The following is a 67,747-nucleotide window of genomic DNA, read 5'->3' as shown; positions in this document are numbered from 1 at the left end:
CGCTCGCCGATCGTTAAAGAGCTCATCCCCTAGTCGGAATCGCCGGACAAGAAGCACACGGAAACGTCATCAGATCGACCAAAAGGAAAAAAATAAAAAATCACGGTCCCCACTTATGGGCAATCCGGTGACTGCCAGTTCCACCACTGCTTCGCCTCCACCAGCACCCTCTTCCTGTGGGCCCTCTTCCTCGTCGCCCTCACCGCCTCGTACCTGAGCTTCCAGAGCTTCATCGACTCCGGCAACTGCTACTTCACCGCCTCGTGGGGCGGCATCCAGTGGGAGAAGCGCGTCCGCGACTCCGCCCAGGTGCACCGCCCCGACGGGCTCTACGTCCTCGTGACCGGCAACGCCGGATTCGTGGGCACCCACGTCTCCCTCGCCCTCAAGAAGCGCGGCGACGGCATCGTGGGGCTCGACAACTTCAACAGCTACTATGACCCGTCCTTGTTGACTTTTGAGATTTGATTGGTTTTTTAGAACGAGTGATTTGATACTTGCATAACCCCAAAAATGCTCTTTTTTTTTTTTTTTTGGTCATCACCAAAAATACTTAATATATTAGATATTTTCATGCAAAACCGTGGCCAATTGATTAGGGCGCGTTTGGTTGTGTTTACGTTTAAAAATTGTTGGGAAGCAGAAATAGAAAAAAATATTTGTTCTAACAATTTTCAACAAAAATACGCGTTTGGTAAACTTGTTAGGGGAATAAAAAATAAATAGAAACATGTTTGGTAAATTTGGATAATTTTTTTATTTCTTTTATTTTTTCTAATTTTTTTTTCTTATTTTTCCTTTTTTTCTTTTTTTCTTTTTCATTTTTTTCTTCTTTTGGCGACGGCCGGCGAGGGCCGAGCTCGCCTAGCGGCGGCGAGGCGCGGCCTCGCCGGCCACCGCGGCGAGGCCGAGGCTCGCCGCCGCCGGGCGAGCTCGGCCTCGCCGGCCGGGCGAGCTCGAGGCGGATCGGGCGAGATCGAGCTCGCCTGAGCCGGCGCGAGGTCGGCCTCGCCTTGATCCGGCGAGGCCGAGCTCGCCCGGCGGCGGCGCGGCGCGGCCTCGCGGCCACCGCGGGCGAGGTCGAGGCTCGCCGGCGGGCGAGCTCGGCCTCGCCGGATCGGGGCGAGATCGAGCTCGCCCGGGCCGGGCGCGAGGTCGGCCTCGCCATGGCCGGGCGAGCTCGAGCTCGCCAGATCCGGCGAGGCCGAGGCTCGCCGCCGCCGGGCGAGGTCGGCCTCGCGGATCCGGGCGAGCTCGAGCTCGCCCATGGCGAGGCCGACCCTCGCCCGGCTACGGCGAGCCTCGGCCTCGCTCGGGGACGCGAGCGTCGGCCTCGCTGGGGCGGCGAGCCTCGCCGTGGCTGGCGAGGCCGCCGCCCTCGTCGGCCGGTCGCCGGCCATGGCCGAGGCGGCGGACCGGCCAAAAGAAAGAAGAACAAAAAATAAGAAAAAAAGAAAAAAAAACAAAGTGTTTCGATTTGTGTTTGAAACAAGAAACAAGTTTTTGTGTTTTGTTTTGTTTTTCTTTTTTTGTTCTGAGGAACAAAAGAACAAAAAAGAACAGAAACGCACACAAACGCGTTTCTGTTCCTTTTGTTCAGGAACAAAAAACAGAAATTTCTGTTCCTGGGAACAGAAATAAGTGCCAACCATGCAGGCCCTTATAGTCCGAATCTCACCACCTTCCAGCGTTGTTTGACCTTCGTAGTAAAGCCGCCGAAAGTTATCAAACCATCCCCATTAAATTCGCCGGAGAAAACTAGAATATCCACCTCTTTCGACTTCTTTGCTGTCTAGTGGGTAGGTCATATAGAGCCATTTGTGTTTTGATGATCTTTTAACATATGCTCATATGGCCAATTTGAACGAGATCATTGGCTAAAAACTAATATATTTTAATCATCACAACAATCGATCCATGATAGTAAGACTGCGCATGACAACGCTTTTATTCCGGGGAAGAGTTTTTTTTTTTTTTCTTCTTTAGAAATAGTTCTTTTCTATTTTTGTTCAAGGGAACAATTTTTGAGTAAAAGAACCCGTTTGGTAACTACACAAGATTTCTACTCTTGGAATAAAAAAAAATAGAAATACGTTTGGTAACGCAACAATTTTTTTGTATTTATTCTTTTTTTATTCTTACTCATGAATCGTCGCCGCCACTACACGACCGCCGTGGCCACCGACCGTCACCGTTGACCACTTTGCCGCAAGCCCATCGGCCTCCGGTGGTCGTCGGCGCCGATGGACTTGCGGCGGTGGTTGGTGGTGACGGTCGGTGGTCGCCGATCATGTAGCGGTGGTGACGGGCGACGCCACCATACCGTCGGCGGCGGCGCGAGCGGCGAGCACCGCCGCCGGGCGGTGGCGGAAGCGGCGGCGACGGTGGCAGCAACCGGCAATGGCGGCGGCGGGCGACGGCAGCATTCGATGGTGGTGACGGCGTTTGGCGGCAATGGTGGTGGCCGGCGACAGTGGCAGCGGCGGCGGCGACGGCAAGTGGCGACCGGGCGGCTGGGGGACCAAGAATCGGTGGTGGTGGTGGCGACCTGGGCGGTGACGGCGATAGTGGCGGCGGTGACGGTGGCGGCGGCCGGCGGTGGCGGCAAAGAACGACGATGGTGGTCGGCGGACCGGCAACGGTGGCGGTAGTGGTGGCGGTGGGCGGTGGCTCAGGTGGTTGATGGTAGCCGCGGCAAGAAAGAAAAAAAAAAAGAAAATTAGCTTATTTTTAAAAATTATTCTCGAGAACAAGAAGTAACTTTTTTTTTTGCTTCTCGTTTTATTCCAAATCTATTAGGGCTAACTTTCTATTCCAGGAATAAAAAACAACTTGGCATTACCAAATAGCTTTATTTTTTTTTTTTGTTTTGGGGAACAAAAGAACAAAATATAATGAGAAACGAAACATTCTCATACTCTGCTACGTAAATGTAATTTCATTTCAAATTTTGCGACCGGGTATACTAGTATCAACATGATATGAGAATACAAGATGTCTAACAAGATGAGTAAATTTCCTTGACACATTCCGCACTTGTCGTTCATGGACTCGTGAATAAGAGAATTTTTAAATCTTGAGAGATTTAAAATGTAAATTGATTTGGTTTAAAATTAAAACACAATCACTTGAAATGTCAAAATTAGAACTTATTATCAGATATTTCTCCATCCAATACGGTAATTCTTTGACCGTGAGACGGTGAGACCGTCATGCTAGAATTACCCTTATTGGATAACATATCTGTCTTGGATTTCATTGCGGGGGGTAACATGGCACGATATCTTTTGCCAAGAGGGTTTGACTCCACGAAGGGCCAAAAGGGCAGGGAGAGAAACTTTCAAGGAGTCACAAGAGACCATTTAAATTACCGCTACTGCCCCTCCCCTCAACCCATTCGCCGAGTCCAGACAGATCAGCTGACGGATGCCATGACATAACCCGAGTCCTCTCGCACGTGTCGGCCTGATTGACCAGTCGACCGGTCGCTGTGTGGGGATCCCTCCTTCCCACGTGTCTGAATTTCTATATATAAAATTGGATCCCCGTCTTCTCGTGTCTCTCTAGAAAATATTGGGTGGGCCTCCAAGTCACCGTGTGCCCGCCCAATCAGGATTCGACACATGTCGACACGTGGAGCCGGGGCCTGCAACTCTGCACCATTCTCCCATTTGCACGCAAGCGTGCGTCCCTTCCCCTCCCATTCTCTTTCGAAATTTTTGTCTCTACATTTTTCTCCACAAAAGCTGCAACGCCATCTCTCTCGCCGGTGAGCTTCAAACTTGGCTGCCTCTCCCGTCGCCGTCAAGAGCCACTCGCTCCCAAGAACCCTGCCAATCGTGACTGGGTCCCGAACTCTGGCCATCTCCGTCTCGGCCTCTTCGGCGAGCGCGGACACCCAAAAGCCCACCGGTTGCCTCCGAACTCGGCCGCCTCGGCCATCGCCGCCAGGAGAAACTCACTCCGAAGAGCCTCGCCGGTCGTGGTTGGATCCCGAGCTCTGACCGTTTTCGCGGCCTCTTCGGCGATCGCATACACCAAAAGCCAACTAGTCACCTCCGAGCTCGGTCACCTTTGCCAGTCGCCTCCAAGCTTGGCTGCCTTTACCGTTGCCTTCGGGAGCCACTCGCTCCAAGAACCCTTCCGGTCATGGGTGGGTCCCGAACTCTAACCATCTTCGCCTCGGCCTCTTCGGTGAGCGCGAACACCCAAAAGCCCGCTGGTCGCCTCCGAGCTCGGCCGCCTCCGCCGTCGTCGCGAGGAGCCACTCGCTCCGAAGAGCCTCGCCGGTCGTGGTTGGGTCCCGAGCTTTGATCATTTCTGCCTCGGCCTCTTTGACGATCGCGTACGCTCAAAATCCAGCCGGTCCCCTTCGAGCTTGGCCACCTCTGCCGTTGCCGTCAAGAGCCACTCGCTCCCAAGAACCCCACCGGTGGTGGTTGGGTCCCGACCATCTCTGTAAGCAGGTTATCATAATTTAAATTTCCTTCTTATGGAAAGTTGATATCTTGACTCTTAATGTCATCGTGCAACAATTTGCATGGGAACAAACTGAATGGGACCATCCCCCTTCTTTGCAGAGGCTAGAGATATGGCAAAACTGTAAGTAACATTACTAGAACTCCTTTCGATCATGGTTTGTCACGTCACGGTGCTTCTTTCATTGCTAGAAGAGTCCATGGGGATTCTTTGGTGATGTAATCCTTTTCCGCCATTTTGATTGCTCCTGTGTAGGAATATTTCGTCAAACAATCTTAAGCTGTGAGTGTCGTAAACTAGAAAACAACGGTCACATGGAGATGGGAGGTATCATCTGATCTTGTGCTGACTTCAGTGTTTTCTCTTTGCAGGAATTTGAGCAGAAATCACTTGACAGGATTTATTCCTGCTGAGTTTGGCAATCTGAGAAGCATCATGGATATGTATAAAACCTATAATCTTAGTTGATATTGTAGCTCTGAGTGGTTCATGTCACCTTTTGTCGTGTTGTCATGTCGGTGTCGGCTGTGATTACTGATTATCACAATTGAGCTCCTCATACTTGGATGGCTTGTGATGTAACTTCTTGGTTAACTTTATTAGGTTTGGGTATTGTATTGTTTTCACACATGAAATGTGGATAATGTTATGCTTAACTTTACAGGAGGCTGGACCATAATAATTTATCTGGAGATGTGATTTCACTGATGAACTCCCCTAGTCTGACTATTCTGTAAGTTTGTTGTTGTCCCAATGTTGTCCCCAATGCTGCATAGATTATAATGGCACTATATTTTCTTTGATTTTGTAGAAATGTATCGTACAACAACTTGGTTGGGGAAATACCCATGAATGACAATTCCTCCCGCTTTTCACAAGACAGGCAAGCAAACTAGATATTAAGCTTCATGAATGAGTAATTCTGATCATATGCACTTGCGTGCCAGTTTTTTTTTTTTCAAATGTTCAATAATTGATGGTGCAGTTTTGTTGGGAATCCTAGACTCTGTGGCTATTGGCTAAATTCTCCTTGTGGCAATTCTCACTTGACTGAACGAGGTAAACATGAATCAAAGGCGTGTTTGTGGTAGCTGCTTTGCCAAATACGTGCCTTAACATAAAGAACAATATGTGCTTCAGATTTCAAGAAAAAGAGGAAATTTTGGTTTTTTACATCTTCTGTTCACCTAAATTTATTTTTCTGAGACCTTAAATATGAAGAATGACCAACCATCCCAGGTGGTGTTTTAGGGTTATAGGTTCATTTTAGCTTTCTGATGCATGTTTACATAATATCTGGTTGCATAGGTGATTTTGTGTATTTTTACTATTCATATTTGCAGTAACAATTTCTAAAGCTGCCATACTGGGAATTGCTCTTGGTGCACTTGTTATCCTTCTCATGATTCTGGTGGCAGCATGCCGACCTCAGAATTCTAACCCATTCGTTGATGGATCCTTTGGTAAACCAGGTACCATGCATCTCGAGCAACATACTTGCTTATTGTGTGAAAGAATGGGGATGTTTTCTTTAATGAACTTTAAAAGCTCATGCCTGTGAACTTTATCAGTTTTACTTTAGGGAATGTACTTCTACCATCAGCAGAATTACCTTGATATGTTTGCCTTGCCTCATGAATTGTGTCATTATTACGATAAACAAGCATGCATTATCACCAAAACGAGATTCTTGGTTGAGACAATGAGCTCTTTTTGAAAATCCTGTGCGATAGTTTTTGCCTGAAGTGAAATCATTGAGCCTGTAATCTTGCATTTAACTCCTATGTTGTTGCTTAATAGCTGTCTACTATTCACCACCAAAGCTGGTAATTCTACACATGAACATGGCCCGCCCTACATGTCTACGAGGATATCATGAGGATGACTGAGAATTTAAGTGAGAAGTATATAATTGGTTATGGGGCTTCAAGCACAGTATACAAATACGTTCTTAAAAATTGCAAGCCGGTCGCCATCAAGAGACTCTACTCTCAATATCCACAGTGCTTGGAGACAGTCTCAAGCTCTGTCTCAAACTCCTTCAAGGATACTCTCTGTCCCCTTCTGGCAACCTTCTTTTTAACGATTACATGGAAAATGGCAGCCTCTGGGATCTTCTCCATGGTGAGTGAAGTTTCTTTTAATGACTTGGATGTCCTGCTCAAGAGCCTCTTAGGTATCAGGTACAATGGATGCAGGCCTTCGCAGTCTATTAAAGCTCACCAAAAACGTGTCTTTGCAGCCGTCTGGCACCAATATCTTCCTCTTCTCATATCCATCTCTTCTGACTTGAATATTGGTATCCATAAGATCACCTCATGAGTTTGGAATGAAACAGCCGTCCATTCGTCATGCGGTCGTGAGGAATCTGGGTTCATGCTTGATGCATTACCTTGCCTCGTCATGTGACTGGTGAAATTTGAGTGACAGAAGGGGTATCCATTTAAATTTTGCAGTTCTTTGTAGCCTCTAAATGTTGTGGAAGTGTAATTGGGCAATAATCTCGTCAGTCATTCAATGAACATTGTCATGTAATCGTGGGGTTGGACCCTTCACACTTGATGAGGTGATTTTGGATGTAGATAAGATCATCACAAAAATTTGTTGCTAGAAAATAAGCATGAGTAACCGCTGACCTCTTTTGTGGGAAGCCTTAATTTTTTTCAATCCCCAGTCCTAAGTAGAACTTCCATTGGGAAAAAAAAAATACATCGAAAAGGCCATTAGATAACCCAAACATTATTTATATCCTAATCCGTGATAGCCCATAAAAAATTATAGCTGAACCTTGAATAACCCCCAATCTTACCCCAAGCTCTTAATAACTTCTTGACACCACATTATAAACTTTGCAATTATTGATTTGAAACCCTAACTTACAAACTCGAATTGCTTTGAAATCATCGATTTGAGCTAGTATAACAACGTTTCTTTTAAATTATAAAGTATGATTTGAAAGCCTAATTTACAAACTCAAAAAACTAAGATAACTTCGCGATTTGCTTGATTTCCTTAAATTCGCTCGAAATCCGTATTGAAACCCTAACCCTTGCCTTCCAATTTGCAGATACAATTTGGGGCTTAATTTTCTCTCTCATTATCCGAAAAGAATGAGCAAAAAACCCTATTATAATTAGTCGTTTGTTTGTTTCAACCAAAAACAAAAAAATGAGTCGTTTGTTTAGGGTCAATTCCTAGAAAACCTCAAACTTTAGGACAAAAACAAAATTTACGGCGGGATAAAAATTAGAGATGAGCATGGCTTCAGCTGGATCAAATTGGCCAAAGGTACTAGTCTAGTTCCAAGTTCCTGCAATTACCAATTCCAAAAAAATTGAAACTGGTATTGTGCATTTTGGTTGTTGGTTCCTATTTCCTAGGCAAGAACTGGGAATTCTATGAAAATATGAATCCACTAATATTATATAATTTTGCCAATCTTATCACTCGATCAACTTTTGCCTTTGGTTATACTTACAGTCGATTAAAAGATCTTACCTTCAAAAGAACCAACACGAGAATTTGCATTTTGTTATAAAGATGTTGCTAGATTTTGTAATTTCTTAACCCTTCTTAGTTGACCCGATAGTTGTGGCTAGTCATACATCTAGCCACTATACTCCAAACCCCCGAAATTTGACTGCAATATAGTCTCTAACAAGTCTAAATTCAAAAAGGATCTACTCAAAAATTGATTATGCTTGATAAATAGTTACCCAATATTACAATTATCACACAAGCTCCCTCGGAGTTTGATGAGAGAAGATATGGCATTAACTTTCATCATTCACTTCAAGTAGAAAGCTTCTTGTTGGATAAACTCCAATTCTTCGATCAACCGCAAACCGGTCCCTGGTCTATCTCATTAATCTTCCATTTGAAGAGTACCATTGATAAACGGATGATATTGGTCAAACATAAGTTCTTCTCCGGCTAACAAGATGCTCGTGCTATCCATGGCAGTCACTCCTGCTGCATCCTCACTGGAGAGATCAAGCTCCATTCCAACTCATTTATACATCTCTCTCGTCTCATCTTATCCTCTTTGCTCTCAACCATTCCTTCTACTCATAATACTTTCTTCTCTTATCCTCTTTGCTCTGAACCATTCTTTCTACTCATAATACTTTCTTCTTCTTATCCCAAGTATTCAACATTAAGGTTATCAAAATTGAGCCATTTGAATTGGCAATGTTGCAATCATGTTATGAAACTTGTGGTGAGGGAGTAATACTGATTTTATTTTATTTTTACCCGTAAGTTGCTTCAATAATCGTGGAAACTAGGTTTTGTAATGCTTTCATATTGAAATAATTGTAATACTCCTCTTTCACAACATTCACAGGAAGCCTATGAAATTCATCAGCTAGTTGATAAGTTGACTGCCTCTTATCATTTTAGTGGGCCATTATTTGATTGGATTCTTCTTTTACATTCATCTTTGGCACCAAATGACCAAAATAGAGCTTTTCCACGGCCTCCTGCAAATATATGGACTCCTGCAAATATACACAAGGCGTGCTTCTGTTATAATTTCCCCAGTTCCCAAGTTTAAACACTCTCCAGACCGGTGCACCTTGATTCGAGCAGAAAATCACTTTTCTTGTTTTTTGAATGGGCGATACACTTGATAATGGCTTGTGCAATAACATATATAAATGGCTTGATCAAGAAAATTTATTACGGACCATTATCCAATCAGCTTGGTAGTACAATAGGCCACACTGATCGTGAAATACCCTTCAAAAGCAACCTACTTACCGACTTAACCGGGAGGCAAATTATTGAGCTTTGCACTCGGTGCGCCAAGGCTGACCAAGGCTATGCTGCTCACCACCATGACCTCCAGCCACCTCGGGGCGATCCTTAATAAATGCAGCTCCTAGAAGCGGCACTAGGGACCCCATGGCAGAGGACAGCGCGGATGTCCCTACCACTTGCCATGGCCTTGGAAGGTTCTCTATTGCAGTCCTCTCCTTAGCTCGTGTGGCTCCCTTCTTGTCCTCCCTTTGGATTTTGGCCACCTTAGCATCGTATGGGGAGTAGACCGATATGAGCTTGGTGGTGGCCCTTGAGTAGGCCCCGGAGATTAGCCCCGCTGCCCCGATTATGATCATCGTCTCGCATCCCTTTTCAATGATGCTGATGCACACCAGGAAGGACATCATGGTCACTACACTCTCGATTGCAGTGAGTAGGGCAGCGCCAAGCCTCTGAGCTGGCTTTGATGGCTAGACAAGCTCAGTTTCGGGATCTGGTGGTTCAGTAGAGGGTGTCGCCATGCAAGTGGGGAGACGAGAGGCTATGCGTAGAGAGGAACATGAGAGGGTGTGTGCAGAGAGGACACGCTCCCTAAAAGATGTCATTAATAGAAAACGCCCATCTATTTCTCGTTGAACTGTCGTGTTCCGGTAACAAAAACTAGTTTGGAATAAAGCGTTCGGAACATCCACTAGCTATTTTTATTAAACAATGGAAGTTTGGAACACAACAGGAGGATAGAAACTATTGGAACAGAATAGCTCGATGAACACCCACTAACTATTTTTATTAAACAATGGGAGTTTGAAATAGAACAGCAGAACATAAACTAGTTTGGAAAAGAACTGTTCTGGAACATTACTGTTGGAGGGGCTGGTATCACTAGTTCAGGTATTGCCTTTGTTTTGTGGATCTGAAATGGAAGACTCCCATGGTATTTTCTGAAGATACTGATTACCGCAGTGCAATTTAACCTAACCTTTACTTTTCTAGCATTACTTGTTCTTCAATTCAAGTTAGAGCTGTCCATTTCTTGGCTGTGATGTGTATACTCTTATAGTTTGTAACTATACGAGCTCCTAGTTTCTTCAGATAATCAACTTAGTAATAGATACTTATGCACTTAATGCATTGTTTGCGCTTATTTGCAAAATGTATAGTGACACCGCACCTTCTAAAAAACGAGAAAGTTTGAACTGCTATTTCGGCCTTCCCATTTAGGTGTATCTTCCTTTCTGTTTAGACAGAGGAATTTATGCACATGACATGTCAGAGAAAATTGTTTGACGGTGACACTGGAAAGCAAACAAGGTGGATAGATGTTTAGCACTTTCTATAGTTTAACTTAGGCTCATTTCTATTTATGACACTGGAATCCCCAGCTTGCTTTCCTTAGCAAAAAGACGGTTGATTGAAATAAGGGATACAGCCACATTTGGACTGGAACCCCCAGATGGAGACATATTTTGGAAGTCCAAGCTTTTAAATATCTCAACCAAATAATCTATCTTTGACTCTGTTTTACTAACTGTTGTTTATGATGGAATCGGCTACATGCTTCCATTGCTAACTGAAAACAAGTGAATTTTCTGCAACTTGATTAAGACAATGCCTAGTTGCCATGCTTTGGGACCAATGGAAGGTTGTGAACAAGACCTTTAATGACCTTTTCGAGAAAACAAGACCTGTAATTACTTGAAGTATCAAAAAGCCTCTCAGAAATAGAAATGATCCTAAGTTAAACTATAGAAAGTGCGAAACGTCTATCCACCTTATTTGCTTTCTAGTGTCACCGTCAATTTTCTCTGACATGTCACGTGCATAAATTCCTCTGTCTAAACAGAAAGGAAGATACACCTAAATGGGAAGCCAAAATAGCAGTTCAAACTTTCTCGTTTTTTAGAAGGTGCGGTGTCACTGTACATTTTGCAAATAAGTGCAACCAATGCATTAAGTGCATAAGTATCTATTGCTAAGTTGATTGCCTGAAGAAACTAGGAGCTCGTACAGTTACAAACTACAAGAGTATACACATCACGGCCAAGAATTGGAGAGCTCTAACTTGAATTGAAGAACAAGTAATGCTAGAAAAGTAAAGGTTAGGTTAAAATACACTGACGGTAATCAGTAACTTTAGAAAATATCACGGGAGTCTTCCATTTTAGATCCACAAAACAAAGGCAATACATGAACCAGTGATACTAGCCCCTCCAGCAGTAATGTTCCAAAACAGTTCTTTTCCAAACTAGATTCTATTCTGCTGTTCTATTTCAAACTCCCATTGTTTAATAAAAATAGCTAGTGGATGTTCCGGAGTAGTTATGTTCCAATAGTTTCTGTCCTCTGTTGTGTTCCAAACTTCCATTAATTAATAAAAATAGCTAGTGGATGTTCAGAACAGTTTTATTCCAAACTAGTTTCGTTCGGGAACACAACAGTTCAACAGAAATAGATGGGCATTTTCTATTAATGACATCTCTTAGGGAGCGTGTCCTCTTTGCACACACCCTCATGTTCCTCTCTGCGCACAGCCTCTCGTCTCACCACTTCCATGGCGACACCCTCTACCGAACCACAAGATCTTGAAACCGAGCCTTGTCTAGCCATCAAAGCCAGCTCGGAGGCTTGGCGTTGCCCGCTCACCGCAATCGAGAGTGTAGTGGCCATGATGTCCTTCTTGGTGTGCATCGCATCATTGAAAAGGGAAGCGAGACGATGATCATAGTCGGGGCAACGGGGCTAATCTCCGGGGCCTACTCAAGGGCCACCGTCGAGCTCGTATCGGTCTACTCCCGATACGATGTTGAGGTGGCCAAAATCCAAAGGGAGGACAGGAAGGAGCCACACGAGCCGAGGAGAGGAGCGCAACAGTGAAGAGAACCTTGCAAGGCCATGGCGAGCGGCGGGACATTTGCGTTGTCTCTCGCCATGGGTCCCCAGTGCCGCTTCTAAGAGCTGCATTTATTAAGGATCGCCAGCCGAGGCGGCCGGAGGTCATGGTGGTGAGCAACATAGCCTTGGTCAGCCTTGGCGCACCGAGTGCAAAACTCAATAATTTGCCTCCGGTCAAGTCGTAAGTAGGGTGCAGCTCGGAGGGTATTTCGTGATCGGTGTGGCCTTCGGTGAAGTACGTAAGTAGGGTGTTGCTCGGAGGGTATTTTGCAATTGGTGTGGCCTATTGTAGTACCAAGCTGATTGGATAATGGTCCATAATAAATTTTCTTGAACAATCCATTTATATCTCGTTATTGCACAAGCCATCATTATCAAGTGTATCGCCCATTCAAAAAACAAGAAAAGTGATTTTCTACAGAATCAAGGTGCACCGGTCCGAAGAGTGTTTAAACTTGGGAACTGGGAAATTATAACGAAGCACGCCTTGTGTATATTTGCGGGAGGCCGTGGAAAAGCTTTCTTTTGGTCATTTGGTGCCAAAGATGAATGTAAAAGAAGAATTCAATCAGATTATGGCCCACTCAAATGATAAGAGGCAGTCAACTTATCAACGAGCCGATGAATTTCATAGGCTCGCTGTGAATGTTGTGAAAGAGGAGTATTACAATTATTTCAGTATGAAAGCGTCACAAAACCTAGTTTCCACAATTATTGAAGCTACGGGTAAAAATAAAATAAAATCAGTATTACTCCTCACCACAAGTTTCATAACATGATTGCAACACTCGCCAATTCAAAGGGCTCAATTTTGATAACCTTGATGTTGAATACTGGGATAAGAGGAAGGAAGTATTATGAGTAGAAGGAATGGTTCAGAGCAAAGAGGATAAGAGGAGACGAGAGAGTTGTGTAAATGAGTTGGAATGGAGCTTGATCTCTCCAGTGAGGATGCAACAGGAGTGACTGCCATGGATAGCACAAGCATCTTGTTAGCTGGAGATTGCCACAGAATACATCTACAGATGAAGTGAATCAGGCTTAAGCAATCAATGTCAGAACAGAGGTAAGGGGAGGATGACAATCAAAGTGGATATTTGTTAAACCAGCTAGCTCTTTGAAAAATCCTGATACCAACTATAAAATATAAGGTCTTCGTATCAGATTCTAAGATCATGCAAGATTAAAACGAAAGGATTAGTGCGCGCCCCAAAACTAAACGTAGATCTCACAAACGAAATTGACACTTCTCTATAAAGCTATTCAAGGTAGATGGCTTTACAGTTTCTCTAAGTAGAGAAATTCTCTCTGACTAAGCCTGACTAGCGCCGAATACAGCTCTGTTCCTTGTTATTGGTGCAAAAACCAATGGCATACCAGGAGGAGTGGAGACATATCAGGAGGGGATGGCATTCTTTTAGATGGTGGATCAAATCCCAAATTGGTGAATGGATGTGAAGTTCACTTCCTGCCCGATGTTTGCTGCACCATCTCTCCTCTTAGACCTAGGTTTCCTTCTCTCTTCTCCATCACTAATGATCAGAACATTGTGACGATTTCTGACATTTAGCATATCGATTCTGGATCTATCACTTGCTCTCGGCCTTTACAATATCAATATTCATAGTTCGAGATGAGACAGGCTTCTTCGGTGTCTTCTTCATAGCAAATACTTCTAGGTTAAAGCAGCACACCAACATTTTCATTGCTGAAGAAATAAACTCACAAGGGAGCAAACATATCTAGTTTTTTTGTTTCTTTGTTACAATGTTCATTTAGATTTGAGATACGGAAGGCAGAAGAAATGAACAAAAGCAAATCTAGCACCAAATCACTCAATGAAGCTTCAGGAGTGGTTCATACTACAGAAGGATTAAGGTGGTTTTCTTTCTTTGTTTTTGGGTTCCTTGAACTAGGCTGGCATTGGGAGGGAAGATCAAAATTGAACTCGAGATTCTCTGCAACTCGGCACAGGTGGAGCACTTGAGTTGAGTCCGGAATTGTTGTTCCATTGATTTGCTATTCACACACCCAAGGATCAGTCAAGCTACTTCATTTAGATAGAGCAAATTCATGAAAAGGCCAGAAGGAGAAAATTCATATAGTGAAACTCAAAGCGTCAACAATTATTCAATCTCAGGGCACTCAAACATCAGATCTGAATCTATCAAGAGTTTTGAGCAACCTTTTCAATTACATTCATGTTTACGCTGGGAATGATCTTCATCTCAGGACTGCAGGTTTGTCTGTTCCTATTGAGCTACATCATGAAACAATATACGCGATAGGTGAAATGCAAATTCATTTCACTCGATAAGGAATTTTGCAGCATTTACATGGCACCAAAAACAAACCACAATCCAGCATCACCTTTTCCCAGATACCCACCAAATTTTTTTCACTGCATAGTTCTCTGAATCTTTCTTTTCTTTTGTAGTCTCGAAACTTCGAAGTGACCAGTTCGTTCTCTGGCACATCATCTGAGAGTAGCCCTCCAAGCTCTAGACCAGCCGCCTATCTTTCTTTCCTGAGTCACACTCTTGTACAAGACGACGAGGCCCAGTCTTTTCCCAGGCCCGAGCCCTTTTCTTTTCCTAATCTTTTTCCTAGGAGTTTCAATGGAACTCTTTCAGATGGGCCCTTTCTAACAGAATCTCGGTTCCTCGAGGAAATCAAGATTCACAGATCGGAGGAAAGTAAAGAACTGGGAAAAACAGACATGCGTCTTGCTAAATGGAGCTGAACCTTGGGCTTGCGAGCTGGAAGAAGAACCCGGAACTTCGTCCAGGACCGCGGGCACTCAAACGCCATGCTGTCCCGTCCTGATATGTCTCTGAAACGGAGTTGAACCTTGGCCTTGCGAGCTGGAAGAAGGACCGGGAACTTCTGTTGGGAAAAATATGGTTTCAAATTGGGTAAAACAATGAAGTCGGATCAACTAATTAAGTCGGACTTTGAAGCGTGATATCACTTTCTTTAAGGATTTATTTGCCCCACAAAGTTGCTAATGGTCAACGGCAAATTTCCTTCAAGATACAACAAAGTCTCGAATGAGAATACTAGATAACAATTCTAGTATTTCTCCAGGGTTTCTCATGGGAAATAATTGGAAACAATGGCTATTGTTTCTTTCGAAAGAAAAACGAAAAAATGAAAGAAGATGTGTGTTTGATTTCAAAACAAACGTACTTATATATGTCTTTCGAATAGAGGTAACTCTTCAAAAAGTTGCAAAAAAGAATAAAGGCAACATTTCATGAAAGGTTGCAAAATGAACAGCAGTACGTCTCAAAGATTACGTTGAAAAGACAAAAAAAAAATTATCGTCGGTTAATACCAAATCTCGTCCATCTGCGCACTCACATCTTTTCGATGTGGGACAAGGTACCTCTTCATTTGTTTAATAAACAAATTACCAACAATCCCCACTTTTTTTATAAAACAAAAACAAGAAATAAAACGTTAGAAATATACAGCCAAAATTTTCTTGAGATTAATATACATACATAAAGGTCTCTTTCGAATTAAACATTTACTTAGTGCAAGCATCTCAAAGCTCTATCAAAGTAACAAGTAGCTCGGCTTTAAACTTGTACTTTTATATAATAGAACCGGACATACCACACATATATTAACCTCTTGTTTTAGTGAGAAGTTCTATATTACTCCACACTATTATGGCCTTGTGCTTGATTCTGTTTCATGAGCTCTCTAGAAAGCAATCCTAACTTTCGTAAGAAGCGGCACCACTTCTAAGCTCATATAGGTGAAGTATCTATTATGTGTTTCTGTTACTATCAACACATTATAAGTTTGTACCATACTTCATTAAGAATTCAATCCAACCTACAAAACGTAACAAATGATATCGATTTCTCATATCAGGGCTACGGTATCAAACAATTACATTCCGCAACTTGTTTTTACCCATTAAACCTTATAACTAGTGATATTTTAGAAAAAATGTCGGGTTACTATTACTGGTGATTTTAATTAAAGGGTTTCAACCCGGGTTACTAGATTATTACTTGACCTCATATAGATAATTATTATGGTACCATCTTTAATTAATTGTCTCACATATTCATATCTTAGACTAATATGTCTAAACTTATCATTATAGGTGCTACTATAGGCTCTTACAAAAGTAGCCTAACTATCACAGTTGATAGAAATAAGAAGTATATGAGTAGGCCATAATTTGATATCCAATAACAAATTCCTAATCTATCAACCTCTTTCCCACTTGCTATTAAGCAATGATTTTCTTTCCCTGGCCACCAGACAACCTGGCCCCGGTAGGGACAGACATGCATAGAACTGGAGGATATTTTTCACCTAACACGCCAGTTCAGGTCATGTTCTTTCATAATTGAGTGAATTATGCACATTTGTTTCTTGGATGAGCAAGAAACAACACTTTCACATAATGTGACAATTAATCCATTAGTGGATTATTTATCTCTCACACTTGTAATCCAACTAGCATCGGTATATCTTTCTAATATAGCCGGATTATTATAGAACAATAAGATAACCCTCCAATGTTCTATATTGGATTACTAGTATTTACTCAACTTACATATACAAAAAGTAATATCAGGTCTAGTATAACATATCGCATACATTAAAGACCCAAAGCACTCACAATAAAAACTCTCCACCAGGAATCAAATGGAGTACTTACATATTTGAAAACAAGATGTTTAAATTTATACAACATCTTATCCATGTAATCACTTTGGCTCAAAGAATAACCCCCACTATTTTTAATTTTAATACTTAAGATAGTATCTGTTTCATCCAAATTTTTCATTTTGAAATTGAAAGTCAGATACTTCCTAATCTCAATGATTCTAGTCATATTAGTTCCAAAGTCCCCTTCGGACATAACCCCACTTCAAGAATATTTCAAAAGAATATTTCAAAAGGTAATTAATCGAAATTATGCATCATCAAATTTTCATCCTCGATAAAATACATACATCAAACTAGTAAATCAATGCAATCCTATTCTCTTGGCTCATTTATGCTATTCCATATAATCAAATCTATGAGGGGCAAGGACAACAAATAAAACACATTAGAACCAACCAAGGGACACCTGAAAACCCATTCAATATCTCTATATCGCCTCCATAAATAGAGCACTACATATTAGCCCATGCATGTAATGACATTCTCTAACAATCCAATAAATGAGAGCAAATCGAGTATGGAGGTATCAAAAGCACATAAACTAGGATTGAAAGGGAAAAAACAATTCTTGGAACGGAATCAACAACATTGTATAAGCCGAAACCTTTCGAAATATACAATAAGATCCATACCTTGCGCTTGATCTTGTGGTTCGGAGTCTCAGCTTCCTCAACGTCGGGCACAAAGGTCGTGGACTGCTTGGGCAATATCAGGGCTATGCTACATAATGTTGACAAGAATCATGCACGCCAGCATCAAGACCGACGGCATCAGACATAAACTCAATAGACCTGGGTCCCTAACAGTGGTATACACAGCATAGCCCTTCTCAAGCAAAAGCTTGATCAGAAAAAAAGCCACGAAACCAGTCCCTCCAATAACACCCTTTTGTTCCCTCCAATCTCTTTTTTTTTTCATCTAACCTCGTTTTTTCATGATAAAAAATTTCTGAAAGCTCTTATGTCATCCTTCTCAGGACCCACTGTCAGTACGCTTTGGTCAAATGCAACTGGAGCGTCTCTTCGCAACAAAGAAGGCATCACAACATTTCAAGAAGTACATATAGCATAGTTTTCTTCTTCTGCACTCACAAATAAATTACTTAAAGCTGCCCAAAAGTTGGGCACTGACTAAGAATGAAAACGACCTATTAACCTTCACCATGTTACGAACAGAAGCATTAGCACAAAGGTGGGTTGCTGCTAAGCTTTCGGCAACCATAAGATATGTGATTGACGAGGGTAGTAGACACGATTACCATCGGCTAAGCTGGATCCATCCACTCATTGATTCTCATCATGGCTATTGAGACCCTCAAATTTTCGCTACCCATGGCAAGTGGACTTTTACGCTTCTCGAATTCCAATTTACGCTACCCTCAAAGAAGGACATTATCAATCATTAACTGAAATCCTCCATCCACTTATTGATAGATTGGCAACTGGATTGATGGCTAAAACTTCTGTTACCGTCGTCGTTCGCTTCAGGCTCTCGGCCATGAAGCAGAGCAGAACAGAGCACGTAGCCCGACGACTTGGGCCTCTGCAGGACGACACTCCTGTAGTTGCCCCCTTCAGCCCGAAAACCGAGGCAGAAACGGAAGCGTCGCCGACCGGAGTCGCCACCCTCTCTCTAAGTCTCAGTCGAAGTTTCAGCCTCTCTCTGTTTTCTACGTAAGAACAACCGGTCGCCATAGCTTCACGAAACGAACCGACGCCGCTTCCGCCACCCTGTGAAACCGACAAACCGCCACCCGAATCGGCACCCACGCCGGCCAAACCGTCGTCCGCAAAGTCCGCGTCCGCGTCCTTCCCCGCAACGACGCAAATGACCGAATCCGTGCAATCGCCTCTCGCCTCATCCCCCATGCCGCTACCGGGACCGCCCAGGTGTACCTCGCCTAGCGTCATACGCGGAGGCCTCGCCGCGTCACCGATACCGCACCGCCCCCGCCCCCGCGCCGCGCGGCCGGAGACCGGACGTTCCAGATCGCGGGTCGCCGGCGATCTGGAACGCGAGCTTAAGCGTCTCGACCGACCAGAGTAAACGGAGAGCCAAAGGGGGGAAAACTGGCGGTCAATAGCGGCACGGCTATGTTCCTCTCTAACTCCAAAATGCGCCCGGAATCTTCAATGGCCATCAAACGAGAGGGAGAAGTAAGTCGTGCGTGCGCGTCTGCAAACCCTAGACCGCGAGGGTAAATTTTTTTCGTCCTTGCTTCATCCTTGCTACCCTTTTTTTTTCCTCTCTTACTTTTGTTGACATCTGATGTTTACTCGATTAAAAAGAAGAAGAGAAAAACCCCTATTAATTTGCAATTAATCGTCGCCGTTCATCAATAATGCATCATGACCGTTGAAATAGGCATGTGCTCAATTAGGAGAACTCTTAAACTAGGAATATCAAATCCTAGCCCTTAGTTCAATTCAAGGGCTGAGATCTGATCTGACCTGAAAATATATAAAGAGAAAAAAAGAAAAGGGGGATTCGACTAATCCGTTTTCACTCTATGGACAACCTTTTCTCTCCCTCTCTCCCGCGCTCGCTCAAAAACACACACACTCACTCTCTCGGGCTCTCTCGGATTCTCTCTCGGATTCGCTCGATTGCGGGGACATCAGGAAAAATGGTGGCGGTTACAGCAAGGGCAACGACACTAACGTCTCTCTCTTCGCCGGATCGGAGGCGTTCTCTTGAAGATTTCTTGGATTTCCGACGGAAATGAGAGAACCGGTTTCTCCCTCTCGATCACTCTCTCGACGGGGTCTCGAATCTCTGACGAAAACCAGAGAACCGGTCTCTCCCTCTCAATCGCTCTCAATTCCAGTGTTTCTGAGAGTTTTTTGACGGATTTCTCTCTCGGTTTAAGAATGATTGGTGACATCGGCGACGACGCTTGCGCTTAACTGATCTTCTCTCTGGATCGGGCTCACTGGATCGGTGAAGGTTTTCCTCCATTGGCGAGCGATTGGAGATCAAGCGTCGGCGGTTGGAGATCGTGAGGATCTGATTCTTTCTCAGAGATTGGACTCTTGTTTACTCGATCGGTGGTTCTCTCTCTGGATTGGGCTCGCTGGATCAGGTTCTCTCTCTATTCCTCTCTCTTGTTTGCTTTGTCTCGAGCACGATCTATCACTCTCTCTCTTGGATTGCTCTCTGTGGCTCGATTGCTTTGTCTCGTGCACGATCCGTCGCGTTGTTTTTCTCTCGGCTCTGTTTTTGGTTCGATTAGGTAACATCTTTACTATTGGCCTATTCGTATAACCTATACCAACATTTAGAAGAATCATCAGAAACCAGTTGACGGAGCAGTTCTCTAGGCTGTCTTATATATATGCTCTCTTGAACTGTTTGCTTTGCACATGGTATAGCACGCTGCTAATATCGAGTAATAACATGATGGTGACGATGAACTCCACGGATGCATCTTTTTTCGGTTGGAATATATAGTTCTCTATGTGATATATGCAGATAAACAGAAAAGATGGAATTGCTCTGGGTTGTTCTTAGCATTTTTGTAATTGTAATAGTTACAAGCTTACTTGTATCAGATGCTGACCTGCGGAGGGACATTGTTGGGATTATAAGTATTATCTCCACCATATTTCTTTCAAATTTGATGATGCATTGAATCAAAATTTTGTTTTCTAGTTGTTACATTCGGCATGATTGGATATTAGAACTTAGATGGGCAGAGATATATCGTTAGCCACAGCAATAAAGAAATTTAAATGTCTTGAAACAGGAAGCATGTCATCTTGCTTGTTCACTTCATTCAATGGTCATTTTCAGGCTCCATAGGACTGATAGATGTATCCTTGAATTTGAGTGCAAACCATAGCATACATAAGGCTATCAATTACATTAGAGTATAGAACATATGACATATATTCTATTTCCTCATCTGTACGTGGACACAAACTAGTTGATAATCTAAAATAAGCAGTAAGAGGAGTACTTATTGGTTTGGTATCTTTCATACCAAAACGATCTAATACATTTTCAATGTAGCTATGTTAAGTTGTAAAACTACAACCATTAGGCGGCTCAATTTTATGATCCGATTTGAAAACTACAACAAAATTAAAATTGAGAAGAATAAAAGAATATGTAGATTTGTATGGAAAATCCTTACGAGAAAAACCATGGGGAGAAAAGAAGCAAAATTCATTATGAAAATTCAAGGATTACAAAAAGTGACTCAAGAAAACCTTCTGTCGTTCTACCCTTTTTTTATTCAATCTATTGATTTGAGAAAAACAATATTTATATTGTTCCATTATTGGGCTACAGACCCTTTGCCATCAATATTAAAACTCTATATTTTTCTCAAATTGAGTCGTCAAAAATTTCAAGCGTATGAGAACTCAATTCGGGTCAAATACCCGAAACAGAATTCAAGACAAATCAACGCACATGCAGCAGAAACATCTCATCTCGTGCTTTGCTTTTCTCAATTGAGTTGTGCAATTGCTACCTTCATTGCAAATTAATCCACAAAATCCCGATTTACCAAGCCACATGTCAAGCCGCAAGTGAGCGCTGTTTTACTATTAAAAGGCGATCCTACGCATGCTTCGCTTGACAAAACTAAATACACAAACTGGGTCTCAACAAGTCCCGCATTTCCCTTTCAAAGCGTCAAGCTAGAAGAAATCGTGTTACCTTGTGTCGCTGGAGCGCACGACCTTTTCCCGGTCGATGTGCGGTCAAACCTAATGGCCCGAACCGCTCGTTTCTAAAGCAACACCATTATAAGTAACCCCAAGAAATGGTCGTTCCATGTTTAGCTTTTGATATAACGCATCTAAATTGAATCTTACAGAAGATAAAAATCCCAAAATTGAGAAGAGGAAAATCAACCCAAGGACCGCGTGGCGATTGCAATAACAGCAAGGCTTGACGGTTTTTGCCTTTTGCCTTTTGCCTTTTGCCTTTTGTTGACTTTTGAGATTTGATTGGTTTTTTAGAACGAGTGATTTGATACTTGCATAACCCCAAAAATGCTCTGTTTTTTTTTTGGTCATCACCAAAAATCCTTAATATATTAGATATTTTCATGTGCAACCGTGGTCAATCATAGTCCGAGTCTCACCACCTTCCAGCGTCGTTTGACCTTCGTAGTAAAGCCGCCGAAAGTTATCAAACCATCCCCATTAAATTCGCCGGAGAAAACTAGAATATCCACCTCTTTCGACTTCTTTGCTGTCTAGTGGGTAGGTCATAGAGCCATTTGTGTTTTGATGATCTTTTAACCTATGCTCATATGGCCAATTTGAACGAGATCATTGGCTAAAAACTAATACATTTTAATCATCACAACAATCGATCCATGATAGTAAGGCTGTGCATGACAACGCTTTTGTTTCGGGGAAGAATTTTTTTTTTCTTCTTCAGAAATAGTTCTTTTCTATTTTTGTTCCGGGGAACAGTTTCTGAGTAAAAGAACCCGTTTGGTAATTACAAAAGATTTTTACTCTTGGAATAAAAAAAGAATAGAAATACGTTTGGTAACGCAACAATTTCTTTTTTGTATTTATTATTTTTTTTATTATTACTCATGAATCGTCGCTGCCGCTGCACGATCGCCGGCCGCTGATCGTCACCGCCGACCACCGCTGCAAGCCCATCGGCCTCCGGTGGTCGTCGGCGACGGGCGCGGCAGCATTCGGTGGTGGTGACGGTGTTTGGCGGCAATGGTGGCGGCCGGCGGCGGTGGCAGCGGCGGCCGGCGGCGGCGACCGGTAGCGGCTGGGACTAGCGGCCGGTGGCGTGGGCGCGATCGGCGGTGACGGCGACAAGTGCGGGCCGGCGGTGGCGGCCGACGGCGGTGGCGGCGGCCGGCAACGGTGGCGGTAGTGGCCGGCGGTGGGCGGTGGCTCTGGGTTGTTGATGGTAGCCGCGACAAGAAAGAAAAAAAGAAAAAAGAAAAAGAAAATTAGCTTATTTTTAAAAATTGTTCCCGAGAACAAGAAAGAACTTTTTTTTGCTTATCGTTTCTATTCCAAATCTATTCCCAGGCTAACTTTCTATTCCCGGGAATAAAAAACAACTTGGCATTACCAAATAGCTTTCTGTTTTTTTTTTGTTTCGGGGAACAAAATAACAAAAATAATGAGAAACATAAACATTCTCATACTCTGCTACCTAAATGTAATTTCATTTCAAATTTTGCGACCAAGTATACTAGTATCAACATGATATGAGCATACAAGATGTCTAACAAGATGAGTAAATTTCCTTGACACATTCCGCACTTGTCGTTCATGGACTCGTGAATAAGAGAATTTTTAAATCTTGAGAGATTTAAAATGTAAATTGATTTGGTTTATAAATTAAAACACAATAACTTGAAATGTCAAAATTAGAACTTATTATCAGATATTTCTCCATCCAATACGGTAATTCTTTGACCGTGAGACGGTGAGACCGTCATGCTAGAATTACCCTTATTGGATAACATATCTGTCTTGGATTTCATTGCGGGGGGTAACATGGCACGATATCTTTTGCCAAAAGGGTTTGACCCCACGAAGGGCCAAAAGGGCAGGGAGAGAAACTTTCAAGGAGTCACAAGAGACCATTTAAATTACCGCTACTGCCCCTCCCTCAACCCATTCGCCGAGTCCAGACAGATCAGCTGACGGATGCCATGACATAACCCGAGTCCTCTCGCACGTGTCGGCCTGATTGACCAGTCGACCGGTCGCTGTGTGGGGATCCCTCCTTCCCACGTGTCTGAATTTCTATATATAAAATTCCCCCGTCTTCTCGTGTCTCTCTAGAAAATATTGGGTGGGCCTCCGAGAAAATATTGGGTGGGTTTAACCCTCCACGTAGGCGGTGGGTTAAACCATTCAGCGATTGACGCGTGGCGCCACGTAGGCGAGGGCGCAGGCGTTCAAAATTCGCGCGGGCCGAGGGTGGGGCCCACCATTCTGACGCTCCCTGCTCTGCTCTCCTCTGTGCGACGCTGAGCCCCCTGTCGAATCGTCCTCTCTCTCCTCTCTCTCTCTCTCTCCCTACTCCGTTCCGTTCCGTTGCGGAGAACAAAAAGGTCGCATAGCTGCTTCTCTTCCCCCTCCTCTGCTCTCTCTCTCCATTCTCGCCGACGAGCTCTCTCTCTCCATTCTCGACTCCGACGCTCCTCAAGGCGGTTGCCTTGGACGCCGACGACGCCGCCTCCGCCGCTGCCTCCGCCCCCGCCCCCGACGCCCTCTCGCGACTCCGACGCGCCCGACTCCGACACTCCTCAAGGCGGTTGCCTCGGACGCCGACGACGCCGCCTTCACCTCCGCCTCCGCCTCCGCCCCTCCGCCCCCGACGCCCTCTCGCGTTGCCTCGACGCCTCGGACTCCGCCTCCGCGCCGACGACTCGCGACTCCGCCTCCGCCTCCGCCTCCGCCCCCGCCTTCGCCCCGACGCCGACGTCAACGCGACGCCCTCCGCTTCCGCTTCGGCGAGGGACATCGACGACCTGCCGAAGAACGCGGCCAACTATCCTGTCGGTCCTTTCGGCACGAAGGTTAGCCTCATAGAGTGGATTGCGAATCCAAGATCTGCATTTTATCTCTTCGACATGTATTGTTACCATGAGATGTGATAGTTTGTGTCTATAGACTGATCTGTTTACACTTGGAGTGCATTATTGGTCTCATGCTGCTTTTGATAGTTGTATTTTACTTATTATTTAATCATTGTTCGTTTGATGCGCTACAGTAACGTCTCGCGTTTTATTGTTTATATATGGATCTTCGCGCTGATGAGTTCCTTTCCATTTTGTGAAGACATTCAAGTCGAAGACTGCGGTTATAGGCACTTCTAAATATTTGAATGGGAGAGTTTTTTGGTTTTTCTGAGAATGTTAGATTAGTTAATCGCTATATGTTCAAATGGTGCGGATGTTTTGTCTTTTCTGTTTCTGAACGAGCGCTTGATGTGAACTCATGCTGTCACTTTGCATTCAATTTTGTCAATCCAGTGAAACAAAGTGATAAATACAATTGACTGTTGTTTTTCCCTATTTGGTAAGTGCTTATCACAAAATGAAATCATTGGCTCAACAGGACCAGTAAAGCTACATTGACCAATAATTTTGATAAGAACAGTATAGAATTTTTGGTCAATTATGCATTGTGAAAGTGCGATTTGGAGGCTTTACGTGCATTCTTATGATATTGGTCAGTAAACAGAAAATGCAACTCAGTGCTGGGAGTTTATAAAGTTGTAGAGGCATGTCGCTTGGTGGCTGATTGTTCATTTGCGAGTCCAAGTTTGACAACCAACGAAAGCTGTTTACCATTGATTATCGAGTTAAGGTAGGAGCCTGGATTTCCTGGAGAAAATGGTTCCTCAATTACTACAGACATCAGCATAAATCCTCGCTAATCATTTGCTCCATCATGCAAGAACGAGGACGAAGCAGCTGCAAAAGAAAAGGAGAGAGAATGCCACGATGAACACCGAGTAAAGTACTAACTTCTCAAGCAAAGAAAGAAGATGCTTCCTTTATGTTCTTCCCAAGGTTAGTCGTTCTTCACCCCACAAAAAGGAAAATTAAAGATTTAAATGCATGAAGTGTTTTATAAATATCAGCGGCTCTGTTTTTTAACTTCCCATCCCTTAGACCTAATAATAGAATGTTACATATTTTTTTCCGATTCGGGCGTCATCAGAATTTTCCTTGGGTCATTTCTGTATGTGGTAGAATATCGATTCTGTCTCGTGTACTTCTTTTCTTGCGGAGTTTCTGGTGTTTCATCCAAGGTTGGTTGGGTCTCCTAACTTCATCTGGATTCGTGCATGATATCGATCTCATTTAATATTTGCCTCGGAATCATGGGTTGACAATTTGACATGATGTTATCTTCTTCATTATGTTGTTGTTGTTGTTTTCTCCAATCCTGATAAATGATCTGGCATAGCTGTAGATGATTCTTGTTTTTAGTATGGTCAGTTCAATCTGGGCAGTGACTTTCTGTTGATTCAGTTGCTATGGAAACTGAATGAATGGATTGCCCAGTTCTTCTATCCTTTTTCCCCGAGTGTTCGTTTCAAAATGAGGTCCCAAGGTAATGGATAGATATATATATATATATATATATATATATGCATATCATTATATTTGTGTTGGCCTGTATTAGGACATGAACATCCACAGTTCTATACAGCAAGAGTTTGATTTCTGCCTTGATTTCCCTGTTTAATTCAAAAATTTCTTCTCTGCTTGGAAATTGCTGTGGCTCGAAGAATTGTCAGTAACAATCAACCTTTTGATCCCAAATCTCTCTTTACGCAGTTATGCATCATATCAAAGGCTGCAATATGCAATTGTATAATATCTGTCTCAAGTCATCTTTGTCCTTTCGATTCTAGCAAGTACTCTTTTTAAGTGCTGGATTTTAGGGGAGAGAAGAAAAATAACCGAATCATTGGCTAGAATGTGGTCATTTTGGCACATTGCAATATTTAAATTTGTTGTTGGGAAATGCATAATGTAATTGCAGAGCCAGATGTCCCTGCGTAGAAGGGTTGAGGATTCTATTATGCCAAGCCTGCTGTTGAGTGATTCGACCCATGCAAGCATAACTGCTAATGGTGACATGATATTGTCAATGTGTTCTGTGACATGTCATATCATATTCATATCCACTTTTTGATAGATTGTTGACAATGGTGATAGGCATGATACAGATTGGAGTTCAATCCTTGATGTGAATAATCCTCCAACATGATGTCTTATGTAAATCAATCCTGGCATTTTCATGGGTTCTTGTTTGGTTCCAGAAAAATTTTAGCAATAGTTTTGAGCAAAAGGAAACTGTGAGCTAGACGTTCTTTTGCCATGGTGCGAGAGTGGAATTGCATCTAACAATGATCATTGTCTTGATCCTTCCTAATCACAAGGGCACACCATATATCACAGCTTAACTGTTATCGCCCAACAGCTTGTATGCATTTCTAGGAATGGCTTTGTACATCATGAATCCATAAGCTTGATGGACTTCCGTTTTCTTGTTCTAGTTATGGGAACAACTTGCGTTTTGTGCCATAAAACTTCGACTCCCACTTTTTTTGCCACGAGCATCTGTTGTCTAGTTAAGGGTTAACACCCTGATGCCAATGTTATTAGAATCTCACTCTCTTATTTGACTTTCCATCGTGCTTGGAAAGTTTCAATGTATAGGTTAATCTAGCCAGTTTGTTGGGAGAAACATGACCACTGGACTGACTCGTAAAGTTCGGCTAGTCAAGTGTCCAAAATGTTGGCAGCTTCTTCCAGAGCCAGCGGATGTTTCTGTGTACCAATGTGGTGGATGCAGCGCTGTCCTTCGAGGAAAAAATGTCAACTTAGTGTATGAATTATTGGGTTTACAAATTGATGCGTGCCCTTGCTAATTTTATTATGTGGTCACTTATTTCAAACCTCATCTTCACCCTTTAATAATTAGGTATTCTGATTTGTATTCTTCATCGTGGATGCTTTTAGATGGTGTCTTTCTCAGCAATTGTAGAGCATCTCTTCCATCGGATTGATTCTTAAGCTGAAAGGATTTGAAATACATTAATTGCAAATCTCTGGATTCTGTTTCTGATGCCAGCTGTAACTTTGTAGGGAGCTCGCGCATGGATGCTTTTGGTGGAAAAGCTACTTCGTTTATCTAATCATTGTTCGTTGAGACTAATCTGCTTGAGCATAATTGCAAGGAATATTGGTACCTTCATCCTCTCTGAGTTTTGCTGCTTTTGTCTCAAGTTGTGGAATAAAAGGAAAATTAATTGCGATTGTACATTATCTGGTTGGAGTCTTTTCTTGCGGTCAGCATTTTGTCTTTCTGGACTTCCAAGGAAATAATATTAGGAAGACTTGGTTATCTTGTCTCTCCGCTAAGGTAACAATGGTATCTCATATTTGATTAGTTTTGTGTTGCTTAGTTAAGAAAGGTGAGAATAAATTCCCATCTCCAACAGCTCAGTTTCAGCGAGGCTTGTTTTCTTCCGTCAAGATAACTTGGTTTGACCAAGTTAGTCATACCAGGTCATGCTAGTTCCCATTTTATAGCTTGATGCTGATAAGTGATGGATATACTATTGAGGTAGATGTTAGTATATCAGCAAGCTAAAATGTTGCACTAATGAACACCCTTGGGATATTAGATTGATGTTTTAAGTATGGAGGTTTCTATGCTTTTCTTTTGGTACTTTTATTCTTCAATAATGAGATCATGCAATTTAAGCAAGTCCCATGCCAGGACTGGACTCTTATTTTTTTTTTAAAATAAATATGAGGGGGGCCTACTTTCATTTGCATCCGAGTCGGTTTTTTAACATGTAAGCATATTAGTTTGTCCTGTGAATGTATTGAATGGTGCTATCGATTTGCAGGTGGATGACAGCGACGCTAATTGACTTCTACATCAACACTGTTGCTCTTTTGGTTTGTTTTGTATTTTATAAGAAGGGAACTCTTGAAGATTTATTTCTATTTTGAAGACATCACCTCAATTAATTTGCACAATTTGCACATGTAAAGTTATCGAATGGCTGAATCAGAGGTAATTCTTTACTCATACAATGTGAAATATATTGTCATACAATGTGAAATATATTTTGTTTTATTTTGATGTTATTTTTTTATTGATTATTTATTGTTCATTTCGTTGTAGCATGAAACTTCCCATCTTGCACACGTAATACGTGATATGGAAAATGATTTTGAGTTTGCCATCGGGATGGTTTTTTCTAATGAAGATGAAGCATATTATAAGTATGTGGCTTATGCAATTGGAAAAGGATTTGGAGTGAGGAAGGGTCATACGGTTAAAAATAGGAAAGGAGAAATAACTCGACGAATATTTTTGTGCAATTGTGAGGGCCATTCTGTCACCTCATCTAATCAAGAAAAGAAATTTGAGAGGGCTGAAGTTAGATGTGGGTGTCCTGCTCATATCAAATTTAAGGTTGATAATGGTGTCTATGAGGTTATAGAGTATGTTTCTGAGCATAATCATGCATTTGTACCGGAAGATCAAAAGCATATGATTAGATGTGGAAGGATGATATCCGATACTTGCAAAGGTGTTTTAAGTGGCATGATGAAAGCAGGCATTGGTGGGACTATGGCATATAAGTTCTTAGCAAATGAAGCAGGTGGAAGTAAAAATTTGGGTTTCATTCTACGTGATTGTCAAAAATTTTACAGACAGAAAGCAATAAGATTATGGAAGGGGGAGATTGTCAACAACTTTTGAATCATTTCCATCGCATGCAAATGCAAAACCCAATGTTTTTCTACGCTGTACAAGTAGATCAACAAGGTAGATTGACAAATTTATTTTGGAGAGATAGTTTGTCCAAATTCGATTACGATTGTTTTGGTGATGTGCTAGTGTTTGATTCCACGTATCGAACTAATAGATATAGTTTGATTTGTGCACCTTTTGTTGGGGTTAATCACCATTGGAAAAATACTGTGTTTGGTTGTGCATTTTTGTTGGATGAGACGGCGGAATCATTCATTTGGTTATTTAATGTGTTTTTGGAGTCTATGGGAGATAAGGCTCCTAAAACCATATTCACCGATCAAGATCAAGCCATGGCAAAAGCCATTAGAGTGGTTTTTCGAATACACATCATCGTTTATGCACTTGGCACATCATACAAAATGCCATTAAAAACATTCCACAGCTTTACCATAAGCCGGATTTTAGAGATAAGTATTTTTTTAGGCTTATGTATAGATGTAAATCGGAAGACAAATTTGAATCTATTTGGATGGAAATGGAAGAGGAGTGGGATACTCAGAACAACAATTGGCTTCAGAGATTATACGGCCTTAGACATAAATGGAGTTCAGCTTTTGGTCGTGATATTTTTTCATGTGGTATAAGGTCAAGTCAAAGAAGTGAGAGCACTAACCATGTCTTCCAGCATTTTTCGAAGAAGACGTCATCCCTTATAAAATTTGTCTACTATTATGAAGAGCAACTGAAGCACATGAGAGAAATTGAAATTCAAGATGATTACAGGTCTCGTGGGAAGCTCAAATTGCAGGTTTCGTCTAATGAGCTCCTGGAACATGCTGCTGCAGTCTATACCCATACTATTTTTCAGAAGTTTTCTGAAGAATTAATGGAATGTCTCTCTGTAGATGTTTCAGGTACTACATTTGATGGATCGGTTTATTCATATATCATAAGGTGTCGACATGAATACCTTGTCAGATTTAATCCTGTGGAGTTATCAATTTCTTGTGAATGCAAATTATTTGAGTCAAAAGGGTGGTTGTGTCGCCATGCATTGTACGTGTTGAATCAGAATAAATCGATAGTTAAGAGCATTCCATCTCCCTATATTTTGAAAAGATGGACCAAGGGTGCCAAAGAAGGGATTGTGAATGATGAATCTTTGCCACCTAGTCCGTCTACATTTAATCGGTTTTGCACATTAATGCAAGAATCTTTTAAGCTGATGAGTTTGGGAGCCAAAGATGTAAACACTATGCAGATAGTGAGGGAGAATATGCAAATAGCGAATGCTCAAATTTCATCATACAATTCAAGTATGGCCGTGGCTGATGACGCTGGTGATGATGGTGATAATGAGGCTTCTTTGTGTGATATCTCGATATTAGACCCCCATCGAAGGAAAGGAAAGGGAATCAGTTATGGAAGACTAAAAAGTTCAACTGAGAAAAAGAAGAAAAAATCTATCAAAGGAATGCCCCCAATGCAAATAGACAATCGAGGTAACATATTATTTTGGTTAATATGATAAGTTAAATTTTTTGTTTATGTTGCATGATGCTAATTAACATTTTGTTGCTTTCTAATGTAGAGTTGGTTGTTCAAGCAACACGTAGTGAAACTCATTTTCCAAATTATTTGAGTCATCAAAATCAGTTTCAAAGTATCCTTTATCCCAGCAACATTGGTGGTCCTACCATGAATTTTCATAATCAGGTATGTTGCTCTTAGCTTTCCATTTTTATTTACAATTTACTAATTTGGTAAAAAAATTTGTATAGATGCAGCAACCACCATACATCATGCCATCGGGGATTATGAATGGATTTTGCCAATTTCCTAATCAGGTATTGAATAGCTATGTATAGAGTTTAATTGGTGATCAATCAATTTGTATATTTTTCAAGTTACTATGCCTCTTTATAATGGTAGAAAACACTTTCTCAAAAGTTACAATCATTATGATAATTTAATTGCATTATGGTAAAGGGGTCATTTTTTTTTTAATGTAGATGCAATCATCATATATCATGCCGTAAGCAATTTCAATGGATTTTCTCCATTCACTACTCATGTATTTATTATGAATCATTTTATTTGTTAGTATTATTTCAACTTTTTGTTACAATTGTAATATTTACTATTAGTAGCTTATTTTTGGATAGATGTTGGAGTACAATAATAGATCTCATGGAACAATTCTAAGTCAGGTACAATTTACTTTTCATTGATATGAGATTAATTAAGACATTTATCTAAGCATATTATTTAGATAAATATTAATATATTTGTCATTTTCTTGTATAGGGGTCATCAAACTCTTTTCAACATATTGGGATGAATGAATCCGGAGGCCCCTGTGAAAGCACGGATAATGCACGGTCGCAACATAAATAGCCTAGAGGAACCGTCATAAAATATAATGCTTGTGCTGTTTACAAGTTCAGCAAAAAGGCAGCTAATAGGTCTGAGCTGAAACTTCCATTGATACAGATAAAGGTAACCTCTTCCTTTTTTTAATCGGCACTACCTGTCCCTTCTCAACTTAGCTGTAAAATATGACTCATTTTCAACTATTTGTGCTGAAATCAAAATTCTTGCATCCATCTCACAATCATAATTCATGAGCTCTTTTAGCATCAAAAGGGCAGAATTGATTAGCTTTCTGAGCAAGTAAGGAAGTTTGTCCTTGCTGTAGAATTTCAACCTCACTTGTTTATGGGGTTGGGGTCTATTGCGACCTTATCTGCATGAACCCTCTTTCCTTTCAGTAACTTAAGTTTTTTGACATTGTAATTTCTAGCCTTTTTAAATGGGAATGACATAGGATTGAGAAATGAATTGAGTATTTTCATCGTCAGCATTAGTATTATGTGGTAGGTGGCATATCGTCTACAATCAGCCTTTTCAGTGCTTAAAATTGAAAGTCTTGAAATATTGCTACAAATATGGAGGTTAGTTACCAAGGTATTTGTACAGGAGAATAGTGCTTTGTTTTGAATATATATTTAAGATATCTAGATGGTTCAAAAGTTTGCTTGGCAACTTTTTTTGTACTGCTGTCTTGAGAATAGTTTGACTAGTCTGTTTTCAAGTTTTCCTGAATGCTGTTCTCTTCTATTGGCATCTGGCCGTTTCTCAAATTTTAACAAGAGTTATCCAAGATCTATACACTGCTTTGTAGTATTGTCTTATTAGACTGAAAGTTGAAAAATGGAAAAGCATGTAACTGTGTGAAAGCTAACTCGAAGTCACTGTCAAATGCATTTTTCTGTCAAGAACAGCCGAAATGTGACTTCATGTTTCTCATATTTCTCATCCATAATCAGAGGAGGTCACGAGATGCATCCTCTGGGACAGCTGATCAGGTGGAAAAGCATGATGAACAGAAATCTGAGGTCCCAGAGTTCTGCATTGATGCTGGTTCAGCTGGAAACATTGCCTGGTTTATCAATCATAGTTGCGAGCCCAATCTATTTGTCCAATGTGTATTAAGTTCCCACCAAGACATTAAGCTGGCTAGGGTGGTTCTATTTGCAGCTGATAACATACCACCATTGCAGGTAATTCATTTTTCTCTTGTGATGCACTCTTCGCTTGGTAGCTATAGACTTAATTAAATATATTCAGCAGCACTGTGTCAAGTCGTAGCTCTCTCTGTCTGTACTTATGTGTGCGCTTACGAGATATAGGTGCATGCACATAGCTGCTAGTCTGAAAGCCTTGCTTATTCATGAAACTGACTGCTTTTATTTTAGTAAACTTTTGCTGAAAGATTTGTTGAAAGTGTGGACCACTGGTTCTCGCTAATTTTGAGGAACTGACATCTTTTAAGCGGGTTTGTTCTGGTTCTTCTCAGCATGACTGACTCCCAGTTATTTCGTCTGTAGGAGCTTACGTATGACTATGGCTATGCGCTTGATAGTGTTTTTGGCCCTGATGGAAAGGTGAAAAGAATGCCATGCTACTGTGGTGCAGCTGATTGTACGAAGCGCTTGTTCTAAAACATTAAAACATTCCAAGTGCTTGTTCCACCTTCTGTGGTTCTTATGCTTTTCTTAACCAAGCAAATTTTGTGGTAATGTGCTATTGCGTAAGCTTGTCTGTTCCTGTAATCTTGTCTCTGCCGTGACAGGTTTGATACAGTAGGTTAGATTCTATAGCCAGAAACGGAGAGGGAAAGCAAATAGGTTCTGTTGTGAAAATCAAAGAAGTGCACGTCGTTTGTCGGCTAAGGAAGTTTTGTGTATTTAGGATCTGTCATTTTCCCGTGTTACGATACTTTGGGCTTTGATTGCCCACTATATCTGCAAATGAAAATTCAGGGGTGAGAGGGGAAGCAACAAAAAGTGCTTTTCCCTCACTAAAAAAGACTTGGTTTTGTAGAACCTGTGCGGTTGATTTCTTATATTGTGAGCCCTTTGGTTTCCTTTCAAGTCACTCACGCCATGCGGTCACTTCGGAGTGTCAAGTGCCTTGCTGCTTCCATCAAGTGGTCCTGGCTGAATTATCTTCCGGGGAAGACAACTAGGCTTGTGAAATCTCATGCCTGACAGCACAATTTTGCATGAAACTTCTGACCTGCATGTCAAGAGAAAACGCAAGGTAATTCTGATGCTTCTGAGAGCAGAGTATTGTCATCACTTTTTGATATAGATTTAGGGTGACCAAAAATGTCATTTTGTTGCAGATTGAAGAAGCCCATGGGTTAACAAGATTGATGAGCAGTGTCCACCATCCTTTCACTACATACCTCATAGCCTCGCTTTCTCTAGTGCTTCTATCAATTTCTCCCTTTCTGAGATCGGAAATGAGAATTGCTGTTCAAATTGTTATGGTGACTGCCTGCCTTGTCCAGTACCCTGTGCTTGTGCATGTGCAAATGGGGGTGAGTTTATATACACTGTGAAAGGTCTTGTAAAGGAAGCTTTTTTGTTGAAGTGTATTTCTGTCAATCGCGACCCTAAAAAGAGCCACCACTTATATTGTTGGGAATGCCCTCTAGAAAAGTCAAAAGATAACAACATTTTAGAACCGTATACAGGCCACCTGAAGAGAAAATTTATCAAATAGTGCTGGAGAAAGTGTGGTTGTGGTAAACATTGTGGCAATCAAGTGGTGCAGCGGGGCATAAGTTATAATATGCAGGTAAAGAATTGTTTTCTTGTTATTTTAAAGCTTTTGCCTGTTGTAGCTCTACTGTCATATTTGGACCTTGTGGTGGTTATCATTCTTAAAAGTGTTCCAGTTACTACTGCAGTGAGTGACTTTGTTTGAACCCTTAAGCTTAAGCCTGTACTCTTTTGTGACTGATTTTGTCCTTCAGGTGTTTATGACGCCTGAAGGAAAAGGGTGGGGTCTGCAAGCACTGGATGAACTGCCTAAAGGTGCATTTGTATGTGAGTACATAGGTGAAATATTAACCATCAAGGAAATGCATGAGCGAAATTTGAAGAAGGGTGACGCTGCGAAACGTACTTATCAGGTGCTCCTTGATTCTGATTGGAGCTCCATGTGTGTGAAGGATGATGAAGCTCTTTGTTTGGATTCAACGACCTTTGGAAACATTGCTAGGTTTATCAACCATAGGTATTTGTTTGTTTTGAGAAGTAGCATTCTTATGTTTATTTGGTTTTTGAGCTCTTAGATTGTTATTGCATCTGCCTTTAAGATGGAAATTCCTCAATATTGGATGGTTTAATTCGTAAACGAAGCTCCTGGCAGAAAGTTCACTTTTAAGCATAAGTCCTTTGGTCTAAAGCTTTGAGAATCCAACTTTCAGCTGCGCATTGCAAGCTTATCTCCTAAAACAGCATAAAAATTCAAGACACCTGGAAAGGATTTCCCCTATTCATTCATCGTAGAACTCGTGTATTAAACCTGGTGAAATTGAGTTATTTGCTTTGTCATCTGGTACTGCTATTGTTTCCTGAGGGACTGTAGAAAGCAGACCTTGACTCTTCTCTTTCAAACGACCATCCCTTGGTCAAGAGAATCAAGTTACCTCCTTTCTTCATCTAAAAGAAAACATTCAGATTTTTGGCCACTGTATGTGTTATTTCGAATTGCATGATCTCTGTGATTTAATTGTGTGAAGTACAATTTGAGATGGAAATTGCTATTAAAAGTTTTGAAATAGATGAGCGTTGACGTTGCAGAGATGAATTCTAAATGCCCCCAACTGCAATGCATGAGCTTAAAGCTTTGAGTCATAATAACTTCCCATTTTGTTATAGGTCAAAGTTCTCAACAAACTTGCTTCAACTCGAGCTTCAGGAGTAGGTACGGCAGCAGAGTCTTGACAGATTTGGTAGAGGGTCTAAAAGAAGCAGCCGTTGCTGTAGAATTGAGGTTGAAGATCAACCAGAGTCATCCGGACTTAAAGGGAGGGTACGTGGTTTCTTGGTTTCTAGCAATGTCGTTTTCTTTTTCCTTCTCTAAGATCCTGATAGTGTAGAGGTTACAGATCTTTCTGAGACTATGGAGAGGCAGTGTTGAAGCACTTGGAGAACTCTATTGATTTGGACCCAAAGCTTCAGAAAGCTCCAGTAAATTATAAAGGAGTAAGTTTTGAATCGATGAAGTTATTCTTAATAGATTGGACCTCATCATTTCAGCAGCTATTTATAGTGTATTATCGTGTTCATATGCTGAGGAGACAAGTTAATGCTCTAATTCTCAATTAAAGTACATACGTTTTGAATGCTCTTGGGGATGGGAGCAAGAAGGAGAGTTAAACGTCACAATGGAGTCCATGTTGGTTCTTGATTTGTATCTACAAGAGGAGTCAAAATTATAGTCCACAATGAGTTGAGCAAAATGCTGTGTGCTTACCAAAATAATATCTGAACTAGTGACCTCAGAGGAGTATTTTACTATAAAGTAAATGCAGGTCCATCATGCTATCTAGTTAATTCCTCCCTTCTTTTCTCCCTGAATAGCGCAAGACACTGGGTGAGCTTTGCATTTTGCATGTGATGCTGATCTCTAGTCTGATTGCTGCTTAAACAGGTCGGGTATCTGGGTTTGGAGGATGGTTCCTTCTGAGGCTCTCGCTTTATGATCCTGTTCTTCCTCTTAACATTGAGGTAGAGGAATCTCTTACACAAGCTACCATAAAAATGATTTTATTGGATTAAGAATTCAAATAAAAATTTATCTGCTGTAGGCACCAACTCACGATGACACTGTAAAACTTGGACTTGCTGTGCTTGGGGCTATTAAGGAGTTTGCAGCTTTGGATACATCCGCTTTAGACAAGTTTGTTCAAGTATCATGAGCCGATGATGCAGAGCGCTTTGGTACAAGTATCTTTCGGCACATTAGACTAGCAGTTAAAGTTGGCTTTGGCGTCTACCTCTGTACAGTACGTATAATCAGTGCGTCAATCTCTGATGCTGAGGAGGTTCATTTTCCAGATGGTTTTGGTCACAGGCACTCAAAATAGTACTTGATGGCTATGTTTACTTTAGTTTTTACTTATGTTCCATGTATGCAACAGGGATGTTCTGATAAATAAGAAACGTTCTTCGACTACAGAATTTGTCGGAGGGATGTTTGAAGTTGTGATGCAACTAGTTTTCTCGTTTTTATAATGTTCGATTAATTTTGATTGCGCGTATCTCCTGATCATTGTTCTTTACATGGAATGTACATTTTCTGTGCTTAAATGTTGTGATGTTTCCCAAAGACATCCCACGCATCTAATGTTTGTAATGATGAAGACTCATATTGGATGTCTTGATGAACTGACCTAAATCTCTTGCGTCCGACAACTCTGGCTCACGTCCCATTTCTTTCTGGTTCATGAAACTATTTTCTGAGCGTGAACTTAGTATTTGGGAGGTGGAACAGAGGCTGTCTCTTCCAAGATACTGATTACTTGCCCCGCTGTTGATCTAATATTGAGGTCAAGCGCCATGTACCGCGCCAAATGGGGATCACATCCTTTGGGATTGTAGGCTATGTCAGAAAGAGTCGAGAGTTTATTGCGGTTCACAGTGCAAAGGTTTTTTAGTTTCGTCTCTCTTTTACTTTGTAGTGATGGCTGATGATAGCAATGAGGTTCCGCATGATGAAAGCCACCGCATGAACAAGACTATTATTGTACTTCAGCAAAACATACCGAAGCAGAAATTCCAGGAGTTGTCATGTGTGGAATCTCTGCTACTACACATGACAGTCTTCCTACCCATTGTTTACTGTTCTTGACATTAGACAATGCCGCCTTATTGCATACTCCAGGGATTCTTTGGATGTTAATGTTCATTCAATGGATTGGGTCTATAAATGATTACCTTATTGTATTCTGAAAAATCAAAATGAGGAGAAACATGAAATTCATGAGAGCCACTATAAGGACTTAATGGGAAAAAATAACTATGGGGGGAGGGGGGATGGAGGAAACATGAATCCTAGATCGAGGCAAAGTATTCACCTTCTTAACTTGTATGAATTTATTGGAAAAGAGCATTTGATTCAGGCAAAAAGCAACATAATAAAGTACAGAACCTCCTCTCAGCACCACTGATTATTGTTCTGCTGTAGCTCAATACTACTACAAAACACGAACGTCACAGCCAAAATCGCAGAGCAAGACTTGCAAATCATGCTCAGCGGCTATGAATGATGAAAGACATACATATGTAGTACCATAACTCACACCCACATTACAACTTGAGGAAAACAAACTCCTCAATTGCAGAGATGTCCCCGATCCTCTTCAGAGTCTCTTTGCTGGGCTGGTCATCAACTCCAATTGCCATCACGACTTGCTTTCGCAGTGCAATCCTACCAACGCTCATGAAACTGACATTGACATTCTCTTCTCCCAAAATGGTTCCTACTGTGCCAATCATACCTGGCTGATCAACTTGCCTGCACAATATGATGCTTCCCTCCAAGCTCACATCCACTTCGAAAGATCCCACCTTTGTGAGATGTGGGATCCCATCCTTCACCCGCCCCTCAACCGTGATCTCCCCAGAATCTGAAATGGCGCTGGCAAATCTTGATTCCACATTTGCAATCTGAACCTGGACATACTCAAGAGGACTCTCTGGTGAACCATCTAAGATGACCCGCTCCTCTGTTATTCTTAGTCCTCTCTGCTAAGCAGTAAAATCTGCATTGACCAAGTTCACAAAGACATCGAATATGGGTTCAATTATACCCTTAGTAATCATAGCACGGAGTAGTCTAGTGTCGAGATCATCAGGTGCTCTTGCAGAAGCATATGTCACTTTTATGGTTTTACACCACTCCCACCCCCAACTAATTGAACGGCCAATCTCCCAAGCTTCTCAGCAAGTACAACAAATGGTTTCAGCTCTGTAAGAACCTGCAGCCAAAAAGGAAATGTATAAAGAACTCAACATTTATGTTACTCAAGCATATCTTGAGCCAAGTTCTGCCTTCTGGATCTTAAACAAAGCACCCTCAGCCATCAAAATCGTCATTACAGTCATCCAGAGTTACTTGTCTATCACACCACATTTTGACCCACTTCCTAAAGGAATCGACCAAGGGGAAGCATCTCTTACAGTCTTCAAAAGCTCACTTCCTCTGCTCATCTTGTACTGAGAGGAAGCTGGATTTGGGCCAAAGCCAAACATCAACGAAATTAAACAATTGTATACATATCGGATGATTCCAATCAACCACCTCAGTAAAAAATGTTTGCCAGAAAAGATCAAACTTCTACTGAGCACTGACAATCATTCTCCTCCACGGTACATATCAAACAATTGGGCCAGCATATTTTACGGTCCTCAAAATCTCACTTCCTCTATTCATCTCATACAAAGAGGAAGCTGGATTTGGGCCAAAGCCAAACATCAATGAAATTAAACAATTGTACACATATCAGAAAATTGCAATTGATCGCCTCAGAACAAATCTTTGCCAAAAAAGATCAAACTTCTAGAGAGCACCCATACTCATTCTCCTCCAAATCACACATCAAGCAAGTTCCATCACAACAATTATGCATCAGAGCCCAAGCCATGATGAGATATGTCAAATACTGAGAGCACATATATTGAAGATTGAGAGGAAACAGATTGGAGGATAAAAAGTTAGAAATAGACCAAGAGATGCCAAACAGCCAAGTTGTAGAAAAAGTTCTTGATACCTCAGCAGGAACCATCGGCGCATTGACAGCAGTAGCAGCCAACTCTCCTTTTAGAGCTCCAATGACAGCTTCAGCAATTTCAATAGCCACTCCTTCCTGGCATGTCAAGTGACCGTTTTATATGCTTTCTAATAATATAGAGAAAGTTAAAGTTGGGTAAACTGTAACTGTTCACAAACCTGAGCTTCTGTGGTACTGGCTCCAAGGTGTGGGGTCACCGTGACCCTCTCGTGTCGTACCAACTTGCTGTCCTTCGCTGGTGGCTCCTCTGTGAAGACATCAAGTGCCGTCTGCAACAAGGCTAGTATGTGCTTCACCTCCCAAGGCAACAAGAAGGAAACTCAACATTTCAGATATGAGATAGCAATACCTGAGCAACAGTTCCAGCATCCAATGCCCTCACAAGAGCTTCTTCATCAATCACTCCTCCACGAGCAACATTGACAATTCGAACTCCTTTCTTCATCTTTGCAAAAGTCTCATCATTGAGAACCTTTGATGTAGCAGGTGTCAGGGGCATGTGTAATGAAATGAAATCTGCAGTTGCTATGGCTTCATCAAAGCCCACAAGTTCCACCCCACCGCGCGTGCTCGATCTGCGGGGGCATAAGGGTCATGTGCAATCACATGCATACCAAGACCTTTGGCATGACGTGCGACTTCTGATCCAACCTTTCCAAAACCCATAATGGCAAGCATTTTCCCAACAAGGGACACACCCACATATTTGTTTCTTTGCCACTTTCCTGCATCAAGCAAAACAACCATATGTCAAAGACCAACATTGGTATAGCCTTAAGAAAATGTTGGCAGCTCACTTTGTCCCCTATAAAACTTAAGCATTGACATAACTAAGGAGGCAAAATCCAAAAAACCCGTGCATCTCCTACCAATAGTAGCATGACAAGCTGCTTTAGCTCTTGTTTACTGATTGCACAACTCAATTATTCTTCTAGTTTTACTTTATGGTATGATGTTGAGCAAACATGCATAGTGGTTGAAATTGCTATTCATATTGATCGTGCAGTGCCAAAGGTCAATTCCTTATCTCTAAAGACTTGAAGGCAACCCCTTGCTTGCAGCGGCCAATTCCATCAGCTCCAGCTGTTCATCCTCCATAAGCTCCATGGATTCCTCGGCAATTCTGCGAGCAGTGGCCTTCTCCACTACAGCTTTTCGTCTCTCTTCTTCTTTTTCTCGACGAAGCTCTTCTTTTTGTCTCTTTTTCTCCGCCTTCCAAACAAAAAAACCAGAGAAGTTGGTAAAGAAAAGAGAAAAGAAGAGATGCTACTTAACCAATCAAATAAAGCAAAAGAAACTAACTAGTGAAAATGCAATATCAAGCTCAAATACTTACCTTAGATTCTTTCTGCAAATACTACTCCTGTCGCTCTGATTCTCACCTTTGCTCACGTAGCAATCTCTCCTCTCTCTGCTGTTCACGCATCAACCTTTCTTCTTCCTTCCTTCTTTCATGATCAAATCTTTCCATCTCTTTCCTCATTCATTCCTCAGACTGCAATAGAAAAATACAGGATATCAGTACATGCCAAAGTTTTCTCCACAAAGCTCACATATCCTTAACACTCAGCACAACTCTTCAAAAAGGAAAAGGAGGAAAAGTGAGGGACAGGGAAAGAAAATCAGTCAATGTCCAAAGTTTTCTCTCGATCTTCTTCGCATTAACAGGTTTCAGTATCCTCTGTTTTCCGCACCCACTCTCATTCCATCCACTTTCCTTCATTTCGCAAACAAAGACTAAAGAGAGAATCGAGCCAAAAGGAAACTCCTTTTGTCCCTTGTCACACTTTCATTGAGAACTCATGACGATCGGTGACCCAATGTGAAGGAAGATGGAAAGTATGATGACGAAAACAATGCCGAATACCTCCAATAAAACTCCAACATTCATGCAGAGAATATCCACTTAGGTTTAGTGCGATGGTTAATCTTTCTTTGTTTAATATCAGTTCTAAATGTGACCTTGTAAGCAAAGAAGGTTGTTATCTTTAAACGAAATCAATGTCATGAGTTCCCACCCATTGTAAAACAAGGAAGTAGGTACATCGACTGAGCTCTAGTCAGTATGACAGTTGTCCTCCACGAATCAATCGAACAAGAATGCACACTAAACCACAGCGCCAATGAATCGCCAAGTCACACAGATTTGATAATGTAGGCTACCTTTCCTAATACATAACATGAGGAGGCAATTATATTGTTGATGCAGGGAATGACCTCTTAGTAAGACCAAGAAAAGGCTGCAGCGAATGAACGATAGAAAATGCTGGATCAGCGGAGATTGACTAATCAATGTGTGATATTCACTAATCGACCATATATAATAGAAAACTTCCCAGGGCAAAACTCTGTCAACATCCACGGCCATGTACTGTTCCAAGTGATTCACAAAACACACACCTCTCTCATTCTTCCTTCTTATAGCCAGCACGGAAGTAGACTCCATGCTATTTATTTGATACATGTACAAGCACGAACGTCAGCTAAAAGGTTACCTTTATACCCAGTAGTGCCATTAACTGAAAAATGAACTCTGGGTGACCAGGCCAAGCCGCTCCTGTGACCAAGTTTCCATCGGTGAAGCAGCGATCGATTGGATCAGGTTCTAACCATGTGGCGCCGGCTAGTACCACGTCGAGCTTCACAGCAGGATATGCTGTACATTTCTTCCCCTGCAACAATTCACGATGAATACACCGGTTATACCCTGATGATCTCAAGATACAATAACACAGAATGCCATTCAACTTCAGAAAATTTTCATGTCAAATACAGGAAGACAATACCTGTGTATCAGTGGATGCGTTATCTAGGAAGCAAATTTTCTCAAATTCAGACTTAACAAAACTAGGATGACCAAGAGAAGTGGCAAGCAGCACCCAGGCTTCCATAGCACTTTCTGCACTAGAGAAAAGAGTTTTCATCTCCTCCGACTTCTTTTCATCCAATGATGATACGTCTGATGAGACTGCAAGATTCTCACTCTTAGAATACACAGAATCATCACTTTTCATTTTATTATCATTCTTTTCCATAGAACGCGCTTCCTTATTTAGCCGAGAAACTGCCGCAGTCAAAACCATCAATGCCCCCAAAACAGAATCAGTTTGCTGCAACAAATCTTGTGTCACTTTTTTTATATCCGGAATTGAAGACTGAATTGCACTTCTTAGAAGTGGCCCGCTCTCTGCGGAATCATCAATATCTTGTCTACTCGGCGTTGCAAGCCCAGATTCAACGTAAGCTTTTTCTGCAACTTTCCGGGATTGTATGCCAATCTTATTTAGTACATCAAAACCATCCCATTTTACATTCTCAGGGACAGGAAGACCAAGTTTCTGTACAACCTTTTGATTGATAACATCTGCAAAGTTCTTCCAGAAATGTTTGTCAAACTGTATGGATTCACCAACTAGCATTTTTTCTCCATTAGCATTCTCAAATCCAGTTGAATCAGGGGAAGACTCAACAACAATGTTCTCTTCATTCAGTCTCTGGTCATTCAGCAATGGAACATCTACAGATGAAGACTTCTCAGGTGCAGCAGTGGCATTGACCGATTCCCCTTCTGCTACATATTTACCACTATTTAAAAGCTTATCCTTCCAAGGATATGTCTCATTAAAGGATTTCAACTGCCCAAAAGCATATTCAACAAACTGCCGAGCCAGCACACTATCAGACCCAACAATTGATTTCAAAGTAGACTCAAACCCATTTTGCCTGAGGAACTCTGAAACAAATGGGAGCTTCCACCACTTCTTTCCCTCATCAATTTCATCAAAACTTTTATATCTAACCTGAAACAGCATCACCAGTGAGCTTGCTCATTTTTCCGGCATAACACGCAGAAGGACGATAACTGGTATCTTAGTAAAGCATGGAAAGAAATCCACAATAACGAAACCAAGGTTAGAATTCTCATAAATGGAATTCAGATACTCATCACCAATTTTGCCTGGTTCAGATAGGATTCTCTAATATTCCTACCAAAGTCCAATAGTGGAAATATTTTTTCTCCTCCCAGCATTATTGTCTGATTTCTGAAAGATTGTTATTAAACTTGTTTATTAGTAGTTCTTATTCACACTTCATACATGTGAGACAATATACAAGCACTGCGTGTTTGTGTCATATGCATCTCAGTAGATACTCGATTTTGACATACAAGATCAAATGGACAAACAACCCCCATGATTGATTCAATGTCTTTGAAACAGATAAGAGGTTTACTTTGTATTTCAATGTCATCTTTTCCACCAATATAATAAAGCAAGTTTAGCCTATTGGAAAGGGCTGAGCTGGAGTGTGTGCAGACTTAGATGTCCAGGGTTCATAGCGTATTGGTGTAAACTGGTTCTTCAAGCATCTAAGATTTACCCAGCGACTGATTCATAATAACAAAAGAGAAACGATGTTACAACATCTTGGAGAAAGCTCTTATACAGTAATTGCCAGGTACTCAAATAAGCAAACGTTAATAAAAAGCTCTTGCTAATGCTCAATGATTCACCGATAGATGCTGGAAGCTATAGGCCTAAACGAAAACTCTACCTTCTAATTGGAACTTCTCTTGAACAATTACAAATCATATATAGATGTTTATTTCAAGAAGTCAAGAGTCTTCAAACAGAAATCCTAATCGTCCTTTTAAGAGAGCTTCCAACTATGTGATTGATATAAAAATGTTTCCACACTTACCTCTAACTGTATCTTCCCTCCACCACCCATTCCTTCTAATTCCACAACCATTTCATGTGAATCTCCTGAAACAGACATGCTCATCAAGAAAAAGTACAATTTCCATATGATAGTCATTTCATCCATTGCCAAGGTCATAGAGTATCAAATAATGTTTCACAGGAGAAAAACTGATCTGGTATATTGCTCATTTATTTGACTTCTGAACCACCAAACTAAACCACCAGCAGCATTGCACAATAAAGTTCAAAATACAAATCGACAACAAATTCAATGATTCTCACCATCACACAGAAGCTCCAAACAGATTCCTGCATTGCCCATTCGCTTGTGTGGAGTTACCAAGTTTGCATCCCAAGCTGCCACCTAGCATCCACACCACAGTGAACAACAAAAAGATCAACAATTATTCAGCTTCAGTTCATGCATTTAAGGATAGCTGTATCCATTTGCTGAGCGCCAAAATCAGCAAGGACTTGTACCCAAAAAAAACAAAATGGTGGAGTTGCTTGCTTCGTGTTATGTTAATGCAAGATATATGGCACAATCAACTTGGGATTGTATCAAATAAGGCAACAAATGAGCAAATCTCCTTAGCATGTAAAAGAGGAGTCCAAAAATTGATGCAGCAGTTGGCCACCTCAAAATGGCGTTCATTCATTTATTACAAAAGTAGCATCACATATTTTTAGGATAAGTCCTTCCTAAACATGCCAGCAATTCGGTCTCCAGTTAGTCCACAGATGCAAAGTGGAAAGGAAGTAATGGATACCACTCTGGTAGAGGCTTAACCTGGAGGTTTTTAGTCGAAGGGAGCTTAATGTTAAAAGTGAATTCCTCATTCCATGTTGGCTCTTTCTTCCTGTCAGCAAATTTGATTGACAAATAAAGTTGCAATAAGTCTGTAAATCCAGAGTAGACTTAATTTTTCCTCCATATGCATCATATGCTCTCATCTCCTGTATTCTGAATACAACAGATAAACTAAATTGCAATTAGCCAATGTAAAAAGAGCTAAAGATTATTGCTTCAGAAGCTTCAGCAAAATTGTTTTGCAGAAACTGATGGGGAATGCTAATAATATGTCTTATCATTTAGGTCATCATGCGAGAAGCACAAAAAATAATTAGTAGCTGATAAATATTGTATTTCTCATTTTAAAAAGTGAAAGCACCCTTTAACATTTTAAGGGAAGGAATTCCATAGCCTGCACCAACTTACTATAACCGCTCCTTGAGTACGGCTTTGTCAACTTGGGAAATTACATGGGCCGTGTGGGGTATTTTAGAGAGGAACTGCTAGCTACGTTTAGTAAAGAAGTGTGGAAATAAGTACTTGTGGTCTATGCGGCTGCTAGAACTGCATAAACTCCCGGAATTTCCGTGGCAATGAAAGTGCCGTTTACAAAATTTTTAGTTTTTCCCTTGCATACACAAGTTTCCATGTATGCCAAAATACTCTATAAGGTGGTAGGATAAAGTAAAGGAAGTACCTTGACAATAAGTAGACACCCCATTGGACCAGTTACAGCTCGGATGCCCTGAAATATATACAATAGAGCAAAATGAATCTCATAGACAAGGAGACAAAACATAAAGCAAGAGATCCATGACATTTTCCTTGTTTAGTCATATAATCATGAGAAAACATACAGCTAGAACAGCATCAACTGGTGGAGAAGCAAAAACATCACCACATATTGCAGCTGCTAGCATCCCTTCACCCACGAATCCAGAATGAGCTGGCTCATGGCCGCTACCGCCACCTGACAAAGAAATAGCATAGATCATTGAATTGGAGATTCTTATGCATAAATCATGGCCTGCTGTTGAAGTCCATCACTTTCCTTCTAAATGATTGAACTGTAAATGAATTAATTGGGTAGATGAAGTAGAAGCTGTGGGGAATGAGGAGTTGCGAACAGATCAACGGTTTCTAAATGAGAGGTAAAAAAAGTGTTTCTGAATATAGAAACATTGGCAGGAACTGAAAGATAACAACCATATCACGCTGATGCCATGGACATCACCGACAAAATAAGAATTCAAGAAATTCAATGCGCACAATTAGATTCTAAAACATTAACATAGAAATGCAGGAAGACAACATTAACCTGATATAACGACGACCTTGTCATATGTAGCAGGCGAAATATCAGCCCGCAACACGACCTTCACCTGCATTTCCACCAATAGGATTGGAATGGTCGTGTGAGTTACCGAATAAACTGTAAGACTAATGAAAGAAGCATAAAAAAAAAAAAATTTACGAAAGGGCGTCGGGGGCGGAGGCGGCGTCGTCGGCGTCGGAATCGGGGGCGACGGAGGCAACGGCTTGAGGGGCGTCGGAGTCGGGGACGACGGAGGCAACCGGCTTGAGGGGCGTCGGAGTCGGGGACGACGGAGGCAACCGGCGGACCCGCAACACGACCTTGAGGGGCGGAGGCGGAGGCGGCGTCGTCGGAGTCGCGAGAGGGCGTCGGGGGCGGAGGTGGAAGCGGAGGCGGCGTCGTCGGCGGGGCGTCGAAGTCGAGAATGGAGAGAGAGCTCGTCGGCGAGAATGGAGAGAGAGAGCAGAGGAGGGGGAAGAGAAGCAGCTGTGTGACCTTTTTGTTCTCCTCCGCAACGGAACGGAACGGAGAAGGGAGAGAGAGAGAGAGGAGAGAGAGGAAGATGCGACAGGGGGCTCAGCGTCGCACAGAGGAGAGCAGAGCAGGGAGCATCGAGTGGTGGGCCCCACCGCGGCCCGCGCGAATTTTGAACGCCTGACACCCTCGCCAACGTGGTGCCACGTGTCGACCGCTGAGTGGTTTAACCCACCGCCTACGTGTTGGGTTAAACCCACCCAATATTTTCTCGTGGGGCTCCAAGTCACCGTGTGCCCGCCCAATCAGGATTCGACACATGTCGACACGTGGAGCCGGGGCCTGCAACTCTGCACCATTCTCCCATTTGCACGCAAGCGTGCGTCCCTTCCCCTCCCATTCTCTTTCGAAATTTTTTGTCTCTACATTTTTCTCCACGAAAGATGCAACGCCATCTCTCTCGACCAAACGCTCGCCGGTGAGCTTCAAACTTGGCTGCCTCTCCCGTCGCCGTCAAGAGCCACTCGCTCCCAAGAACCCTGCCAATCGTGACTGGGTCCCGAACTCTGGCCATCTCCGCCTCGGCCTCTTCGGCGAGTGCGGACACCCAAAAGCCCACCGGTTGCCTCCGAACTCGGCCGCCTCCGCCATCGCCTCCAGGAGACACTCACTCCGAAGAGCCTCGCCGGTCGTGGTTGGATCCCGAGCTCTGACCGTTTTCGCGGCCTCTTCGGCGATCGCATACACCAAAAGCCAACTAGTCACCTCCGAGCTCGGTCACCTTTGCCAGTCGCCTCCAAGCTTGGCTGCCTTTACCGTTGCCTTCGGGAGCCACTCGCTCCAAGAACCCTTCCGGTCATGGGTGGGTCCCGAACTCTAACCATCTTCGCCTCGGCCTCTTCGGTGAGCGCGAACACCCAAAAGCCCGCTGGTCGCCTCCGAGCTCGGCCGCCTCCGCCGTCGTCGCGAGGAGCCACTCGCTCCGAAGAGCCTCGCCGGTCGTGGTTGGGTCCCGAGCTTTGATCATTTCTGCCTCGGCCTCTTTGACGATCGCGTACGCTCAAAATCCAGCCGGTCCCCTTCGAGCTTGGCCACCTCTGCCGTTGCCGTCAAGAGCCACTCGCTCCCAAGAACCCCACCGGTGGTGGTTGGGTCCCGACCATCTCTGTAAGCAGGTTATCATAATTTAAATTTCCTTCTTATGGAAAGTTGATATCTTGACTCTTAATGTCATCGTGCAACAATTTGCATGGGAACAAACTGAATGGGACCATCCCCCTTCTTTGCAGAGGCTAGAGATATGGCAAAACTGTAAGTAACATTACTAGAACTCCTTTCGATCATGGTTTGTCACGTCACGGTGCTTCTTTCATTGCTAGAAGAGTCCATGGGGATTCTTTGGTGATGTAATCCTTTTCCGCCATTTTGATTGCTCCTGTGTAGGAATATTTCGTCAAACAATCTTAAGCTGTGAGTGTCGTAAACTAGAAAACAACGGTCACATGGAGATGGGAGGTATCATCTGATCTTGTGCTGACTTCAGTGTTTTTCTCTTTGCAGGAATTTGAGCAGAAATCACTTGACAGGATTTATTCCTGCTGAGTTTGGCAATCTGAGAAGCATCATGGATATGTATAAAACCTATAATCTTAGTTGATATTGTAGCTCTGAGTGGTTCATGTCACCTTTTGTCGTGTTGTCATGTCGGTGTCGGCTGTGATTACTGATTATCACAATTGAGCTCCTCATACTTGGATGGCTTGTGATGTAACTTCTTGGTTAACTTTATTAGGTTTGGGTATTGTATTGTTTTCACACATGAAATGTGGATAATGTTATGCTTAACTTTACAGGAGGCTGGACCATAATAATTTATCTGGAGATGTGATTTCACTGATGAACTCCCCTAGTCTGACTATTCTGTAAGTTTGTTGTTGTCCCAATGTTGTCCCCAATGCTGCATAGATTATAATGGCACTATATTTTCTTTGATTTTGTAGAAATGTATCGTACAACAACTTGGTTGGGGAAATACCCATGAATGACAATTCCTCCGCTTTTCACAAGACAGGCAAGCAAACTAGATATTAAGCTTCATGAATGAGTAATTCTGATCATATGCACTTGCGTGCCAGTTTTTTTTTTTTTCAAATGTTCAATAATTGATGGTGCAGTTTTGTTGGGAATCCTAGACTCTGTGGCTATTGGCTAAATTCTCCTTGTGGCAATTCTCACTTGACTGAACGAGGTAAACATGAATCAAAGGCGTGTTTGTGGTAGCTGCTTTGCCAAATACGTGCCTTAACATAAAGAACAATATGTGCTTCAGATTTCAAGAAAAGAGGAAATTTTGGTTTTTTACATCTTCTGTTCACCTAAATTTATTTTTCTGAGACCTTAAATATGAAGAATGACCAACCATCCCAGGTGGTGTTTTAGGGTTATAGGTTCATTTTAGCTTTCTGATGCATGTTTACATAATATCTGGTTGCATAGGTGATTTTGTGTATTTTTACTATTCATATTTGCAGTAACAATTTCTAAAGCTGCCATACTGGGAATTGCTCTTGGTGCACTTGTTATCCTTCTCATGATTCTGGTGGCAGCATGCCGACCTCAGAATTCTAACCCATTCGTTGATGGATCCTTTGGTAAACCAGGTACCATGCATCTCGAGCAACATACTTGCTTATTGTGTGAAAGAATGGGGATGTTTTCTTTAATGAACTTTAAAAGCTCATGCCTGTGAACTTTATCAGTTTTACTTTAGGGAATGTACTTCTACCATCAGCAGAATTACCTTGATATGTTTGCCTTGCCTCATGAATTGTGTCATTATTACGATAAACAAGCATGCATTATCACCAAAACGAGATTCTTGGTTGAGACAATGAGCTCTTTTTGAAAATCCTGTGCGATAGTTTTTGCCTGAAGTGAAATCATTGAGCCTGTAATCTTGCATTTAACTCCTATGTTGTTGCTTAATAGCTGTCTACTATTCACCACCAAAGCTGGTAATTCTACACATGAACATGGCCCGCCCTACATGTCTACGAGGATATCATGAGGATGACTGAGAATTTAAGTGAGAAGTATATAATTGGTTATGGGGCTTCAAGCACAGTATACAAATACGTTCTTAAAAATTGCAAGCCGGTCGCCATCAAGAGACTCTACTCTCAATATCCACAGTGCTTGGAGACAGTCTCAAGCTCTGTCTCAAACTCCTTCAAGGATACTCTCTGTCCCCTTCTGGCAACCTTCTTTTTAACGATTACATGGAAAATGGCAGCCTCTGGGATCTTCTCCATGGTGAGTGAAGTTTCTTTTTAATGACTTGGATGTCCTGCTCAAGAGCCTCTTAGGTATCAGGTACAATGGATGCAGGCCTTCGCAGTCTATTAAAGCTCACCAAAAACGTGTCTTTGCAGCCGTCTGGCACCAATATCTTCCTCTTCTCATATCCATCTCTTCTGACTTGAATATTGGTATCCATAAGATCACCTCATGAGTTTGGAATGAAACAGCCGTCCATTCGTCATGCGGTCGTGAGGAATCTGGGTTCATGCTTGATGCATTACCTTGCCTCGTCATGTGACTGGTGAAATTTGAGTGACAGAAGGGGTATCCATTTAAATTTTGCAGTTCTTTGTAGCCTCTAAATGTTGTGGAAGTGTAATTGGGCAATAATCTCGTCAGTCATTCAATGAACATTGTCATGTAATCGTGGGGGTTGGACCCTTCACACTTGATGAGGTGATTTTGGATGTAGATAAGATCATCACAAAAATTTGTTGCTAGAAAATAAGCATGAGTAACCGCTGACCTCTTTTGTGGGAAGCCTTAATTTTTTTCAATCCCCAGTCCTAAGTAGAACTTCCATTGGGGAAAAAAAAAAAAACATCGAAAAGGCCATTAGATAACCCAAACATTATTTATATCCTAATCCGTGATAGCCCATAAAAAATTATAGCTGAACCTTGAATAACCCCCAATCTTACCCCAAGCTCTTAATAACTTCTTGACACCACATTATAAACTTTGCAATTATTGATTTGAAACCCTAACTTACAAACTCGAATTGCTTTGAAATCATCGATTTGAGCTAGTATAACAACGTTTCTTTTAAATTATAAAGTATGATTTGAAAGCCTAATTTACAAACTCAAAAAACTAAGATAACTTCGCGATTTGCTTGATTTCCTTAAATTCGCTCGAAATCCGTATTGAAACCCTAACCCTTGCCTTCCAATTTGCAGATACAATTTGGGGCTTAATTTTCTCTCTCATTATCCGAAAAGAATGAGCAAAAAACCCTATTATAATTAGTCGTTTGTTTGTTTCAACCAAAAACAAAAAAATGAGTCGTTTGTTTAGGGTCAATTCCTAGAAAACCTCAAACTTTAGGACAAAAACAAAATTTACGGCGGGATAAAAATTAGAGATGAGCATGGCTTCAGCTGGATCAAATTGGCCAAAGGTACTAGTCTAGTTCCAAGTTCCTGCAATTACCAATTCCAAAAAATTGAAACTGGTATTGTGCATTTTGGTTGTTGGTTCCTATTTCCTAGGCAAGAACTGGGAATTCTATGAAAATATGAATCCACTAATATTATATAATTTTGCCAATCTTATCACTCGATCAACTTTTGCCTTTGGTTATACTTACAGTCGATTAAAAGATCTTACCTTCAAAAGAACCAACACGAGAATTTGCATTTTGTTATAAAGATGTTGCTAGATTTTGTAATTTCTTAACCCTTCTTAGTTGACCCGATAGTTGTGGCTAGTCATACATCTAGCCACTATACTCCAAACCCCCGAAATTTGACTGCAATATAGTCTCTAACAAGTCTAAATTCAAAAAGGATCTACTCAAAAATTGATTATGCTTGATAAATAGTTACCCAATATTACAATTATCACACAAGCTCCCTCGGAGTTTGATGAGAGAAGATATGGCATTAACTTTCATCATTCACTTCAAGTAGAAAGCTTCTTGTTGGATAAACTCCAATTCTTCGATCAACCGCAAACCGGTCCCTGGTCTATCTCATTAATCTTCCATTTGAAGAGTACCATTGATAAACGGATGATATTGGTCAAACATAAGTTCTTCTCCGGCTAACAAGATGCTCGTGCTATCCATGGCAGTCACTCCTGCTGCATCCTCACTGGAGAGATCAAGCTCCATTCCAACTCATTTATACATCTCTCTCGTCTCATCTTATCCTCTTTGCTCTCAACCATTCCTTCTACTCATAATACTTTCTTCTCTTATCCTCTTTGCTCTGAACCATTCTTTCTACTCATAATACTTTCTTCTTCTTATCCCAGTATTCAACATTAAGGTTATCAAAATTGAGCCATTTGAATTGGCAATGTTGCAATCATGTTATGAAACTTGTGGTGAGGGAGTAATACTGATTTTATTTTATTTTTACCCGTAAGTTGCTTCAATAATCGTGGAAACTAGGTTTTGTAATGCTTTCATATTGAAATAATTGTAATACTCCTCTTTCACAACATTCACGGAAGCCTATGAAATTCATCAGCTAGTTGATAAGTTGACTGCCTCTTATCATTTTAGTGGGCCATTATTTGATTGGATTCTTCTTTTACATTCATCTTTGGCACCAAATGACCAAAATAGAGCTTTTCCACGGCCTCCGCAAATATATGGACTCCTGCAAATATACACAAGGCGTGCTTCTGTTATAATTTCCCCAGTTCCCAAGTTTAAACACTCTCCAGACTGGTGCACCTTGATTCTGAGCAGAAAATCACTTTTCTTGTTTTTTGAATGGGCGATACACTTGATAATGGCTTGTGCAATAACATATATAAATGGCTTGATCAAGAAAATTTATTACGGACCATTATCCAATCAGCTTGGTAGTACAATAGGCCACACTGATCGTGAAATACCCTTCAAGCAGCAACCTACTTACCGACTTAACCGGAGGCAAATTATTGAGCTTTGCACTCAGTGCGCCAAGGCTGACCAAGGCTATGCTGCTCACCACCATGACCTCCAGCCACCTCAGCTGGCGATCCTTAATAAATGCAGCTCCTAGAAGCGGCACTAGGGACCCCATGGCAGAGGACAGCACGAATGTCCCTGCCACCTGCCATGGTCTTGGAAGGTTCTCTATTACAGTCCTTTCCTTAGCTTGTGTGGCTCCCTTCCTGTCCTCCCTTTGGATTTTGGCCACCTCAGCATCGTATGTGGAGTAGACCGATATGAGCTCGATGGTGACCCTTGAGTAGGCCCCAGAGATTAGCCCCGCTGCCCCGACTATGATCATCGTCTCGCATCCCTTTTCAATGATGCTGATGCACACCAGGAAGGACATCATGGTCACTACACTCTCGATTGCAGTGAGTAGGGCAGCGCCAAGCCTCTGAGCTGGCTTTGATGGCTAGACAAGCTCGGTTTCGGGATCTGGTGGTTCAGAGGGTGTCGCCATGCAAGTGGGGAGACGAGAGGCTATGCGTAGAGAGGAACATGAGAGGGTGTGTGCAGAGAGGACACGCTCCCTAAAAGATGTCATTAATAGAAAAACGCCCATCTATTTCTGTTGAACTGTCGTGTTCCAGAACAAAAACTAGTTTGGAATAAAACTGTTCTGGAACATCCACTAGCTATTTTTATTAAACAATGGAAGTTTGGAACACAACAGGAGGATAGAAACTATTGGAACAGAATAGCTCCGATGAACACCCACTAACTATTTTTTATTAAACAATGGGAGTTTGAAATAGAACAGCAGAACATAAACTAGTTTGGAAAAGAACTGTTCTGGAACATTACTGTTGGAGGGGCTGGTATCACTAGTTCAGGTATTGCCTTTGTTTTGTGGATCTGAAATGGAAGACTCCCATGGTATTTTCTGAAGATACTGATTACCGCAGTGCAATTTAACCTAACCTTTACTTTTCTAGCATTACTTGTTCTTCAATTCAAGTTAGAGCTGTCCATTTCTTGGCTGTGATGTGTATACTCTTATAGTTTGTAACTATACGAGCTCCTAGTTTCTTCAGATAATCAACTTAGTAATAGATACTTATGCACTTAATGCATTGTTTGCGCTTATTTGCAAAATGTATAGTGACACCGCACCTTCTAAAAACGAGAAAGTTTGAACTGCTATTTCGGCCTTCCCATTTAGGTGTATCTTCCTTTCTGTTTAGACAGAGGAATTTATGCACATGACATGTCAGAGAAAATTGTTTGACGGTGACACTGGAAAGCAAACAAGGCGGATAGATGTTTAGCACTTTCTATAGTTTAACTTAGGCTCATTTCTATTTATGACACCTTTGGAATCCCCAGCTTGCTTTCCTTAGCAAAAAGACGGTTGATTGAAATAAGGGATACAGCCACATTTGGACTGGAACCCCCAGATGGAGACATATTTTGGAAGTCCAAGCTTTTAAATATCTCAACCAAATAATCTATCTTTGACTCTGTTTTACTAACTGTTGTTTATGATGGAATCGGCTACATGCTTCCATTGCTAACTGAAAACAAGTGAATTTTCTGCAACTTGATTAAGACAATGCCTAGTTGCCATGCTTTGGGACCAATGGAAGGTTGTGAACAAGACCTTTAATGACCTTTTCGAGAAAACAAGACCTGTAATTACTTGAAGTATCAAAAAAGCCTCTCAGAAATAGAAATGATCCTAAGTTAAACTATAGAAAGTGCGAAACGTCTATCCACCTTATTTGCTTTCTAGTGTCACCGTCAATTTTCTCTGACATGTCACGTGCATAAATTCCTCTGTCTAAACAGAAAGGAAGATACACCTAAATGGGAAGCCAAAATAGCAGTTCAAACTTTCTCGTTTTTTAGAAGGTGCGGTGTCACTTTGTACATTTTGCAAATAAGTGCAACCAATGCATTAAGTGCATAAGTATCTATTGCTAAGTTGATTGCCTGAAGAAACTAGGAGCTCGTACAGTTACAAACTACAAGAGTATACACATCACGGCCAAGAATTGGAGAGCTCTAACTTGAATTGAAGAACAAGTAATGCTAGAAAAGTAAAGGTTAGGTTAAAATACACTGACGGTAATCAGTAACTTTAGAAAATATCACGGGAGTCTTCCATTTTAGATCCACAAAACAAAGGCAATACATGAACCAGTGATACTAGCCCCTCCAGCAGTAATGTTCCAAAACAGTTCTTTTCCAAACTAGATTCTATTCTGCTGTTCTATTTCAAACTCCCATTGTTTAATAAAAATAGCTAGTGGATGTTCCGGAGTAGTTATGTTCCAATAGTTTCTGTCCTCCTGTTGTGTTCCAAACTTCCATTAATTAATAAAAATAGCTAGTGGATGTTCCAGAACAGTTTTATTCCAAACTAGTTTCTGTTCTGGAACACAACAGTTCAACAGAAATAGATGGGCATTTTTCTATTAATGACATCTCTTAGGGAGCGTGTCCTCTTTGCACACACCCTCATGTTCCTCTCTGCGCACAGCCTCTCGTCTCACCACTTCCATGGCGACACCCTCTACTGAACCACAAGATCTTGAAACTGAGCCTTGTCTAGCCATCAAAGCCAGCTCAGAGGCTTGGCGTTGCCCTGCTCACTGCAATCGAGAGTGTAGTGGCCATGATGTCCTTCTTGGTGTGCATCAGCATCATTGAAAAGGGAAGCGAGACGATGATCATAGTCGGGGCAACGGGGCTAATCTCCGGGGCCTACTCAAGGGCCACCGTCGAGCTCGTATCGGTCTACTCCCGATACGATGTTGAGGTGGCCAAAATCCAAAGGGAGGACAGGAAGGGAGCCACACGAGCTGAGGAGAGGACTGCAACAGAGAACCTTGCAAGGCCATGGCAGGCGGCAGGGACATTTGCGTTGTCCTCTGCCATGGGTCCCTGGTGCTGCTTCTAAGAGCTGCATTTATTAAGGATCGCCAGCTGAGGCGGCTAGAGGTCATGGTGGTGAGCAGCATAGCCTTGGTCAGCCTTGGCGCACTGAGTGCAAAACTCAATAATTTGCCTCCGGTCAAGTCTGTAAGTAGGGTGCAGCTCGGAGGGTATTTCGCGATCGGTGTGGCCTTCGGTGAAGTCTGTAAGTAGGGTGTTGCTCGGAGGGTATTTTGCAATTGGTGTGGCCTATTGTAGTACCAAGCTGATTGGATAATGGTCCATAATAAATTTTCTTGAACAATCCATTTATATCTGTTATTGCACAAGCCATCATTATCAAGTGTATCGCCCATTCAAAAAACAAGAAAAGTGATTTTCTACTCATAATCAAGGTGCACCAGTCTGAAGAGTGTTTAAACTTGGGAACTGGGGAAATTATAACAGAAGCACGCCTTGTGTATATTTGCAGGAGGCCGTGGAAAAGCTTTCTTTTGGTCATTTGGTGCCAAAGATGAATGTAAAAGAAGAATTCAATCAGATTATGGCCCACTGAAATGATAAGAGGCAGTCAACTTATCAACTAGCCGATGAATTTCATAGGCTCGCTGTGAATGTTGTGAAAGAGGAGTATTACAATTATTTCAGTATGAAAGCGTCACAAAACCTAGTTTCCACAATTATTGAAGCTACGGGTAAAAATAAAATAAAATCAGTATTACTCCTCACCACAAGTTTCATAACATGATTGCAACACTGCCAATTCAAAGGGCTCAATTTTGATAACCTTGATGTTGAATACTGGGATAAGAGGAAGGAAGTATTATGAGTAGAAGGAATGGTTCAGAGCAAAGAGGATAAGAGGAGACGAGAGAGTTGTGTAAATGAGTTGGAATGGAGCTTGATCTCTCCAGTGAGGATGCAACAAGAGTGACTGCCATGGATAGCACAAGCATCTTGTTAGCTGGAGATTGCCACAGAATACATTTGCAGATGAAGTGAATCAGGCTTAAGCAATCAATGTCAGAACAGAGGTAAGGGGAGGATGACAATCAAAGTGGATATTTGTTAAACCAGCTAGCTCTTTGAAAAATCCTGATACCAACTATAAAATATAAGGTCTTCGTATCAGATTCTAAGATCATGCAAGATTAAAACGAAAGGATTAGTGCGCGCCCCAAAACTAAACGTAGATCTCACAAACGAAATTGACACTTCTCTATAAAGCTATTCAAGGTAGATGGCTTTACAGTTTCTCTAAGTAGAGAAATTCTCTCTGACTAAGCCTGACTAGCGCCGAATACAGCTCTGTTCCTTGTTATTGGTGCAAAAACCAATGGCATACCAGGAGGAGTGGAGACATATCAGGAGGGGATGGCATTCTTTTAGATGGTGGATCAAATCCCAAATTTGAAATGGATGTGAAGTTCACTTCCTGCCCGATGTTTGCTGCACCATCTCTCCTCTTAGATCTAGGTTTCCTTCTCTCTTCTCCATCACTAATGATCAGAACATTGTGACGATTTCTGACATTTAGCATATCGATTCTGGATCTATCACTTGCTCTCGGCCTTTACAATATCAATATTCACAGTTCGAGATGAGACGGGCTTCTTCGGTGTCTTCTTCACAGCAAAGTCTTCTAGGTTAAAGCAGCACACCAACATTTTCATTGCTGAAGAAACAAACTCACAAGAGAGCAGACATATCTAGTTTTTTGTTTCTTTGTTACAATGTTCATTTAGATTTGAGATACGGAAGGTAGAAGGAATGAACAAAAGCAAATCTAGCACCAAATCACTCAATCAAGCTTCAGGAGTGGTTCATACTACATAAGGATTAAGGTGGTTTTCTTTCTTTGTTTTTGGTTCCTTGAACTAGGCTGGCATTGGGAGGGAAGATCAAAATTGAACTCGAGATTCTCTGCAACTCGGCACAGGTGGAGCACTTGAGTTGAGTCCGGAATTGTTGTTCCATTGATTTGCTATTCACACACCCAAGGATCAGTCAAGCTACTTCATTTAGATAGAGCAAATTCATGAAAAGGCCAGAAGGAGAAAATTCATATAGTGAAACTCAAAGCGTCAACAATTATTCAATCTCAGGGCACTCAAACATCAGATCTGAATCTATCAAGAGTTTTGAGCAACCTTTTGAATTACATTCATGTTTACGCTGGGAATGATCTTCATCTCAGGACTGCAGGTTTGTCTGTTCCTATTGAGCTACATCATGAAACAATATACGCGATAGGTGAAATGCAAATTCATTTCACTCGATAAGGAATTTTGCAGCATTTACATGGCACCAAAAACAAACCACAATCCAGCATCACCTTTTCCCAGATACCCACCAATTTTTTTTTCACTGCATAGTTCTCTGAATCTTTCTTTTCTTTTGTAGTCTCGAAACTTCGAAGTGACCAGTTCGTTCTCTAGTGCATCATCTGAGAGTAGCCCTCCAAGCTCTAGACCAGCCGCCTGTCTTTCTTTCCCGAGTCACACTCTTGTACAAGACGACGAGGCCCAGTCTTTTCCCAGGCCCGAGCCCTTTTATTTTCCTAATCTTTTTCCTAGGAGTTTCAATGGAACTCTTTCAGATGGGCCCTTTCTAACAGAATCTCGGTTCCTCGAGGAAATCAAGATTCACAGATCGGAGGAAAGTAAAGAACTGAGAAAAACAGACAGGCGTCTTGCTAAATGGAGCTGAACCTTGGGCTTGCGAGCTGGAAGAAGAACCCGGAACTTCGTCCAGGACCGCGGGCACTCAAACGCCATGCCATCCCGTCCTGATATGTCTCTGAAACGGAGTTGAACCTTGGCCTTGCGAGCTGGAAGAAGGACCGGGAACTTCTGTTGGGAAAAATATGGTTTCAAATTGGGTAAAACAATGAAGTCGGATCAACTAATTAAGTCGGACTTTGAAGCGTGATATCACTTTCTTTAAGGATTTATTTGCCCCACAAAGTTGCTAATGGTCACCGGCAAATTTCCTTTAAGATACAACAAAGTCTTGAATGAGAATACTAGATAACAATTTTAGTATTTCTCCAGGGTTTCTCATGGGAAATAATTGGAAACAATGGCTATTGTTTCTTTCGAAAGAAAACGAAAAAATGAAAGAAGATGTGTGTTTGATTTCAAAACAAACGTACTTATATATGTCTTTCGAATAGAGGTAACTCTTCAAAACGTTGCAAAAAAGAATAAAGGCAACATTTCATGAAAGGTTGCAAGATGAACAGGTACGTCTCAAAGATTACGTTGAAAAGACAAAAAAAAATTATCGTCGGTTAATGCCAAATCTCGTCCATGTGCGCACTCACATCTTTTCGATGTGGGACAAGGTACCTCTTCATTTGTTTAATAAACAAATTACCAACAATCCCCCACTTTTGTTTATAAAACAAAAACAAGAAATAAAACGTTAGAAATATACAGCCAAAATTTTCGTGAGATTAGTATACATACATAAAGGTCTCTTTCGAATTAAACCTTTACTTAGTGCAAGCATCTCAAAGCTCTATCAAAGTAACAAGTAGCTCGGCTTTAAACTTGTACTTTTATATAATAGAACCGGACATACCACACATATATTAACCTCTTGTTTTAGTGAGAAGTTCTATATTACTCCACACTATTATGACCTTGTGCTTGATCCTGTTTCATGAGCTCTCTAGAAAGCAATCATAACTTTCGTAAGAAGCGGCACCACTTCTAAGCTCATATAGGTGAAGTATCTATTATGTGTTTCTGTTACTATCAACACATTATAAGTTTGTACCATACTTCATTAAGAATTCAATCCAACCTACAAAACGTAACAAATGATATCGATTTCTCATATCAGGGTTACGTCAGTATCAAACAATTACATTCCGTAACTTGTTTTTACCCATTAAACCTTATAACTAGTGATATTTTAGAAAAAATGTCGGGTTACCATTACTGGTGATTTTAATTAAAGGGTTTCAGCCCGGTTTCTTATGAGGTCATTATTACCCTGTCTCTTGGTAAAGCCTTTGTCAAGGGATCGACTAGATTATTACTTGACCTCATGTAGACAATTATTATGGTACCATCTTTAATCAATTGTCTCACATATTCATATCTTAGACTAATATGTCTAAACTTATCATTATAGGTGCTACTATAGGCTCTTACAAAAGTAGCCTAACTATCACAGTGGATAGAAATAAGAAGTATATGAGTAGGCCATAATTTGATATCCAATAACAAATTCCTAATCTATCAACCTCTTTCCCACTTGCTACTAAGCAATGATTTTCTTTCCTTGGCCACCGGACAACCTAGCCCCGGTAGGGACAGACAGGCATAGAACTGGAGGATATTTTTCACCTAACACGCCAGTTCAGGTCATGTTCTTTCATAATTGAGTGAATTATGCACATTTGCTTCTTGGGCGAGCAAGAAACAACACTTTCACATAATGTGACAATTAATCCATTAGTGGATTATTTATCTCTCACACTTGTAATCCAACTAGCATCGGTATATCTTTCTAATATAGCCGGATTATTATAGAACAATAAGATAACCCTCCAATGTTCTATATTGGATTACTAGTATTTACTCAACTTACATATACAAAAAGTAATAGCAGGTCTAGTATAACATATCGCATACATTAAAGACCCAAAGCACTCACATTAAAAACTCTCCACCAGGAATCAAATGGAGTACTTACATATTTGAAAACAAGATGTTTAAATTTATACAACATCTTATCCATGTAATCACTTTGGCTCAAAGAATAACCCCCACTATTTTTAATTTTAATACTTAAGATAGTATCTGTTTCATCCAAATTTTTCATTTTGAAAATGAAAGTCAGATACTTCTTAATCTCAATGATTCTAGTCATATTAGTTCCAAAGTCCCCTTCGGACATAACCCCACTTCAAGAATATTTCAAAAGGTAATTAATCGAAATTATGCATCATCAAATTTTCATCCTCGATAAAATACATACGTCAAACTAGTAAATCAATGCAATTCTATTCTCTTGGCTCATTTATGCTATTCCATATAATCAAATCTATGAGGGGCAAGGACAACAAATAAAACACATTAGAACCAAACAAGGGACACCTGAAAACCCATTCAGTATCTCTATATCGCCTCCATAAATAGAGCACTACATATTAGCCCATGCATGTAATGACATTCTCTAACAATCCAATAAATGAGAGCAAATCGAGTATGGAGGTATCAAAAGCACATAAACTAGGATTGAAAGGGAAAAAACAATTCTTGGAACGGAATCAACAACATTGTATAAGCCGAAACCTTTCGAAATATACAATAAGATCCATACCTTGCGCTTGATCTTGTGGTTCGAGTCTCAGCTTCCTCAACGTCGGGCACAAAGGTCGTGGACTGCTTGGGCAATATCAGGGCTATGCTACATAATGTTGACAAGAATCATGCACGCCAGCATCAAGACCGACGGCATCAGACATAAACCCAATAGACCTGGGTCCCTAACAGTGGTATACACAGCATAGCCCTTCTCAAGCAAAAGCTTGATCAGAAAAAAAGCCACGAAACCAGTCCCTCCAATAACACCCTTTTGTTTCCTCCAATCTCTTTTTTTTTTTCATCTAACCTCGTTTTTTCATGATAAAAAATTTCTGAAAGCTCTTATGTCATCCTTCTCAGGACCCACTGTCAGTACGCTTTGGTCAAATGCAACTGGAGCGTCTCTTCGCAACAAAGAAGGCATCACAACATTTCAAGAAGTACATATAGCATAGTTTTCTTCTTCTGCACTCACAAATAAATTACTTAAAGCTGCCCAAAAGTTGGGCACTGACTAAGAATGAAAACGACCTATTAACCTTCACCATGTTACGAACAGAAGCATTAGCACAAAGGTGGGTTGCTGCTAAGCTTTCGGCAACCATAAGATATGTGATTGACGAGGGTAGTAGACACGATTACCATCGGCTAAGCTGGATCCATCCACTCATTGATTCTCATCATGGCTATTGAGACCCTCAAATTTTCGCTACCCATGGCAAGTGGACTTTTACGCTTCTCGAATTCCAATTTACGCTACCCTCAAAGAAGGACATTATCAATCATTAACTGAAATCCTCCATCCACTTATTGATAGATTGGCAACTGGATTGATGGCTAAAACTTCTGTTACCGTCGTCGTTCGCTTCAGGCTCTCGGCCATGAAGCAGAGCAGAACAGAGCACGTAGCCCGACGACTTGGGCCTCTGCAGGACGACACTCCTGTAGTTGCCCCCTTCAGCCCGAAAACCGAGGCAGAAACGGAAGCGTCGCCGACCGGAGTCGCCACCCTCTCTCTAAGTCTCAGTCGAAGTTTCAGCCTCTCTCTGTTTTCTACGTAAGAACAACCGGTCGCCATAGCTTCACGAAACGAACCGACGCCGCTTCCGCCACCCTGTGAAACCGACAAACCGCCACCCGAATCGGCACCCACGCCGGCCAAACCGTCGTCCGCAAAGTCCGCGTCCGCGTCCTTCCCCGCAACGACGCAAATGACCGAATCCGTGCAATCGCCTCTCGCCTCATCCCCCATGCCGCTACCGGGACCGCCCAGGTGTACCTCGCCTAGCGTCATACGCGGAGGCCTCGCCGTGTCACCGATACCGCACCGCCCCCCGCCCCCGCGCCGCGCGGCCGGAGACCGGACGTTCCAGATCGCGGGTCGCCGGCGATCTGGAACGCGAGCTTAAGCGTCTCGACCGACCAGAGTAAACGGAGAGCCAAAGGGGGAAAACTGGCGGTCAATAGCGGCACGGCTATGTTCCTCTCTAACTCCAAAATGCGCCCGGAATCTTCAATGGCCATCAAACGAGAGGGAGAAGTAAGTCGTGCGTGCGCGTCTGCAAACCCTAGACCGCGAGGGTAAATTTTTTTTTTTCGTCCTTGCTTCATCCTTGCTACCCTTTTTTTTTCCTCTCTTCCTTTTGTTGACATCTGATGTTTACTCGATTAAAAAAGAAGAAGAGAAAAAACCCCAATTAATTTGCAATTAATCGTCGCCGTTCATCAATAATGCATCATGACCGTTGAAATAGGCATGTGCTCAATTAGGAGAACTCTTAAACTAGGAATATCAAATCCTAGCCCTTAGTTCAATTCAAGGGCTGAGATCTGATCTGGCCTGAAAATATATAAAGAGAAAAAAAGAAAAGGGGGATTCGACTGATCCGTTTTCACTCTCTGGACAACCTTTTCTCTCCCTCTCTCCCGCGCTCGCTCAAAAACACACACACTCACTCTCTCGGGCTCTCTCGGATTCTCTCTCGGATTCTCTCTCGGATTCGCTCGATTGCGGGGACATCAGGAAAAATGGTGGCGGTTACTGGCAAGAAGGGCGACGACACGTCTCTCTCTTCGCCGGATCGGAGGCGTTCTCTTGAAGATTTCTTGGATTTTCGACGGAAACGAGAGAACCGGTTTCTCCCTCTCGATCACTCTCTCGACGGGGTCTCGAATCTTCGGCGGAAACCAGAGAACCGGTCTATCCCTCTCAATTGCTCTCGATTCCAGTGTTTCTGAGAGTTTTTTGACGGATTTCTCTCTCGGTTTAAGAATGATTGGTGACATCGGCGACGACGCTCGCGCTTAACCGATCTTCTCTCTGGATCGGGTTCACTGGATCGGTGAAGGTTTTCCTCCATTGGCGAGCGATTGGAGATCAAGCGTCGGCGGTTGGAGATCGTGAGGATCTGATTCTTTCTTAGAGATCGGACTCTTGTTTGCTCGATCGGTGGTTCTCTCTCTAGATCGGGCTCGCTGGATCAGGTTCTCTCTCTATTCCTCTCTCTTGTTTGCTTTGTCTCGAGCACGATCTATCACTCTCTCTCTTGGATTGCTCTCTGTGGCTCGATTGCTTTGTCTCGCGCACGATCTATCACTCTCTCTCTTGGATTGCTCTCTGTGGCTCGATTGCTTTGTCTCGCGCACGATCTGTCGCGTTGTTTTTCTCTCGGCTCTGTTTTTGGTTCGATTAGGTAACATCTTTACTATTGGCCTATTCGTATCACCTATACCAACATTTAGAAGAATCATCAGAAACCAGTTGACGGAGCAATTCTCTAGGCTGTCTTATATATATGCTCTCTTGAACTGTTTGCTTTGCACATGGTATAGCACGCTGCTAATATCGAGTAATAACATGATGGTCATGACGATGAACTCCATGGATGCATCTTTTTTTCGGTTGGAATATATAGTTCTCTATGTGATATATGCAGATAAACAGAAAAGATGATGATGTTGGAATTGCTCTTGGTTGTTCTTAGCATTTTTGTAATTGTAATAGTTACAAGCTTACTTGTATCAGATGCTGACCTGCGGAGGGACATTGTTGGGATTATAAGTATTATCTCCAGCATATTTCTTTCAAATTTGATGATGCATTGAATCAAAATTTTGTTTTCTAGTTGTTACATTCGGCATGATTGGATATTAGAACTTAGATGGGCAGAGATATATCGTTAGCCACAGCAATAAAGAAATTTAAATGTCTTGAAATAGGAAGCATGTCATCTTGCTTGTTCACTTCATTCAATGGTCATTTTCAGGCTCCATAGGACTGATAGATGTATCCCTGAATTTGATTTTCCTGTTTGGCCTTGTTCAGAAATGTAAGAAAGGTGGCTAGCTTAACTCCCACTTTTGTAGATATAAGAAAGGTAGATTGTTGTTTTTACCTCTTTTTATATGTTGATGCTGGTGCCATATTTTGAGGTTACCTAAGCTTTTAGCATCTTAGTCCAGAGAAGTCCTGAATTTTTCTCATTTATACAGACGCTCGCTTTAAATACATGAGGTTTATTTGATTGCTTTACTTCTCACCTTGATACGGGCTGGTTGCTGTGGTTTTCTGTGTTCGAAGTCTTCATGGAGGTTGAAGATGGTTCGATTATCTTTCCAATGAGCTATAGAATGCCCTAATTGGACTTCATTTAATATGGTTTTTGTCTGTCCAAAGTCTGGTCCGGAATCTGCCAAATATTTGTCTCTCTGTTTCGGATGACCTTCTGTGTAAATCACTTGATATGAACTGGTAGATGATGTTATTAGGACTTAATGTCTTCTAGATAATTGTAATAGGCATCTCAAGCTTTAAAATGACATATTGCATGCCTGAATCGACCATCATTTGCCATGTTTAACATTTTTTTTCTAATCCATTCTGAAATCTGGAATTTACCTTGGTCAGAAATGCATATTCTATTTTTGGGTGGGCCTGATTGTCTGCCACTTTCCTACGATCTTTTGAGCATAGATTTTGAGGTTGATGATACCAATAAAGTAAATCACGTGTGGGATGGTCTTGCTCTATTGTTCTCTTTTTTAGCAAAGTTATGTTGTTTGATAATTGATATTAGATATCCACCATCAAACCAATTTCCAACACTAATCACATTGCCCAGTAGCTTATTTGTGTTCTACCGATCCAAACTCTGTGTGTTTTTGTTTGTAAAGATGTCCAAAGTTATGTTGTTTTTTAGTATTGATATTTCTTTGCTTGCTGCTCATATGTTCTGGTGTGTGGAATTGTTTAGCTATGTCATTGATGTGCTATTTGCTGTTCATGTGTGCATTTGCTGTGTTAACTGATGTTGAAGATGTACATAATATTAGTTCTCTAAGCTGGTGGACGTGAGAAGTTCTGATATGAATGACCTGAAACTGATGTTATGTAGTTCTTGAGGTGCATAAATATGCATGGTGAGATGGGCATGTATGGATATGGATTGCTCATCACATTGTCATCGTTTCCAGCTTTGAATATAATAAGAATGTTTGCTGGCCATTTTGTTCTCATGGGGAATGGGAGGATTTTCAATGTCATTTTGGGAGTGTTCTAGTTGTGCGAATATATAGAGAGAATGCCGCATTGATGTTACATTTGTTTTCCATCAAATTGGGGCAATTCAAGTTTTGAAACATATAAGAAATGATAATATTCCATGTTGCCCTATTCTATGGTAGATTGACTAGTTCATATTCTGGTATTTTTTGGAAATTCATGTGTTGATATGATGATGGTGTCTCTATGAGATCTATTTGGGATATCACATAGAATTTGATCTAGAGACTTTGTGACTTTAGTCACTCTTGTTGAACATAAAAGATGTCTTGCTTTTGATTGTTTTGATACATGATGATTGTTTCTTTCATTTGTATGCATCTAGTCATCCAGATTTCTTAGATTAGGTTTAGAATAGGATCCTGAACATGAATAAAGCGTGAAGATGGTGGAGGTCGATGTCCATTCCGACCATTGTCATGTACTATTTGTTTTCCCGACATATGTCTCGCATTCCATGCATTGTATAAAATCCGACGAGTTGTGGGTTTTCTTTCTTTCCTAATTGATTTCTCTTTATAATTTTTTTTTTAAAGATTGCATGATTAGGTTAATTGCTTTTCTTGCTTGTTTACTTCATGTCTTGCAATTTCAATTTCATTGAATGTTTTCCTTTCATTTCTTAGGAATATAATAGAATGAAAGTAATCCACCACGCATGACCACTTAATATAAAATTGATGATCCCGAAAATGTAAAAAGAGACGCATGGACATGTTAAAAAAACACAACATACTATTTAGGTACCGAAAGGGCACTAATAGCTATATTAGCGTAATCCAAGTCCCCGAATCTAGATATATCGTTGCGTAGAAATCGAGGGAATTCTCTCGACCCTCAATTGGGTTTTCTAGCCGATCCCTAAAAAATAAGGTTAGTGGCGACTCCTGTATATTCTTAGGTTGTTAAATACCTAGATTATATAAATAAACCCGCTGTTGTGGGTACGAGCTTGGGAGAGCTCGCCATCTTGTGAGGGAACTCTCGTTATTAAAGTACCCCTAAACCCGACCTTTCTCACCTTGGGCATTTGAGGGCGGCGAGATCGGGTCGCGACAACTTTGTGTCAGACTCTCCTTCCAGCGAATTTTCTCTCTGTGCCCTTCTTCCACGCACAAACCCATAATCTCAGCCAACAAGACCAAGACAAGCTCGAAGTAAACCAAATTATCGTGCAGTGCTCACACCAGCAATAGATTGTCCACTAAGCATGCTCATGAGCGGCCGAGACACACAACCGGGCAACATACGCCAAGACCTTAAGCCTCACCAGCAACTTCTGCTTCTGACGATAAACTCTGATTCCATTGTTGCACGAATAAATCCTTAAAATTGTTGGGAAAAATATGATTTCAAATTGGGTAGAACAATGAAATCGGATCGAGTAATTAAATCGGACTTTGAGGCGCGATAATATTTTCTTTAAGGATTTATTTGCCCCACAACGTTGCTAATGGTCACCGGAAAATTTCCTTCAAGATACAACAAAGTCTCAAATGAGAATACTAGATAGCAATTCTAGTATTTCTCCAGGGTCTCTCATGGGAAATAATTGGAAACAATGGTTGTTGTTTCTTTTGAAAGAAATGAAAAAATGAAAGAAGATGTGTGTTTGATTTCAAAACAAATGTACTTATATATGTCTTTCGAATAAAGGTAACTCTTCAAAATGTTGCAAAAAAGAATAAAGGTAACATTTCATGAAAGGTTGCAAAATGAACAGGTACATCTCAAAGATTACGTTGAAAAGACATAAAAAATGATCGGTTAGTGCCAAATCTCGTCCATGTGCGCACTCACATCTTTTCGATGTGGGACAAGACACATCTTCATTTGTTTTATAAACAAATTACCAACAACTTCGTCCAGGACCGCAGGCACTCAAACGCAACCCCGTTCCGTCTCTCTAAAACGGAGCAGGTAAGTGAGCTCGGCTTCTGGGTTTCTGGAGCTTAGAGCTGAGCTGGTTGGAACTTGAAACGAAGAGGGAAAATCATTTGATTCATAGAAAGGAGCGGACCCCACCCACAATAATTCTTAGTTATTTTTTTTTTTCTTTTTTGGGTTTCATATAGCTCAAGAGCACAACACTAGCAGTAAGAAAAAGGCCCCGTTAAGCAAAGGCTGTCGATTTTTTATTTTTATTTTTTTAAAAAGCCACTCATATTAAGAAAAATTATGAAAAAAAAAACGAATTTGCTGGACATCAATAGCAATGCTTAAATGGTGTCGTACGACACACCCGACTCATAAAATGAGTGACGCCACACCTTTAGACAAGCCGCTCACGCCGTTAAGGGAACGAGCAAAAGTAAATGGATCCGATGGTTGTTAACCCTCAGGGGTCGTTTCTCAGTTATTTTGCCCCACGGAAACATAAACCCCTAGCCTACGACGAATACATGTCCAATGCACATCTTATTTTGCCATGAAGTACAATTATCTCCTCCTACTACATCATAATA

The 67,747-nt window shown here is 41.5% G+C and overlaps 11 protein-coding genes, 3 long non-coding RNA genes and 1 pseudogene across 20 annotated transcripts; 8 read left to right on the top strand and 7 right to left on the bottom strand.

Moving 5' to 3' along the window:
- Positions 1–3,768: 3,768 nt before the first annotated feature.
- LOC104452405 (LRR receptor-like serine/threonine-protein kinase ERECTA) lies at positions 3,769–7,146 on the top strand. Of its 3 annotated transcripts, none has more exons than XM_010066863.3 (7): positions 3,769–4,602; positions 4,851–4,922; positions 5,144–5,212; positions 5,291–5,362; positions 5,483–5,538; positions 5,823–5,951; positions 6,280–7,146. In XM_010066863.3, the coding sequence occupies exons 1-7, from the start codon at positions 4,556–4,558 to the stop codon at positions 6,366–6,368; spliced, it is 534 nt and encodes a 177-aa protein (XP_010065165.2). In that variant the 5' UTR covers positions 3,769–4,555; the 3' UTR covers positions 6,369–7,146. The 3 variants fall into 3 exon arrangements, 2 of the variants coding, with proteins under 2 accessions (XP_010065165.2, XP_010065164.2); XM_010066862.3 differs by having other exon boundaries at positions 5,465–5,538; XR_005553013.1 differs by having other exon boundaries at positions 3,769–4,761; positions 4,851–5,212; positions 5,291–5,538; positions 5,823–7,146.
- A 2,114-nt stretch (positions 7,147–9,260) lies between these two features.
- LOC120295642 (vacuolar iron transporter homolog 1-like) lies at positions 9,261–9,647 on the bottom strand. Its single transcript, XM_039316930.1, has one exon. It carries the CDS (start codon positions 9,645–9,647, stop codon positions 9,261–9,263), a length of 387 nt encoding a protein of 128 aa, XP_039172864.1.
- Positions 9,648–12,955: 3,308 nt separating this feature from the next.
- LOC120295696 lies at positions 12,956–19,027 on the bottom strand. 2 transcript variants are annotated; one of them, XM_039317051.1, is made up of 3 exons: positions 18,300–19,027; positions 17,463–18,202; positions 12,956–13,151 (listed from the first exon to the last, which is right to left on the bottom strand). In XM_039317051.1, the coding sequence occupies exons 1-2, from the start codon at positions 18,738–18,740 to the stop codon at positions 18,095–18,097; spliced, it is 549 nt and encodes a 182-aa protein (XP_039172985.1). In that variant the 5' UTR covers positions 18,741–19,027; the 3' UTR covers positions 12,956–13,151; positions 17,463–18,094. The 2 variants fall into 2 exon arrangements, with proteins under 2 accessions (XP_039172985.1, XP_039172986.1); XM_039317052.1 differs by lacking the exon at positions 12,956–13,151 and adding an exon at positions 14,088–14,996.
- Positions 19,028–24,220: 5,193 nt separating this feature from the next.
- Positions 24,221–28,346, top strand: LOC108954453. Of its 3 annotated transcripts, XR_005553015.1 has the most exons (5): positions 24,221–24,355; positions 25,016–25,148; positions 25,240–25,354; positions 27,446–27,545; positions 28,216–28,346. It is a non-coding gene; the product is annotated as an uncharacterized LOC108954453 (long non-coding RNA). The 3 variants fall into 3 exon arrangements; XR_005553014.1 differs by lacking the exon at positions 28,216–28,346 and having other exon boundaries at positions 27,446–27,625; XR_005553016.1 differs by lacking the exon at positions 28,216–28,346 and having other exon boundaries at positions 24,251–24,355; positions 25,023–25,148; positions 27,446–27,625.
- LOC120295694 (protein FAR1-RELATED SEQUENCE 5-like) lies at positions 28,347–29,447 on the top strand. The gene is made up of 2 exons (XM_039317049.1): positions 28,347–28,385; positions 28,497–29,447. Exons 1-2 carry the CDS (start codon positions 28,371–28,373, stop codon positions 29,079–29,081), a joined length of 600 nt encoding a protein of 199 aa, XP_039172983.1. The 5' UTR covers positions 28,347–28,370; the 3' UTR covers positions 29,082–29,447.
- Positions 29,448–29,458: 11 nt separating this feature from the next.
- On the top strand, positions 29,459–31,145 carry LOC120286399 (protein FAR-RED IMPAIRED RESPONSE 1-like). Of its 2 annotated transcripts, XM_039317048.1 has the most exons (5): positions 29,459–29,989; positions 30,464–30,577; positions 30,667–30,791; positions 30,857–30,922; positions 31,088–31,145. In XM_039317048.1, the coding sequence occupies exons 1-5, from the start codon at positions 29,563–29,565 to the stop codon at positions 31,112–31,114; spliced, it is 759 nt and encodes a 252-aa protein (XP_039172982.1). In that variant the 5' UTR covers positions 29,459–29,562; the 3' UTR covers positions 31,115–31,145. The 2 variants fall into 2 exon arrangements, with proteins under 2 accessions (XP_039172982.1, XP_039172981.1); XM_039317047.1 differs by having other exon boundaries at positions 29,459–30,577.
- Positions 31,146–31,231: 86 nt separating this feature from the next.
- On the top strand, positions 31,232–35,357 carry LOC120295695 (histone-lysine N-methyltransferase SUVR4-like). The gene is made up of 7 exons (XM_039317050.1): positions 31,232–31,285; positions 31,383–31,574; positions 32,405–32,638; positions 32,966–33,680; positions 33,766–33,963; positions 34,402–34,664; positions 35,312–35,357. The coding sequence occupies exons 4-7, from the start codon at positions 33,621–33,623 to the stop codon at positions 35,355–35,357; spliced, it is 567 nt and encodes a 188-aa protein (XP_039172984.1). The 5' UTR covers positions 31,232–31,285; positions 31,383–31,574; positions 32,405–32,638; positions 32,966–33,620.
- LOC120295641 (histone-lysine N-methyltransferase, H3 lysine-9 specific SUVH4-like) lies at positions 32,024–33,224 on the top strand. Its single transcript, XM_039316929.1, has 4 exons — positions 32,024–32,029; positions 32,405–32,638; positions 32,966–33,059; positions 33,211–33,224. The coding sequence occupies exons 1-4, from the start codon at positions 32,024–32,026 to the stop codon at positions 33,222–33,224; spliced, it is 348 nt and encodes a 115-aa protein (XP_039172863.1).
- Positions 35,358–36,087: 730 nt separating the features above from the next.
- Positions 36,088–36,637, top strand: LOC120295698. The gene is made up of 2 exons (XR_005553018.1): positions 36,088–36,163; positions 36,301–36,637. It is a non-coding gene; the product is annotated as an uncharacterized LOC120295698 (long non-coding RNA).
- Positions 36,638–37,617: 980 nt separating this feature from the next.
- LOC120295640 lies at positions 37,618–40,335 on the bottom strand (annotated as a pseudogene).
- Positions 40,336–41,642: 1,307 nt separating this feature from the next.
- LOC104452411 lies at positions 41,643–44,802 on the bottom strand (the record flags this gene model as incomplete). The annotated part of the gene is made up of 5 exons (XM_039316928.1): positions 41,643–41,900; positions 42,015–43,028; positions 43,930–43,994; positions 44,214–44,295; positions 44,722–44,802. Coding segments are annotated over 5 exons (1,431 nt in total), but the record flags the coding sequence as incomplete, so codon positions are not given.
- A 48-nt stretch (positions 44,803–44,850) lies between these two features.
- On the bottom strand, positions 44,851–46,188 carry LOC108954813 (putative 3,4-dihydroxy-2-butanone kinase). Its single transcript, XM_039317053.1, has 4 exons — positions 46,043–46,188; positions 45,582–45,694; positions 45,422–45,469; positions 44,851–44,895 (listed from the first exon to the last, which is right to left on the bottom strand). Exons 1-4 carry the CDS (start codon positions 46,110–46,112, stop codon positions 44,872–44,874), a joined length of 255 nt encoding a protein of 84 aa, XP_039172987.1. The 5' UTR covers positions 46,113–46,188; the 3' UTR covers positions 44,851–44,871.
- A 2,396-nt stretch (positions 46,189–48,584) lies between these two features.
- Positions 48,585–50,353, top strand: LOC120295697. Its single transcript, XR_005553017.1, has 2 exons — positions 48,585–48,761; positions 49,045–50,353. It is a non-coding gene; the product is annotated as an uncharacterized LOC120295697 (long non-coding RNA).
- A 2,039-nt stretch (positions 50,354–52,392) lies between these two features.
- LOC104454720 (vacuolar iron transporter homolog 1-like) lies at positions 52,393–52,872 on the bottom strand. The gene has a single exon (XM_010069631.2). It carries the CDS (start codon positions 52,870–52,872, stop codon positions 52,393–52,395), a length of 480 nt encoding a protein of 159 aa, XP_010067933.2.
- Positions 52,873–61,041: 8,169 nt separating this feature from the next.
- LOC120295286 lies at positions 61,042–62,017 on the bottom strand. Its single transcript, XM_039316292.1, has 2 exons — positions 61,575–62,017; positions 61,042–61,477 (listed from the first exon to the last, which is right to left on the bottom strand). Exons 1-2 carry the CDS (start codon positions 62,013–62,015, stop codon positions 61,370–61,372), a joined length of 549 nt encoding a protein of 182 aa, XP_039172226.1. The 5' UTR covers positions 62,016–62,017; the 3' UTR covers positions 61,042–61,369.
- Positions 62,018–67,747: the final 5,730 nt, after the last annotated feature.

Source organism: Eucalyptus grandis, chromosome 7 (genome assembly GCF_016545825.1).
Source record: "Eucalyptus grandis isolate ANBG69807.140 chromosome 7, ASM1654582v1, whole genome shotgun sequence".
Classification (NCBI taxonomy): domain Eukaryota; kingdom Viridiplantae; phylum Streptophyta; class Magnoliopsida; order Myrtales; family Myrtaceae; genus Eucalyptus; species Eucalyptus grandis.
Note: the sequence above shows the minus strand (reverse complement) of the source record. Positions and strands in the feature narration are given on the sequence as shown.

Bases quoted from the DNA above. Each gene is read 5' to 3' on its own strand.
- LOC120295696 (XM_039317051.1), bottom strand. From the start codon at position 18,740: ATGACGCTAGGCGAGGTACACCTGGGCGGTCCCGGTAGCGGCATGGGG. The intron at 18,203-18,299 runs GTAACAGAAGTT...CTTTGAGGGTAG, and splicing joins GCCTGAAGCGAACGACGACG to CGTAAATTGGAATTCGAGAA.
- LOC108954813 (XM_039317053.1), bottom strand. From the start codon at position 46,112: ATGCAGGTGAAGGTCGTGTTGCGGGCTGATATTTCGCCTGCTACATAT. The intron at 45,470-45,581 runs GTATGTTTTCTC...TATATATTTCAG, and splicing joins CAGTTGATGCTGTTCTAGCT to GGCATCCGAGCTGTAACTGG. The intron at 44,896-45,421 runs GTACTTCCTTTA...TGTTGTATTCAG, and splicing joins GGTGTCTACTTATTGTCAAG to AATACAGGAGATGAGAGCAT.
- LOC104452405 (XM_010066862.3), top strand. From the start codon at position 4,556: ATGGGACCATCCCCCTTCTTTGCAGAGGCTAGAGATATGGCAAAACT. The intron at 4,923-5,143 runs GTATAAAACCTA...TTAACTTTACAG, and splicing joins CTGAGAAGCATCATGGATAT to GAGGCTGGACCATAATAATT. The intron at 5,363-5,464 runs GCAAGCAAACTA...TTGATGGTGCAG, and splicing joins TCCCGCTTTTCACAAGACAG to TTTTGTTGGGAATCCTAGAC.
- LOC120295286 (XM_039316292.1), bottom strand. From the start codon at position 62,015: ATGACGCTAGGCGAGGTACACCTGGGCGGTCCCGGTAGCGGCATGGGG. The intron at 61,478-61,574 runs GTAACAGAAGTT...CTTTGAGGGTAG, and splicing joins GCCTGAAGCGAACGACGACG to CGTAAATTGGAATTCGAGAA.
- LOC120295642 (XM_039316930.1), bottom strand. From the start codon at position 9,647: ATGATGTCCTTCCTGGTGTGCATCAGCATCATTGAAAAGGGATGCGAG.
- LOC120295695 (XM_039317050.1), top strand. From the start codon at position 33,621: ATGCCTGACAGCACAATTTTGCATGAAACTTCTGACCTGCATGTCAAG. The intron at 33,681-33,765 runs GTAATTCTGATG...ATTTTGTTGCAG, and splicing joins ATGTCAAGAGAAAACGCAAG to ATTGAAGAAGCCCATGGGTT. The intron at 33,964-34,401 runs GTGAGTTTATAT...TTTGTCCTTCAG, and splicing joins TTGTGCATGTGCAAATGGGG to GTGTTTATGACGCCTGAAGG.
- LOC104454720 (XM_010069631.2), bottom strand. From the start codon at position 52,872: ATGATGTCCTTCCTGGTGTGCATCAGCATCATTGAAAAGGGATGCGAG.
- LOC120295641 (XM_039316929.1), top strand. The intron at 32,639-32,965 runs GTAATTCATTTT...TTTCGTCTGTAG, and splicing joins ATAACATACCACCATTGCAG to GAGCTTACGTATGACTATGG.
- LOC120286399 (XM_039317047.1), top strand. From the start codon at position 29,563: ATGTATAGATGTAAATCGGAAGACAAATTTGAATCTATTTGGATGGAA. The intron at 30,578-30,666 runs GTAACATATTAT...TTTCTAATGTAG, and splicing joins AATGCAAATAGACAATCGAG to AGTTGGTTGTTCAAGCAACA. The intron at 30,792-30,856 runs GTATGTTGCTCT...AAATTTGTATAG, and splicing joins CCATGAATTTTCATAATCAG to ATGCAGCAACCACCATACAT.